Source organism: Lontra canadensis, unplaced genomic scaffold (genome assembly GCF_010015895.1).
Source record: "Lontra canadensis isolate GAN:19392208 unplaced genomic scaffold, GSC_riverotter_1.0 scaffold52, whole genome shotgun sequence".
In the NCBI taxonomy this organism is placed as follows: domain Eukaryota; kingdom Metazoa; phylum Chordata; class Mammalia; order Carnivora; family Mustelidae; genus Lontra; species Lontra canadensis.
In genome coordinates, this window is record NW_022631046.1 from 249,571 (window position 1) to 321,659 (window position 72,089).

Below are 72,089 nucleotides of genomic sequence, written 5' to 3' on the forward strand. Positions count from 1 at the left end.
GTATCACTGAAATCTCAAACTGTAGACTACTCTTTGTGATTAATAAGGTTGATAATTTAAATATGACACAAGACAAAAAGTAGTGACTCAAGAGTAAGACAAACATAAACAAAAAGAATAATGCCAGCTACCATTTATCTACTATATGCTAAGAGTATTTGTTCTCAACATGCATTAGTGTACTTTGACCTTCACCCAAAATGTCAATGTTAGTATTATTTTTCTCATTTTACAGTTAGAGAACTAAAGAGATTACTTTCCTTGTCCAGGGTCTGAGAGATTAAAGCATAAATGAGTTCAAACCAATGTTTTTCTGACTACAAATGTGTATTGAAAGAATGTACAGTGAATTAAGGTATGGGGCATCAGACATCTCTGAAATAAATTATAGGGGATAATTTAAACTATAATTTTGGAATAGATCCAGTTTAGGGTGATACAGGGAAGTTCAATAATAAAGAAGTAAAGATCAGACTATTTGCCCAAAAGTAAGTTTAGAATTAATTAGTTCCTAAACAAACTCGATTGGCATTCTTAACATTTGCATGGATTTCAGAACTCCATCAGGGACTTTTTTATTCTTTTTCTTAAAACTGAAAAGTATGAACCTTAAAATAATGTTTAAAATGGAAGAAGTACATTGTGAAAATAAGGGACAGTGTAAGAAAACTAAGTGACTATTACAAATTTTCCTGATTTATTAGACCATTGCTTCACAAAGTAAGGCATTACAACATTAAAAAAAGACATTGTAAACAATGTGTAAATTGAGAGAGCTGCTGTAGGAGAGTCTCCATTTGGAAAGAATCACTCACTTTACCTACCCTCATCCACTGTCCCCTCTTTCTCGCTCTTCTGTGTATTTCTCTCTCTCTCTCTCTCTCTCTCTCTCAGGGAGATGACATCACTGTGACCTGTTTTGTGAGTACCTCATAGAATTACTAGTTCATAGTCTCCAGAAAAATGAAAAAATAAATAAGGCAGTTATTTGTAATTGTTGTAGAACCTAAAGTAGAAATATAGTCAACATGATGGCTTTAGAATTTGAACCTAAATTATTTATAGCATCATGTTCAAAAACCTGAAATTAATATTTTTGCTGTTTTATAAGTCTACTAGAATATCTTTGTCTCTTTTGCCATACTCAACATCTCATGTCCATGAGATGTGTTCTGGGGGGAAATTTTCAAATAATTGTTGAGGCAAGGAAAAATGTTCAGCAATGCTTACGAAAATTACAAAAGGCTCTGTCATTTGTTGAAAACATATTTTTGGCTTTTGAAAAATTGATTAACATTGGCTTTCAGTACTGGTTTGGTCACTTTCTGTCAATGAAATTTGGCCAAATGAATTAAAATCTGTGAGCTGTGGCTTTCTCATGTGTAAAATGAAGCTTATAGTCAATTATAGTACTGTTAGGAGGACTAGATGTGATAAGGTAGATAAAGAACAGAATCAGGGAATTCCAATAAAGATGATCGTTAATAGCACCCAATAATTATCAAATGCTTACTGTGTACCAATTTTAAACTCAGCACAGTTTATGAATGAACATATTTGATCTCCAAAATAATACCATAAATTGACTAATAAAATTATCCCCATTTTACAGATAACAAAACAGACATAGAGAGTTTAATAACTAAACCTAACCACAGTGCCAGTATTTGAACTCAGTCTACCTGAGAGTGTGTGATCTTTACTAAAATCCTACTTTTCTCAAGCAAAAAAACAAAAACAAAAACAAAATCACACATACAACACAAAAAATATTTATGTAAAAATAAACAAAGAGCATAAAATAAAAAACTAAATACTCAGCAAGTAAAATATAGTTAAGAAGGAAATAACATTTCATATGTGTTCACATCCTCCACTCATATCAAAGAATAGTTGTCAGGTGTTTAAAATGAAGATAACAGAAAGAGAATTTTCATAATAAACCAAACTCCCTAGTTTAGAAATACAATGAGTCATAGTAGATTGGGAAATAAAATAAATTCTTAAGAGTTCTTCCATAATAATAAGATTGGCAGGACATATTTAAAGATTTACGTAGGCTATATGAAGATTCTGCAAAACCTCTTCTGGATCTAAATATTAATCCACTGCAACTGCTGGAGAAAATAACCTTGGAGAAGAAATTTCTCAGCTAGTTATGTTTGTTTTTTTTGTTTTTTACTCCTGAATCAATTTCCTAACTGGTAGGGGTGAGTTGTACACATTATTCTGGTGTTGAACTATAGAAAAGAGGTATCTGTGCAATGATAATCATATATTGAACACAAATAGTACAGCCTATGGTCTATAGGGCTGTAATCATGACCAGACATCTCACCAAATTTGCTGCTACCCAAAGGAAAAGATCAATTCAAACCAAAGTGGTTTCTCATCCCTCAGAGAACAGGTTAAGCTTTTCATGTGGAAGAGCAGACCATATGCTTGGGACCCAACAAAAATTTTACAAAAACAAGACACAAAAGCACAGAGCGCTCACAAAATTCTTTTCTCTCTCCTAACCATCTTTATGACACTGGCATTATTGAATTTTACAGGAAAAAAAAAAAAAATCCTGACTCTAGCTAGCTAGAAATACAAGCTCATTTCAAAAGATTAAAAAAAAAAAAAAAAAGTAAAGATGAATTTGGGATAACTTTATGGGAAAAAGAAAATAAGTATCTTTATTGTTTGCAGTACAAAAAGCTAAGAATTATAAATGTAATTAAATTGCTATCTGCATGACTAAATGTATTAAAAGAGGCAAAGGAATGATGTAAATACTTCCACTTATATTTTCTTGGCTAAAGTCGTATAGCCATAACCAACTTCCAAATGAGAAGCAAGAATCTTCCTATGTCCCTGGAAGAAGAGATGAACTGTATGTCCTCACTCTCTCTCTCTCTCTCCTTCTTTCTCTCTGCTCCCCCTTACCTGTCTCCCTTTCTTCCTCCCCTCACATCTCTCCTCTTCATCTTCCTTTCATTCCCTTTCTCTTCCTACCCCATCTCTCTTCCTCTCTCCACTCTTTCATTTAAAAGTTGTTTAGTGACTTTCCAATCTTTTATCAGATATACTATATGAAAATATTCCCTTGCATTATAAAATAAAAGGAAAAATGTATTGTATGGTTATCAGATTGGCTTGACAAGGTATTTTCAGTTATGGCACTATTAGGATTACATACAATCAAAATGTGTTAAATATCTATCATGTGCACTGCAATACATTATGTGGTATTATGGAACTAAAAATATTAATGTATGATGCTAAGCTTTCTTTTCTCTTTTTCATTTCCTTTTGAGTGTGGTCCAAATAGACCTCTGAAACACTGTTGCCATGAGATAATTTTAAAACAAGTTTTAGTAGAAGAAAAGCCCAGACACTTCCCAGAATTCATGATATATTTGTAATACTATATTCTTATTTTTAGCAAACAGTTGTTTGTGATTACAACTATGGCACATGAGTTCTAACATAAAACTAACTCTATAAAAATGAATAATAGCCAGAAAAAGTATTTCTTATATTAATTTTTCAGCATCAGTATATATAATTTCATTAACACCTAATTTCTGCATTTATAAATTAGGGATAGCAATAAACTTATATTTTTTTGTGGAAATTAAATGATATGGTATATAAAAAGCACTTACTGTACTGTTGCTTTGTAATCAAACAAAGGAAATTCTGTAATTAACCCTGAAACCTTATAGTTGTTAAGTAGACATCTCTTAAAATCAATGCTTAAAATGGAAGCAAATCACATATAAACAGAAAGCACATCCATAATATGTATAAGAATTATATGAAGAATTAGTTCAGAAAAGTGTGGACGTTTCAAAAAAAAGTTCATCACTTTCAGAGAAATGAAAAAAAAAATACAGACTCTGAAAGTGTTGAGGGAGAGAGATTGAGAATAAAACAGAAAAGAGAATGCATTAAAGAAAAATGAGAGGAAGAAATGGAAAGATAACAAAGAAGAAATAGACTGAAAAGGAGTATGAGAAGTAAACTGAAAGAAATTTGAAAATAAGTGCAACATAATAATAAAGATGTTTTAGACATGAAAACCATACTAGAAATAAAAATAAAACTATATATTTTTTAAGATTTTATTTATTCATTCATTCATTCATTCATTCATTTATTTTAGAGAGAGAGTGTGTGCATGAGTGGGAGGAGGAGCAAAGGGAGAGGGAGAGGAATCTCAAGCAGATTCCATCCAGGGGGAGGAGCCCAACATGGGGCTCAGTCTCAGGACCTGAGATCATGACCTGAGACAAAACCAGAGTCAGAGACTTAACTAACTGAGTCACCCAGGCACCCCCATAAATATAAGTTTTATACAATAAAATATAAAATAGGTAATTAAAATTGAAGTCAAATATATGTATTACTGTCTAAAAGAAATTATATAAAATAAAATGATAAAGAAATCATAATAAAGAACATGATTAAAGAAATTATGATAGGTAAGAATAAAAAAGGAAATTCATAAGATAATTGCCATTCCTTAAAACTAGAAAATAGCAAATAAACTAAAAAATATTCTGATATAAAAGGTGAAAACTCTCCTGAAATAAAAGAATACACCAGAAGCAGATTTTTAGATGAAGAATCTATGAAAAGGATGAGTTTTTCCAAGATAAGACCAGTAGGGAAGTAGAGAAATGGAAACAGAAATGGAAGGAAGCCAAACAGTCATATGATACCTAGTAAATTACCAGAAGGGAAAAACATGAACATAATCTCTCAGGGTAGCTTTGGAGACAGTATAGCTCATATCTGAGAACTGTTCCATTCAGAGGCAAGGGAACTATATCATTTATATCCTGCATGCATCAGTCACTGTTTAATAGCTACTCTCAGTCCAGGTGGGGATATGAAACCTCAGGGATTCTAGTTTTTCAAGAGCAGGCAAAATGAATCTGGTAACCTGAGGACAGCTGCTAACAGGGAGACTCAGGTGCTTATTGTTTTGAGTAAGCACACACTGGAAGTTGGCATTCATGAAAATGATAAACATAACTGAAATGATATAGGAGGAACAGAACATTATTACAATGTAAAACCTTAGATTGAAAGGACAAATCAAGTTCTAAAGAAACCTTAGTACAGGATGACCAACAACATGATATAATATTTTATTGTTGTTTTCATTTCAAAGCTAAAATTCTATGGTCTCCAAATACAAAAAAGCCAATCACTTATTAGTGAAAAAAACGAAAAAAATTAATTTGGCTTTACAGCTTATTGTATTCACTTATTTGTCAATACTAGAAGATACATTTGCCAGGTCTAAAAAATGTTCAGACCTAATATATGACTGAATTATTTTGTTCTCAGACAAGTTATTAGCAATTTAAGATGCAAATTAATAAAACCTGTGGTTGAAATTTAGCCTAGTAGAGAGGAATCAAAATAATAGTAATACTTTCCTCAGTTTTATAGAAACTGGTAAAAGGAATGACAGTGAGAATGAAAAGCATTTAAATTAAAAAAAACTATAATGAAATACTTATGATAATTTAATGTATAGAGCATACGTCAATGTCTTAAATCTTGACAATATAAAAATAATACATGAGGTATTTGGGAAAAATGGTGGAAGAGAAATGACAGAACTCTGTAAGTGTGCTAACCTCCTTACATTTCATAGAAAAATCAACAAAAATGTCTAAAATTGAAAAGTCATAAAAGGGAGATTTATGTCCATTTTTAGATAGAAGTATCTCCAAACTATAATAAAACTATAATATTATGTGAAAGTCCCAGTTACAGAAAATATGAAAAAAAAAAGTAGCAAAATTTGCTTGAAGTCTCTTGTGGAGAGTAGATTTTTTTTTTTTTTTTTTAAGCAATGGAGGGAGTTAAGGTCATGAAGAGAGATAGAGTCATTTCATTTTCATTTATATCCTTTGTACTATGTGGATTTTAACATACACATAAATTACTTTAAAAAGAAAAAACACTATAAATACATTTATTAAAAGTAATCTATATTTTCAGACAACAACAACAAAGACATCTAAATTGGTAAAGAATTAAAGCTTTCACTATTTGCAGATGCCATGATATTATATACAGAAAATATTAAAAATTCCACCATTAAACTACTAGAATTGATAAATGATTTCAGTAAAATCACATGATACACAATGTATAGAAATCTATTGTATTTTTAGACACTAATAATGAAGCAGCAGAAAGAGAAATTAAGAAAACACTCCCATTTACAATTACATCCAAAATAATAAAGTACCTAGGAATAAAACCAAAGAGGTGAAAGATCTGTATGCTAAAAACTCTAAAACACTGATGAAAGAAATTTAAGATGACACAAAGAAATGGAGAGACATTCTCTGCTCATGGTTTGGAAGAACAAATATTGCTAAGATGTCTATATTACCCAAAGCAATCTACATATTTAATGCAATCCCTATCAAAATACCAACAGAATTTTTCACAGCACTGGAACAAACAATTCCAAAATTTGTATGGCACTACAAAAGACCCTGTATAGCCAAAGCAATCTTGAAAAAAAAAAAAAAAAAAAAAAATGGAGATTCCAGGCTTCAAATTATACTACAAAGCTGTAGCAATCAAAACAGTATGGTAATGGCACAAAAATAGACACACAAATCAATAGACCAGAATAGAAAACCCAGAAATAAACCTGCAGTTATATGGTCAATTAATCTTCAACATAGGAGGAAAGAATGGGAATAAAGCAGTCTCCTCCACAAATGGTGTTGGGAAAACTGGGCAGCCACATGCAAAAGAGTGAATCTGGACCACTTTCTTACACCATAACAAAAATAGATGAATGACATTTAGTGAGACCTGAAATCATAAAAATCCTAAAAAAGAGCACAAGCAGTAATTTCTCTGACATGCACCATAACAACATTTTTCTAGACAGGTTCCTTGAAGCAAAGGAAACAAAAGCAAAGATAAATTACTGRGACAACATCAAAATAAAAAGCTTTTTCACAGCCAAGCAATCAACAAAATTAAAAGCAACATACTGAATGGGAGAAGATATTTKCAAATTACATATTCAATAGTTAGTACCCAAAATATATAAAGACTTGAAACAATTCAATATCCAAAGATATTTGCAAATTACATATTCAATAGTTAGTACCCAAAATATATAAAGACTTGAAATAATTCAATATCCAAAAAGCAAATAATCCAGTTCAAAAATGGGCAGATGACATCAACAGACATTTCTCTAAAGAAGATACACAGATGGCCAGCAGACATATGAAAAGATGCTCGACATAATTCATCATCAGGGAAATACAAATCAAAACCATAATGAGATATCACCTCATATTTATCAGAATGGCTAAAATCAAAACCAGAAGAAACAACAAGTGTTGTTGAGGATGTGGAGAAAAAAAGAACCCTAGTGCACTGCTGGTGGGAATGCAAACTGGTGCAGCCACTGTGGAAAATAGTATGAAGCTTCCTCAAAAAGTTAAAAATAGAACTACCATATGACCTAGTAATCACCCTGCCAGGTATTTACCCAAAGAATACAAAAACAGTAATTCAAAAGGATACATGCACCCCTATGTTAATTGTAGCATTATTTACAATAGCCAAACTTAGTAGCAGCCCAGGGGTCAGTGATAGATGAGTTGATTAAGAAGAGATGGTAAATATATACAATGGAGTATTACACAACCATAAAAAAGAATGAAATCTTCCCATCTGCAACAACATGGATAAAGCCAGAGAGTATAATGCTAAGCAAAATAAGTCAGAGAAAGACAAATCCCATACGATTTCACTCATATGTGAAATTTAAGAAACAAAACAAATAAATAAGGGGTGGGGTTGGGGAGGGGAACAGAAGGAGACAAACCAAGAAACAGACTCTAAACAGTAGAGACCAACCGATGGTGACCAGATGAGAGGTGGGCATGCATGGGTGAAATATGCCAGGGATTAAAGAGAACACTTACCCCATGAGCCAGGAGCTATGTATAGAATTGTTAAATCACTATATTGTACATCTGAAACAAACAGAAACTGTATATTGACTGTACTGGAATTAAAATTGAAAACTTAAAAAAAATCTACATTATAATGCCATGACACTGCTATACATATAAAAAGATACTCCAGTATTTTGGAGATTTTTTTTCAAAAACTCAGTGCTACTGATAATAATTGTGTAGAGTTTAAGAGGGTCTTTTTTTAGCATTCTGATTTCTTCTCAAGATTGATGAGTTTCTGAAAGAAATCAATGTTGAATACTCAGCGGATTTTACTCAAAGATTATTTCATTCTTTCCTGAAATAGTTATTTCTGGATTTCCAATTTGAAAGAATAGTGTACCTATCATGGCAGGTTCTTCAACAACCCTAAACTCTGTTAAGGATCAGATTTAACCGTACATACAGAACTAGATTTAAAGAAGAGTCTCTCTACAAAGACTTTAGAATAGCATACGGCTTATGTGAAAAATGTGCAGTTGTTGCACATGTCTACAATAATTTTATCAACAAAGCTTGTGTTCACACATATAAATTTGCCTTCAATAAAAATGAAGATGTTTCCATTTGAGAATGGACTTCTTAATCCAAAAACATCTGCTAAGGGAAAATAATTTTGCTATTAAAAATATTTATTATACAAAAAAAGCCAAGTCAACTCATTATATTAATTACAATAAGTTAGCCTATACTAGATATTCAGTCCTAATAGTAACAGTTTAATGTTATTATATTTTAATTATTATATTATCTATTTATTATTATTATTATTATTATTTACTAACATGCAGTTTAGGATTGCCTCAAGAAGGCAGAATAGGGGTGTGTGCAGGGTGGAGGGGGTAGTTGGGATGCTCTCTTTACACAGTTATTCATAGGCGCAGGCTGAGGAATGTTTGATCCTCATTGCCTGGTTCTTATGCCACCTTAGGTATTGCAGTCTCGGTGAATTAGAGGAGAAAATACTTGGAAAGGTATCTGTGGAAGTTTTAATCAGCTGAAACCAAAGGTGACCATTACTTAATCTCAATATTTCACAGGCTAGAACTTGGTCATGTGGCCACATTCAGCTGGAACAGCTAGATTAATTGTGTATCTATATTAAATTTAAAACTGTCTACATATTTCTACAGCCTCTCCCATCAAGAGGTGGGGTCTTTTTCCTCACACCTGGAATCTGATCTTGCCCAAATGACTACTGTTAACCAAAAGAATATGATGTAAATGACTTGTGCACATTTTGAGCCTAGGACTTAAGAGATTTGTAGCTTCTGCTCTCCTTTGCAATAGTGCAGAGATTGGAAGTCAGTCTAAAGTGGATGGAGTGACCAGATAGAGAACCTGGCCAAGGATCTGCCAAACATCAGACATGGGAGGCCATCCTAGACCATTCAGCTCTAGTAGATCTAGCAGGTGACTGCAGGTGCCTTACTAAGACCAACACAGACCATAAAAACACCTCCGCTAATCCCAGTCCAAACTGCTAACTCATAGAATTAGGAACTGAAATTAAAAAAAAAAAAAAAGACTGTTTATTTGAACCATTAGTTCTGGGATGGATTGTTATACAGTACAGGCTAACTGATTAAGTGGCCATGAAGAAAAAGGAGAAGTAAACAGATTGTGGCGAACAGCTAGCACTTTTGTGATACTCCTTGGAGGAAAAAGATCTACAATTTTCTAGAATTTCATGATTTTGCAAGTTTCTTAGTAAAATTAGCAGCTTCTTGTGACTTTCAGGTGCTATTAAATACCTAGAGGAAGTAATATTAAAGAAGGATTGTGGTGCTTAATTTAGAATATTCACAAATCTATACTGTGCAATATAAAGAATACTGAAAGCTAATGCATACATCACTTGCTATTTGCAAAATCTCTTCTTTTTCTGCCTTATTTTTTTTAATTTTAGTAAGAATAATGGCAATGCGTTCGATGCCTAGATTTAACTATAATGAATTATATAGACTAAATGATTTTAATTGAAGGGAGTATAGTCAGAATATGCAGACTTGGCAAATTCATATCTAATATGAAATTCAGAGCAAGGATAATCTACCCAAGAAGGAAAAAGGGTAAAAAGATTAATAGTGGGATGTAAAGGGAAAGCAAGTTGACACATTGTAATACACTAGTATTTCTTTCCTTTTTTTTTTTTATAAGACTTTATTTATTTATTTGACAGAGAGAGACAGCAAGAGAGGGAACACAAGCAGGGGGAGTGGGAGAGGGAGAAGCAGGCTCCCATGTGGGGTTTGATTCCAGGACTCTGGTATCATGACCTGAGCTGAAAGGCAGACGTCTAATGACTGAGCCACCTAAGTGCCCCGATACACTAGTATTTTTAAATATTTTCCACTACCCCAAGTATTTTAGCACTATACAGTGGCAATATTTTCTAAACCAAATATAGGATTTACAAATGTATGGATAAAGACTACTTGTCAGAATATTTAAATTAGGAAAGTCCAAGATAGAGATTGGTAGACTGAAAAAAGATAATCGATTCACAATAATAAATAATTTATATTCATATCTTTGTTTTGAGCTATACAATAAACAGAATTGATATCTAACAGTAAAATTTCCAACTAATCTATAATAAAAACCTCATTTTTTGGCAATAAAAATAGCTTCTTACCTAATACAAGCTAACATATGTTTATACACTAAAATTAAGACATATTTCCTCAGTGAAATTATATATGTTTTAAGTAAGTCCAAGATAGATATTTATAAATTCAAGTAAGAAAAAATTTCCTTGTTTCAGTAAATGATCAGGTTTTGCAAATGACTCACTCATGTTGCAACAAAATAAAATCTGTAGCATTCTGTGAGCTAATGGTTTCATTTATAGACTTGTCCAACTTCACTTAACCTTTCCATAATAAATGCAGCTTCAGCAAACATAAACTGAAATTTTATAAGCGAACATTTACGCATTAAACGTATGGCCCGAGTTTACATTAAAAGTTATATATATAATCTCCTGTTGGTTATGTGTCTATGAAGAACCTTGACTAATACAGATAAGCTTTATGTTTCATAATAATGTTTCATAATATTTTCAAAATAATTTATTAGATGAGCTGAGAGATAGTAAGCTCTTAAAGTGTTCTATTAAAATCTGCCTTACTTTTTCCAAGTGTAGTATGAACAAGTAATTCCCTCATAGCACTTCAGCTCTGGCACCACATTCCAATCAAAGAATTTGCTAAGTATCTCAGAGACTTTCAGATAGTTTTTTTCCTAGCAGAAACCTGCTTAAATCTATTAGGAGGTAGTAGATATTTAGATCTGCTCTGTCGGTTAGTGTTGTGGGTGGAAAAGCAATGAGATATTTGTCTTATTTTACATTTTTAAAAAGAAGAGATACATATATATTATTTTCTATGATTGTTATTATTAATAATATTCCAATTATCTCCATTTTAAAATGAAGAAGCTGGAGTTTATGGACACTAAATATCTTGCCTATTTACAGAAAAAAATTGCTCAAGTCAGAATTTTAATCCAGGTTTCTGTGGTTGAAGAGGTAGTATTCCTAGCCATAGTAAAATAACAAAAACAAATAAAAAATGGTGCCATATATCTGTATTTCACCAAGAAACAAAATTCCCCCGTTTTGATTCTGCTTCTTGTTTAACAAAAGGAATGAAATATTCATGTAAAATTATAAGAAAATACAACTCATTTAAAAAATTGTCCCGATTTGCTCTATAAGGAGGGAAATGAACTTTAATAATCCTGTAAATGTCTTTGGAATCCTGAAGATAAAGTGGAATGAAACCTTAAAATTTATACCTGGATTTTAATATTAACTGTTTATTATCTGAACTTTTTATTACTTAGAATATTATAAATTTTTTAAAAATTCCTATAAGGCCTATTACATGAATTCAATTATTCAGGAAAAATGCCATATTTCATTTTATTATGGAAATATTCATTACAATGGAATTAGAAGAATGATTATAGTAATAGAGTTATAATACCTTTTCATGTAGATATTAAATATTTAAAGCATTTTAAAAACATTATTTCATTAACTCTACTTCAAAAGGAAAAGGAAATACTTAAGCATATATGTATACATAAAAGGAAGTGATACAACTAACTTATTTATTGTACTCTAGATTTTTCTTCTATAATGTATCTTGCTACTCAAAGCTCAAAATATTAGAGTGTGTTGCATTTCTTCAGTTACCTCTCCAGATCTTTCACCTTTTCCAACTCTGATCTCTAAACAGGATATTGGTATTCATGAATTACATCACTGTAATCTAGACTCTGCCTTCAATTTGAGTTGTGCCAATAGGACACCAGTCAAGACATGGGAAGGAAGAAAGAGAAGTCAGGTATTTATTTCCTGGTTCCTTGAAATCACCAGGGCTCACTTTCCTGAAAGGGAAGATCACTGCTGTGTTCAATGAGGTTAACTATACTTGGATTTCCTTCCTCCGGTTTTCATAACATCTCTCCCCTTGTCCCTTGGGCCTGGCACAGATGTCAGCCCATTGCTCTAGCTGTGTTACTGTGCTATCCCTTTTACTTCCTCCATACATTACGCCAGTGTAATGAATACCTTATCCATAAACCATCTTCTAACTATTGTAATGTGAGAATATATCTGTTTCCAGTTGGTCAGCTAGGATTTATTTTAAAATCTGTATGTTTTTCCTTAAGATTTTGAATCTAGCAGATATTAATGAGATTGGTTACCTCAGAGTAGGGTAAAAATGGAGATATTAATTTTTATTCTACAAATCACTTCATCCAAAAATTTTTTAAACTATTAATTATGGTATAGTTTGTTAATAGCAAGCACAGGTGTAGTTATGAAGGCAATATACATTTGGTAAGAAATTGCCTATTATTCTCCCATATTTTGTAGACAGAAGAGTATGGAACAATAAATACTGAAGTTATTAAGAGTATTCTGACAATGTCAAGGATTTTCTCCTTTCATTTGGTTTGGTTAGAGACCAGAGTTCACATTTTATCTAAACCCTGTCTGAACTAACTTAAGCAAAACTTAAAGGTTTTGGTTCACAGAGATGCATTTGAACATTTTTTTTGTTTGTTTTTGTTTTTAGGTTTTATTTCGTGAATTCATTTTGCCATCTATTACTTTCACTTAGAAGTTTGGATTTGCTCTCAATATAGTTTATAGAAATTACTGCCAAAATCATAGAAATTTTAAGCATTTATCAATAGTACAAGAAAAACAACATATTAGTCTATGCAAGGTAATACAGATTTTTGCCTTTTAAAACATTTAAAAATTTTATTATGAACTTTTCCCATTTATTTCATAATTATCGACTTGATTATCTCTTTCACCCATGAGTTTTGTGAGCATAGCATGCTCATCCAGGGTTATTTCTTTAAAAAAAAAAATTATTTATTTGACAGAGAGAGAGAGACCGTGCACAAGCAGGTGAAGCAGCAGAGGGAGAGGAAGAAGCAGACTCCCTGATGAGTAGGGAGTCCAATGTGGTGGTCTGTCCCAAGGCCTTGGGATCATGACCTGAGATGAAGGCAGATGTTTAACCAACTGAGCCACCCAGGTACTCCTACTTCAATTCTACCTTGACTTTTTAAACAAACTAAGATATTATTTTTACTGTTTTATACAGTCAAAATTTATTCATTTTAGCCAAAAGTTAAGCATTTTATTTAATAACCATTCCTTTTTGTATTCAGCGCTTTTCTTGGAATTGCCCAGAGCCAAAGTTCAGGTAGGTATTACCCCCTCCTCTGTAGTAGACTTCTCTTCAAATACTCACTAAAATTATTACTCTCCACAGATACTGACTTTATGTGAATGATTATATCTGAAACCCCACCCAGTTCTGTGCCCCAGCCCTTGCTCCCCTCACCCGTCCTGTGCTGGGATTTGGTCCTACACTAGGTTCACTTGATTAATCAAAGGTATATTTTAGTGCTCCAGAGATGGGCAGATAAACCCTGACTGATCACATCTCCAAAGTATTACTCCTATGGACTTGTACTTTCTTGTCATTTTTGACCTCAGTAAATATTCTTCATTACCTCCACAAAACGAAAGATGAGAAGCAATCTTTAAAACTATACTTTAAAACTAAGCAGTATTACAAAACAACAAAAATCCCCACATTTTAAAAATATAGCTATATTTAAAAACCATATTTTATATAATGCTTAAGCTGTATTTAAGCTTTCCTCTGAACATCTGGCTCACAGTATTGTTAGAAGTACAAGTCGAAACATATATTCTCCTAGATCATGTTGAAAAAAATTCTGAATCTATATTTTGTACCTCTAATATTCTTAGAGATAAATTAACAATGTTCATGAATGCATTCTCAAATATATGCTTCAATACAAATAATTTATAATATAAACATATGTGTGTATTTATATGAAATATTTTTAAAGGAAATATTTTAAAAGAAACAAGTTAATGAGCCAATTAATCATTCCACAAATTGACTAGTTAGTATATTAGCCAGCTGGAGCAATTAATTGGTTTTCAATTAATCGAGTGTTGTGGAACTGCCATGCAGTGAATTGAAAAGGTGAATTGGCATTCTGGTAACATTCTTTTTTTTTGAAGATTTTTTATTTTTATTATTTATTTGACAAAGAGAGATCAGAAGTAGACGGAGAGGCAGGCAGAGAGAGTGAGAGAGGGAAGCAGGCTCCCTGCTGAGCAGAGAGCCCGACGTGGGACTCGATCCCAGAACCCTGAGATCATTACCTGAGCCGAAGGCAGCAGCTTAACCCACTGAGCCACCCAGGCACCCTCTGGTAACATTCTTTTGTAGAATGAACCTATATCCATCCGATAAGCCTCTCCAGAGATGAATCTTCCTTCTATCTGCCGAATGCAGGTAGACAAGAAGGACAGTTTTCCTTGTTGCAAGGACTAATGGAAGAGAGTTGAGATCCTTAACTGCTCTTACACAAACTTTAAATCTTTTTTTGGTTTTAGTTCCATTTCCCCTCCATCCTTCAAAGGTAATTGTTGAGTCAATTATTCATTTTTGTTGGAGTTTTGGGACATAAATCTACCAGCTTCTTGCTAAGTTTGCTCTGACATAGGCACTTAGGTTTCAACTTCTCATGCTAAGTCAACAGTCACTACTCCATATCCATTTATTTTTCCAAATTTTGTTGACATCCTTCCTCTGTTATTACCTTTTCTACCATTTGTCTGTTAATGTGGGTTATTTTTTGTAAGAATTCATTCAACCACTATTGAGTTATAAGAGGAATTAGAAGTAAGTGTTTATATAATCCATCAGGTTTAACTTGATGTCTTTCTCCACTAGATAACTAACTTTAAAATATATAATAATGCAATGATAAACCTCCTTGAACTGATATACTCTGTACATGATAGCTTTCAAAGATTTTGACATTGTAAATATTAAACATTTTTCTTGGTTTTTTTTTTAATTGTACTTAGATAATTACAATATTTAATTTCCATATATACATGTAATTTTATTGGAATAATAACTAGTTCCAAGTGGGTTCAAAACCTCTTGGAAATTTAAGTTACATGAGATACATTTTAAATATTTTTTAAATTTTTTTTTAAAGATTTTATTTATTTATTTGACAGACAGAGATGACAAGCAGGCAGAGAGGCAGGCAGGGAGAGAGGGGGGAAGCAGGCTCCCTGCTGAGCAGAGAGCCCGATGCAGGGCTCCATCCCAGGACCCTGGGATCATGACCTGAGCCGAAGGCAGAGGCTTTAACCCACTGAGCCACCCAGGCACCCCACGTTTTAAATATTTAAGTGCTTGTTCGTTTTTTAGGAATAGGGTCTTTCATTAGATTCTCAATCTCCAGGGATTCTGTAACAGCAACAAAATTGATATATTGGATAAATAGAATTGGAATTAAAATTCCCAAGTTCTTATCTACTAAGCCCTGGAACCATTCCTGAACAATTACCATGCATAAGAAAATTCCAAGGTTTATTACATCTTGAATTATATATGTTTAAATTTTCATGGGTTTCACTAGAAAAAATGACTGTCAAGATGTTCTGTTACCAACTGCTACCTACTATAATCCATCTATGGATAAATATTTGATAAAGTGTGGACTAGATTAGCAGTAATAAATTATTGCACATTATGAAAAAGTCCACTGGCTTATTATTTGTATCATGTATTTCTTTTGTATAGCTTGCCGTTAAAATACTTAAGTGTTCTCAACTGATGTGAAGTGCTTTAAAATGTATCTCCATCCAAATCTCATTACTGAAATGAGCTGAAAAAAATGTTGCAATTGGTATTTTCAAAAAGTTTTGATGATTTACTGGTTGCAATTATTCATTTATAATATTTATTTTTTCCATTTGTTAAGTATGTGGTTAAAATTTTTTAAAAACTTATTTATAGGTATGTCTAGCTGGCTCAGTTGCTTAAACATCTGCCCTCAGTTCAGGTCAGGATCTGGGATGTAGTCCTGCATGGGCTTCTTGCCTAGTGGGAAGTCTGCTTCTCCCTCTGTCTGCTGCTCCCCCTGCTTGTGCTCTCACTCTCTCTGATAAATAGATAAATAAAATATGTTTAAAGAAACCTATTTATACATGTAGTACATAGAATATCTTCTTCATTCATTCATACGATTTGTGATTTTACTTTACCACCATGATTAAATTTCATCAACAGGTTTAGTCATGGAGTAAATAGCATGAGAGAGAAATTCTCCTGAGAGAGAAATTAAGAATGATGTATTTCAAAGCTTTTTATAAAATAAGAAGCTTTTAATTTAAAAAAATGCCTATAGTAATATGATAACTTATAGATAATACTACTTAATTATATCAATCATTAGTAATTTAAGTAGAACAAAATGCTCAACACTGGTAAATCTAAATTCATTTATTGTAGTTTTTAAGTGTAACATTTTCAGAAGGTATTATATAAAATTTCTAACAAGATGATTTTCATAGCTTCTTATTTAATGAAATATTACTGCTAAAAAGATATAACAATTTTATATTACAATAAAGGCAAATTGGTATACTCCTTCATTTGTTTATTCTCCTATCCATTTCTAGTTGTATAGTGGTCACATCTTTAAGTCTATTTTTCTTTATTTCATAATTACTTTTGGTAAATGAAAGAAACCAATATTATTTTTCATTTAATACAATGAGATGAACAACTAGAGTAAAATAGCACAGAAAAGTAAAGAGAAAGAAAGCATGGCTTTGAGTATTCTCACTGGGGGGAGAATGCTCATTGTATAAGAAAGTGGTGAAATTTGTTATTTCGGCTAATGATGCTTACATTTTCTTTCTTGTGGTAATGGTGCTGTAGTTCCTTTTAGAGAACTAGATATATTGCAATTGTCTTCATCTTTTGAGAATTAAGCAAGGTGCCTTGTTTTGTTTTGTTTTGTTTTCCCCCAAGCAAGGCACATGAACCAATTTAGAACAACTAGATACTTGTGCTCCGGATTTTGAATTTTGCCTTTATTTTCTAAGTGTTTAAAAAAGGTAGCTTTTATTTATTTATTTTTTTTTCTGTAGTTTGGGCTTAATTTTCTCTTCTTTTTATAGTTTCTTATTGTGGAAGCTGAGATAATGATTAGAGATCTTTTGTAATACAAATATTCAATGCTATAAACGAAACACTGCTTTAGTTGCATTCCACAAATTTTGACATATTGTGTTTTTTATATTCCTTCAGATTAAAACATTTTCTAATACATTTTGTGATTTCCTCTCTGATCCGTGAGTCAACTTCCAAATATTTGGAAAGTTTTGCAGTTGGATTTCTATTATTATGTTCTAGTTTAATTCTCTTATGGTCAGAGAACATACCTTATATAATATTAGTTCTCTTAAATTTATTGAGAGTTGTTTTATGTCTCATAATAAAGTCTACTTTACTTAGTTCTCTGGGTGCCCTTGATAAAAACATGTATTTTTTGTTATTGGATGGAGTGTTCTATAAATGTCAATATGGTCAGTTGGTTGATGGTGTTGTTCTAGTCTTCTATAGCCTGACTTACTCTTTACTTTTGCTATTAATTACAGAAAACGAGGCGTCAACATTTCCAACTATAATTGTTACCATTAAGATGTCAGGTATTAATATAACCACTCCAACTTTACTTTCATTAGAGTTTGCAGGGTATGTCATTTGCCATCCTTTTATTTTTAATTATTAAAATCCATTTGTTAAGTGATATTTTTCAGGCAGCTTATAGTTAGCTATTGCCTTTTTAATCTAATCTAGCATTTAATTCAAGCATCTAGACTTTTACATTTAATGTCATTTTTAATATTGTTGGTTTAAATCTCCCATATTATTTGTTTTCTATTTATCTTCTTTTTTTATTCCTTTCTCCATTTTTAAAATTTGGTATTAGGTATTTCTATTATTCTGTTTTATTTTTACCATTAGCTTATTATCTATTACTCATTTTTAATTTTTATTGGTTTCTGTAGGGTTTATAGTATACATTTGTCCTATGTATGTTCAAATTTACTGATATTCTCATTTATAGTATGTAATCTTCTGTATATCTCTCTAGTATATTTTATATATAAGATGTTTGTATTCTCTAGAAGTTTCATTTGGGCATTTCTCATATCTTAGTTTTTTTCTCTTTATCATGCTCATTTTTACTTCTACCTTATTGAACATATGGAGAATGTTTATAATAGATGGATTGTGAATTTTGAATAAAAAATACAAACACCAAAAATTGTAGGAGCCACACAAATTGTCAGGAGCGCCACTGAAATGACTGTCATTATTTTCTAATACCTCGATTGCAAAATCCACCCAGACTTACCTTTCCTTAGACCTGATTCTTCACTTAAAAAAAGTTCTGTTAACACATATTTGTTAAGTAAATTAATTTTTTTGCTTAATTTAATTGTAGTAAATTTCCATAGTACATGTTGGAGTTGTAATTGAAATTTTCTAATTAGATTTCATTCGTTATTAAATAACAATCAAAATTCTTCTTTACCAGTGATTTGTGCTGTCAGTTTCATAATCCTTTGGTTTAGTGTATGCTTTTTTTTATTGATTTCTTTGTATATTCCTCTTCTAATGGGACACTAATATATTTAATGAGATTTTATAATTAATTTTAATGTAGACAGAAATTGTTTCCTCAGACAATTCTTTATTAGATGAATTTTAGCTCTTAAATTCAATTAGTATTTCTGTAGGCCCTTCTGCTCATTTTTAAAATTAATTTTACTTATTTATCTGAGAGAGAGAGAGAGAAAATGAGTGGGGGGGGCGCTCAGGGAGAGTGAGAAACAGACTCCCCACTGAGCAGGGAGCCCAGCGATGCAGGGATTGAATCCCAGGACCATGGGATCATGACCTGAGCAGAAGGCAGATGTTTTAACTCACTGAACCACCCAGGCATCCTATTAGATGAATTTTTAAAAATAATTTCTTTATTTCCTTTACATGAATATTTCTCCATGTAACACAATAATAAAATTATTCTTTAAATTTTGTAAAAACTCTATGTTTAGACTCTGCTTTTTAAAATTTCTTAGCTATTCTTATAAAGGTTCTGAAAGCTATTTTATAATTTTAATAAAATTGTATTTGAATTTATAGAGGGATTTTTGGTAAACTATCCTCTTTATAGTATTTGAGTACTGTTTTATTTGGAAGAGTTTTTCAGAAAGGTCCTACATATGCTCTCTTTTTTTTTTTTTCCTACATATGCTTTCTTATGTTTATTTGTATTGATTTTTTTTACGCGTAACTATTTTAATGAAGCATTTATCATATAAAAACTTGGATCACTTATGATATGAAAAAGCACAAATATCCAAAATACATATACATTTGCATATACATAATGATACAATTACAATGATATACATATAAGAATACATATATATGATCTAGGCTACATTTATTCCCAATAGCTACCTTGGTCAATATTATACCTTTCCTGGGTACAATTCATTTTTTTTAAAGATTTATTTATTTATTTTTAAGAGAGAGAATACAAGCAAGGGAAGGGGTAGAAGGAGAGATTATCATACCCCAAGCAGACTCCTGCTGAGCATGGAGCCCTATGCAGGGCTTGATCTCAAGACCCATGAGACCAGGACCTGAGCCAAAACCCAGAGTCAGGTGTGTAGCCAGCTGAGCCACCTTGGGTACAATTCTTTTCTAATGATTGGTTCTCTTGTCAACATTTTGCCACTCAGCTTCAGAGCTTCCCAAGGTATCAGGTAATGTTTTACTTTCCTAATTTCTTTACTTATAGCATTCCCATGAGCACTCCCCTATAAATCTGCCCAGAAAAATGTATCTCTGAGTCCCTTTCCTGGGGAACCTGAAGAACACTAGAATTTACATATCCAGCCAAATATGAACTTTTGGCTTTGATGGTATAACAGGGAAAGGAGTTAACCCCCAGGGCCTCTCTAAGGTGGGAAACCAATAGGAAAATTTCTTCACCTTAGGTTTGGACATAATAGTCTATATGTCCAGAGCAAGACTGAAAACAAATTCAAAATGCTCTTATCAGCCCTTCAAACATAGACACACACACAGACACACACACACACACAAACAAAATATTCTCATATGAAAGGTAGCTCAGGGGAAAAAATATCTATCCCTATATTATTGTGTACATAAACAACTACAGTGAGATTTTCCAAGGCAGGGACTATGTTTTTGACATACTTATATCTCTAATACACTGTCAGAAAGCATTGAATATTTGCCAAATGAACACTTAGAAAGCAAATGTTTTGTACCAAGGCCTGAAACCAAACAAATACATTTAAGGTAGTAAAGTACATTTCAAACTTCTATAAAAGCTTATAATGATTAAGTGATAGCATGAGATTTCTTGTTAGCATGGTAATAACAAATCTAACTTTTTCAAGATATTGCCCTGAGCTTCCATGTTAAATAACTAAAGTTAATGAGACAACATGAACACTGTAAATTTTCTTGTTGTTTGAGAAAAAAATTGTAGTAATTTGAGTGAACTAAAGATGGCCTAGTTAAATTACCATAACATCTGGTCATTATACTAACTTCATGCTACAATTTAGATGAGCAACAGAAGGTAAAATTCTTTTTCAAAGGAAAAATAAAGCAATAGCACTCCTTCCTAGAAGATCATTAAAAATTGTCTTAAAACATGCACTTCCAGCACATATGTCTCAATAAAGCAATGAAACATCTATAAAAGAAAAAGGCTTATTAAGGTCACTGAAAAGTCTGAGTGCATATTGTGTGTGTGTGTGTGTGTGCATGTGCACACGCACTTGCATATATGTGTGTAGTAAAAATTCATTTTCCCATTCCATGAATACTAACTAAATTCAATTCTCTAGAGAGAAACTGAAGAAACTGTATTATTGTTCAGGAAGCAAGAACTGGCGTTTGATAAAAGGCTTCCCTTTCTCTTCTACAATGCATCTGGGACCTTCACAGTTGATTACTGTAATATTTATATAATGTAGCTTTGACGTACAATTGAGGACTATAACACATTTAATACTGGAAAAAGTTGGCTAGCATCAGATATTTTTAATGAACTGGAAGACGGCCTATTTTGTTTCGTCTGAAATCAAGAAAGAGTGCCAGGTCGATCACTAAACACTACTCAATTTCTTTTAAAAAGAATACTTAGTTTTTTTTTTTTTTTTTTTCCTTTGGAGGGGGGATGTGGTTTCCAAAACTCCTTCATCATTTTACTATAAAACACAAATGAAAATGGTGCCTTCTAACAGACCCCATTAACTTGAATATCAGATTGATGGCCTTGCTCTCATGAACATAAAAATAATTGCACTGTGTTGTTTTTAAATCACTGCTTTTGTGTGTGTGTGTGTGTGTGTGTGTATGTATGGATACGGAAAGAAATTTTATTACACTGATTTGGAAAGCTTAAACATGATGAGAATCCTTTTGTTTTGCTATGCCTCAATTTATTTGTAATAAACACTATTCTATTCTGAAAAAATACTATTCAGCTGAGAATTTGAATAAGAAAATTAAAAAGGGAAAAAATTCACAAAACTGGAAACCTATAAAGGGCTATAAACTAGGTTAATAAACAACTTAATTAGTGCACCAGCTCCAAATTTCCATTTATTGTCTCTTGTTTTTACTGCTTATATAACTTATACGTGTTTATTACAGCAATATAGAAGAAACATATTAAGAAAATAAAAATATTTATTAAAATCCAGCTTCTCATAAGTTTCATTAGCATCATACACCCCAATAAGATATATTGAGAAGGGCATATGACCTTTCTGATATTCTGCCAAAAATGTACCACATCAATCCAGTTATGAGGAAACATCAGACAATCCAACTTGAGGGGTTTTCTGAAAACAAAAACAAAAACAAAAACAAAAAAAACAAAACTTGACCAGTACCTCTCAAAGATGAGAATGTCTTGAAAGATAAGAAAAGACTAAAAGATGCTACAAAGTGTAGGAGGTTGAGAAGACATGAGAACTATGCGAAATGTACAATTCTGATTGAGTCCATAAAGAGAAAGGACATTAATGAGAAAAAGGGAAAAAATTATTTGAATACAAATAAAGCTTGTTGTTTAGTTAATTATATTGTTTTGATTTCCTATGCTTACATTTACACACATGTCCTTGTAGGAGATTTTTTGTGTTATTTTTATAATGGATAACTTTTTAAAAAGCCATTACTATCTGATTTCTTAGCCTAATCCATCTCCAACCGAAGGAAAACTAAAGTTAACAACTAACTCACTAAGTGGATTTCCTCCAGCACTTTTTTTCACATAACCATAAACAAAAACTGTCTCATTCACACATATACACACACACAAGGATTTAGTATGATTCTTTTGCAATGGTAATATTATATATTGTTCAAACAACATTTTGCCTAACTTTAAAAAATGCCTTATGAAGGGGTGCCTGGATAACTCATCAGATGAGCGTCTGACTTTCGATTTTGGCTCAGGTCATGATCTCAGGGTCATGAGATCGAGCCCCACCTTGGGTATGTGCTGAGCATGGAGCCTGCTTAAGATTTTCTCTCTCTCTCTCACTCTGCTCCTCCACCCACTTACAGTAAATAAATAAATAAATAAATAAATAAATAAAATCTTGAAAAAAGCACCTCATGTAAATTTCTTCAAGTCAATGGCATAGATATTAGCATTTTTTTTAGGGAAACATTCCATGTTACTCAATAAAAATCAGTATTTTCAACCCTTTCCTATTGATCAATATTCATTTGTTTTCTAATTTTTGTTTTCAACATGTAATTAAAAAATAAACTACATTTTACATTTTTGTGCATATCGATCCTCTTGTTTTTATGAAATAGATACTCATGAATGGGAGCATTGGAATAAAGAACGTATTTTACCTATAATTGACTATAATTAATATCACTAAATTGTTTCACTTAAGGGAATGATGCAAATTTCTACAAGTCATATACAAGAGCAGCTTCTAATAGTAGGTACTGTAATAAGTGTTATTATCTATTGACATTTTGTATAGATAATAAGTGACTTTCCATTATTACTTTATGTCTTAAATCAGTTTTGTCCTCAGCTTATAGTGAGATTGAATGTCTTCTGGTATACTTACAGTTTATTTAAATGAACTCCTCTTTGAATTGTTAATTTGTACAATTTTCTCTTGGAATATTTATCTTACAGTTTTAAACATGCATATGATCTTGGAAAACATAGGTATTTAATACATTGTCTGCTATCCTTATTTATTTTCTTTTGATTTATATCTTTTACTATATAATTTTAGAAATTTGTTTATATGTTCAAATAAGGATGTCTTTTCTTTTGTAGCTTCTAGGATTTCAGTCTTAACATTATCTTCCCAGGTACAACATATATATGTGTGTGTGTGTGTGTGTATGTATAAATTTTATATATTTTATATATATATAATTTTTTTCTTTTTTTTTAACTTTAAGCATTTAATACAATGATGACTGGTTAGATAATGCATCCATTTTTGTTGTTTGTTGTCTTCCCTTCTGTAACTTAACCTCCAAATTCTCTAAAGATATTTATTCTACCTCTCAAATAAACTACATGTATTCAAATCTTTGTCCCAGAGATGACTGGATCTAGAAGAACCCCCAACTAAGGCATATTTTATATATATATATATATATATATACACACACACACACTATTTTTGACTAAGGCTTTTGAGATATATAATTCCTCAGATGTTAGGGTACATCATCAATCCCTAGAATTTAAAAGAAAATGTTTATATTTGCATTTAAAATCAGTCTAACAGCAGGAAACTCACAGTGGGTTTAATGAAATCAATCATTTCAGCTTCAGCAATAATCCTAGTATGATTGTCTAGCCTATCCTAGAAGAATCCTAAACATGAATAAGAACACATTTAACCAACCAAAGTTAGTACATTTAAAAAAAAAAAAGGCTTAGCCAATTGCATAAGGAATGTGACTAAGTTTGAAAATACAAATTTTATTAAAGATTTAATTTCATCTGAATTCCAATAATGTGTATCTAATTTCAGACTTATATGTCAAAAATTTTTTTCACTTTATATGCACATTCTTTCACTAAAATACTTATACCACTATAACTTTTATTTTTATAGTCTAGACCCTATAATCTTGCTTTGAATCTAGTAGATACTCAATATAATGATTAAGTTTTGTGAGGATGCATGTTGAAAGCTGAGACAAGGTGAAAACTAGTGTTTTTGTGCCAAACAGCTGAGTATTCAAGCAAAAAGTTCTTGAAGGGAATTAAAAGTGCTACTTTCATGAACATATGAATGATAAGAAAGCAAAACAGCATGACATGAAGAAAGGCTGAGTGGTCCCGATAGATCAAACCAGCCACAACATTCCCTTAGGCCAAAGTCTAATCCAGGGCAAGGTCCCAATTCCCTTCAGTTCTATGAAAGCCAAGAGGGGGTAGGAAGCTCCAGAAGAAAAATCTGACACTAGCAGAGATTGGTTCATGAGGTTTAAGGAAAGAAGGCATCTCCATTAACATAAAAGAGCAGGGTGAAGGAGCTAGTGCTGATGTAGAAGCTGCAGCATGTTATCCAAAAGATCTAGCTATGATCATTAATGAAAGGGTCTACAGTAAACAACAGATTTTCAGTGTAGATCAAACAGCCTTCTATAGGAAAAAGATACCATCTAGGACTTTCATAGCTAGAGAGAAGTCAATGCCTGGCTTTAAAGCTTCAAAGGATAGGGTGACATTCTTGTTAAGCGCTAAGGCAGTTGTTGACTTTCAGTTGAAGTCGATGCTAATTTACCATTCTGTAAATCCTAGTGTCCTTACGAGTTATGTAAAATCTATTCTGTTTGTGCACTATAAATGGAATAACAAAGCCTGGATGACAGCACATCTGTTTAGAACATGGTTTAATGAATATTTTAAGCCCACTGTGGAGAGCATCTACTCAGAAAAAAAGAAATTCTTTCAAAATATTAGTGCTTATGGACAATACACCTGGTCATCCAAAAGCTCTGATTGAGACGTACGAGATCAATATTATTTTCACACAACATCCGTTTTGTAGCCCATGAATCAAGGGGTAATTTTGATTTTAAATCTTCCTATTTAAGAATTTATGAAATATATTTTGTAAGGCTATAGTTGCCATAGACAATGATTCCTCTGATGGATCTGGGTAAAGTAAACTGAAAACCTAGAGACAATTCACCATTCTAGACGCTATTAAAACATTCATTATTCATGGGAAGAGGTCAAAATATGTTGACATTAACAGGAGTGTGGAAGGTGATTCCAATCCTCTTGGGTGACTTTGAGGGGTTTAAGACTTAAGGAGGAAGTAACTGCAAATGTGGTGGGCACAGCAAGAGAGCTAGAATTGGGAGTGGAACCTGAGGATGTATTGAATTGCTGTAATCTCACAATAAAATTTTAATGGATGAGGAGTTGCTTCTTATGGGTGAGCAAAGAAAGTGGTTTCTTGAGGTGGAATCTATTCCTGATGAAGATGCTGTGAAGACTGTTAAAATGACAACAAATGAAATGACAATTTAGAATACTATATAAACCACTTATTATTATTATTTTTTTAAGTAAGCCCTATACCGAATGTGGGGCCTGAACTCATGATTTCAAGATCAAGAGTTGCATGCTCTACTGACTAAGCCAGCCCGACTCTTTTACATAAATTATTTAATAAAGCAACAGCTGGGGTTGAGACGATTAACTCCAATTTTGAAAGAAGTTCTACTGTGGGTAAAATGTTATTAGCAGCATCTTATGCTACAGATAAATCATCCCTGAGAGGAAGAATCAATATATTGCCAAACTTCATTGTTGTCTTATTTTAAGAAATTGTTGCAGCCATCTCAACCTTCAGCAACCACCATGCTGATCAGTCAGCAGTCATGAACAGGGAGGCAAGACCCTCCACCAACAAAAAAAAATATGATTTGTTGGAAGTTCAAATGATGGTTAGCATTTTTTAGTGATCAGGTAAATTTAATTAATGCATATGCATTGTTTTTTAGATATAATTTTATTGCACATTTAATAGACTGCTGTAGAGTGGCACCATAAATTTTATATGCACAAGAAAGTCAAAGAATTAATTTGATTCACTTAATTGCATTACTTCCTTTATTCATGGTCTATAAATGAACCCACAATATTTTTGAGGTATGTCTGTACTGCCCTGCTCACCCTATGTGTTGTATTTAAAACTGGAGTCCCTCTTCATATCTCAGCATAGATGTCACTTTCTCAGTGTCACATTCCTTCAAAGATAGGCCACTGGCAGTGTGCTTCTTTACATCTTAAAGTTCCCCAATATGCAAACTTTCACATACAACTTTAAAAGTTGTGAGGGAGAAATCAAACAATCAGGACTATATATGGGTTTTGATTAAATATAAGATCAAGGGAAGTGGTAAGTCTTTATGTTGCCCAATATTTCCAAGTTAATCAAAAGTAATATTCGTCATTACATTCCCAACACTGGTGTTAATGTGTATTATATGGTATATGCTCAAATAATTATTATGGTATGAAGTCACTGTGTTGACCTTGTACTCATAGTTAATTAATTCATTAAGAATTTATAGGGGTTCCTGTATGGCTCAGTCGGTTAAGCATCTGCCTTCTGCTCAAATCATGATCCCAGGGTCCTGGGATTGAGCCCTGCATCAGGCTCCCTACTCAGTGGAGAGCCTGCTTCTCCCTCTCCCTCTGCCTGCCACTCTGCCTGCTTGTGCTCTCTCTGTCAAATAAAGAAATAAAATCTGAAAAAAAAAAAAAAAAAAGAGTATCAAAACTTACTATGAGTGGGGCTCTGTGCTAAGTTTATTATAAATAAACTAAGTATGAAACAGAGTCTTGGGCTTCCAAAAACCAGAGTCAAGTGGGAATAATATGACTGCTTTCTTGGGTAGTATAATAACTGCTTTTCCATATTGAGAAGTTGGTAAGGTTTGGATTTAGTTATATGGGATCTTGGTAATTATATAACATTACCAAATTCTAAGTAGGTAACTCTAAGCTGAATAAGAAAGAGTTAAATCTCTGAGGCAGCCACTATGACATTTTTCCATTTTATTGCCAAGATATTTATTTAAATAAATTCAATGGAACAAATGAATCCAAGAGCTATTGAATCAGAATTGAGACTTGGCACTATTCATTTCTTAATTAAATTTTTACAGATCATTGCCTTTAGAGTAGCAAGTATAATTTATGATTAATTATGAAAACAATTTCCTCAGATTCATGTCTCTTTTGAGCAATATATTGGGAGATCATTGAATATGAAACCCCAGGAAGCAAAGTCCATGAATGTTAACAATTTAGAAACTGAGGAATTACTATTGTTTTAAACTAAATTGACATTCCTCACTTGTCTAAATTAACATTTACTGACTTCTTTCTTTTGTTTTCTTTCATAAGTGGCTCTTGTTTAAGGAAATGGGTTCTTTTTAAAAAAATTGCAGCAACTTTTGTAAAATTTGTACCAGATAATAAAATTAAAACAATATTAAACCAAAATTATTTCTGAGGTGACTAACTTCCATGTAGCTAAACTCATATTAACATGAAACATGCCTTAATTGAAATTATATTATTTCTAATTTCAATAAAGGAAAAAGAAACAAAATGGATATAACTTAAGTCCTTCCTAATTTACACTGGTTTTCTTATAAAAATATCAAAATTGTTGATAATTGCTAATGCTAATTTTTACTTTAATTCCAAATTAAAGAAAAGATGCAAAAATAATAAACTCTCATATATCCCCTATCCAGATTAACCAGATATTAATATTTGGCTCTTAATCTTCTCTCTCCCTTTCACGCTAGATAATTATATCCAACATCTATATGGTTAGATATATAAAGTGAAAATAGTGAAGATATAGGTATCTGTATCTATCATTTATATATAGAAATAGATGAATTTTTTTTTTAAACTTGAAAGTAAATTGAAATTATCATATACTTTTACCCCTACATACTTCAAAACGTATTTAAATCAAGGTCTTTCTTTTGCATAAATATTTTAATGTGTTTAACCGTCTTATCTGGAAATTTAATTATGCACAATATTTATAATCTTCAAATTTTGTCAAATGTCCCAATAATATTGTTTTTATCAGGTTTTATTTTTTATTTTTCAAAGATTTTATTTATTCATTTGACAGACAGAAATCACAAGTAGGCAGAGAGGCAGGCAGAGAAAGAGGGGAAAGCAGCCTCCCTGCTGAGCAGAGAGCCCGACTCGGGGCTCCATCCCAGGACCCTGAGATCATGATCTGAGCCGAAGGCAGAGGCTTAACCCACTGAGCCACCCAGGTGCCCCATGTTTTTATCAGGTTTTAGATCAAATCCAGGATCATACATTTTATTTACTTTTATGATCCTTTAGTCTTCTTTAATTTGGAACATTTCATCTTTTTTTGTCTTTTTCACCTTTAATATTTTTATAGAGTACAGGTTCACTATTTTGTAGAATGTCCTTAATTTTTTTTTTTTTTTTTTTTTTTTGGTCAAGGGTAGCCCCAAAGTAATGAATCTGTCTTAGGTTATAGCATTAGGAGGTACATGATCAGTGTTTGTCCCCTTATAAAGAATGGTTGGGTTTGATCATCTGTTAAAGGTAAGGTCGACCTAATCTCTTCACTGAGGAGTTACTATGGATTCTTTATGAATTAATAACTAATTTATGGAGATATATTTTAGGACTATTTAAATATCTTGCTTCTCATCAAACTTTCATCAATTACTTTTAGCATCTAACAATGATTAACCACTTTAGTCCTTCTGTATTTAATAGCAAGCATTCTGTTCTAAGAAAGTGTTTTCCAATTTCTTCTGTGCATTTATTTACGCATATTTGGCCAGTGAGAGGTTGCTCAGGTCAACTCCATTAAAATTCCGTGTGTGTGTATGTATTAGAAATTACTTATATATAACAAAATATATACAATTACACATAATATATAATTATTATATGTATACATATTATATGTATACAGAATACATGCAATTCTATAAATACAGTATATATCACATGTAATATATAAGTATAATATATAACTATACTTTATATATGACATATATATGACATAATATAATATAATATAATAATACAATATTATCCAGAATATTAAAAAGAAATTCACAGGTTGGAATAATTGAGAGAACTCTCGAAACTTGACAGAGCATAATTATATAAAGCTTTAGTCAATGTAATGTACGTATAATTCAAAAAGAAAGTATACATAAGTATTTAGATTCAAGGCACTTTACTACCTCTATGGTGTCATTGGTCATAAACGGAGCACTTTGTGTCTAGATTATCAACTATCAAGATATGTGTGAGGAGTCTTTGTTTCAGGATAACTTAGGAAATATTTCAAGTAGAGTCTTTTTTTATTTTTAAGATTTTTATTTATTTGACAGAGATCACAAGTAGGCTGAGAAGCAAGTGGAGAGAGATGGGGGGAAGAAGGCTCCCTGCTGAGCAGAGCGCCTGAGGTGGGGCTGGATCCCAAGACCCTGAGATCACACCCTGAGCTGAAAGCAGAGGCCTAACCCACTGAGCCACCCAGGTGCCCTCAAGTAGAGCCTTTGATGCCCTATTGATAAGGTTGCCTGAATTAGCCTAGAAAATATAAGATCCCTGTTAAATTTCAATTTCAGAAAAACAATGTTTTTAGTTTTTTTTTTTTTTTTAATACATGTTAGTGCCAGATAATGTATGGTTATCCTGTATTTTATCTGGTAAATCTACTTACTGTTCAAGTAGCCAAACCAATCAGCAAACCAATTAAAGTAAGTTGTAAGACATCAATTGACACATCCTTAAATGATGTAAACAGACTTGCCATAGGTGTCACCAGGGTATTTCAAAATTTAAACCACATATTATACATTACTTGGAACACATCTCAGCCTTATCTTAATCTAAACATCAGTACCAGAATTCTAAAAGTCCTTATAGATAAACATAAGGCTATCCCAGCCAAAACTAAAAGACAAATTTATCTCCTGCAGAAGTATTACAACTTAATAACACACTTTTAAATAGACCATGGGTCAAAAATAAATCAAAGGAATATCAGAAAGTATTTTGAACTGAATGGATTTTGGAACACAAGTATTTGCCCATCTTTGTTCATTGGTTTGTCTTTACATTATTGAGTTATATATACTTCAGGTTAAAATTACTCTTTTTATTAGCTTCTAAGGTAACAGTTTAGATTACTGACTTTGATCCTTTTTCTCAATAATATAAGCATTTAAAGCTATAAATTTTCCTCTACATACTGCTTTAGTAGTAGTACACAAATATAGGTATTTCCATTTTTACATCTTGCAATACTTCCTGATTTCCCTTGTGACATTTTCAACTCATGGGCTATTTAGAAATGTATTTTTACAACATCTAAATATTTATTTATTTTCTAAATATATCATTGTCATTGATTTTTAATATCATTGTCTTTATAGCACATGTAATAAGATTTAAGTTCCTATTTTTCATTATTTGAAATTTAAAAAGTTATAATGGGTCACAATCAAACCAAAGCAATAACAAATTTCCTAACATAACTATGGTCTAACAAAGTATCTGTATAAAGATTAAAATATCAAAATAGCATATATAAGATGTGTAGCATATTGCTTCCTGATGATCAAACAAGTAATATGCTTTCAAGAAATTGAGTCATAAAACATGAAAAAAAATGAAGTGAGAAAATATAACTAAAGAATTAGAAATCAGGATGATTATATACAGAGAAAATAATTGTAAACATATACTAGGAGCTGAAAATACCATAATCTCATGGAGATTGCCCAAAAAACATGTGTAAAATAAGAATAAGGATAGAGAATATGAACTGATGAATATATATTTTAATACATTTTAAAAGTTACAGTAATTAAAGGAATGTATTTCTGAAACCAAAATTGACCAATAAAATTGTGGAACGAACTAGATAATAATTGAGCAGACACAACACTTAGCAATTTATTCTGAGGTAATAATTAAAGAGGAATGCAAGTCTATCAGTGTTAAAATTATTTAAAATAATGATAAACTAAATGTAATTCAAATTCTACATAAAAGCATGTCAGGGTTTAATGAAGTATCTTTAACTACTTCATAAGTTATTCTGCAGGTTTTATTAATGTTTTCAAAGCATATTTAATGTCAGAAATATTAAGATGTAATATTTGAGAAAAATTACTGTAGTAAATGCTATCACATTTTCAGAGTATTGTAATAACAATTTTACATATACATAATATAAGATCTGATATTAATCACATTTCCAGGGTATGGCTATCACAAATATTTTTTTCTCTTTTGTTTGATTTTTTTCTTTTTAATTTTCCAAAAAGAAAAAAAAAGATAAAGATGAAATAAAAAATGCAAAATGTTTCCACTAACAAATGACTAATCAAAAAAGATTTGCTAAAGGATAAGTCTGAGGATTAGAGACAGTAACTGATTTTACAATATGAATACATACAGATGTACTTAAAAATATGTTATATTAAAAAATGTATCCAAGGATCTGTGCAACTCTCAGGAAAAACAGAGTGAACTGAGTAATAAGTAGATGAACTTGCTTTCTGAAGTAGGCACATTTGCTAAGTAAGGGCTTTTATATAAGATAAACCTCACTGTAGACAATCTAGGGTTATCAATATGTAAATCGATGTTCTGGTAAAGTATATAGCTAATTCTTATGTTCCCTGGTTGTGGCACTTTGGACACGATAGAGTTCACACCAGTACATAAGGATACCAAGTCCCATGAACTTTGGATGTTTTCAAGACAGCAGGTTAACTCTGGAGTTCCCATCTCTATACCCCTCTGTTAATCTCCTTTCTTCTTTGCCAAATGCCTCCTCAAGTAGGACGTAATGTAATACAGATTGGTTTCAAGGCTTCAGTATAACATCAGTATATGTCAGTGTTTTCTTTTTGATTTTCACTTTTATTATTTCCTGGTGGTGTTTTTGTTATGTTATTTTGTACTGTAAAGGGAAGTGGGTAAATCCGAATGAAAACATCTCATGTTTCATAAAATCTGAGTAAACTGTAGCACATTTTAAATAAAAGGGACCTATAAAGAAGGGAGATGCATAAAACAATTACCAGTTTCATAATAAATTTGAATATGCTTTCATCAGTGAATTATCTCAGTCTTTCCCAAATGTTTCATTCTAGGAAACACCTGAATTTAAAATGTGGTGTCTATAATATCTAGTGGGGCACAGTAAACTTATATTTTCCTTGGTTTCATTCATGGGACACTCCAGTCTCCAGAGCCATCCAACTGAGGCTACATCAGAGAACACTGTAATTTTCTTTTAAGAGGAGAAAAACATGATTTTATTACATATATAATATATGTAAATTACATAGACTTAGGTAAGATCTGGAAGCACTGGGCGCCCATTAACAAAAGACACATTTCTACACGTGTTTTGAAATAATTTACATGACTCTGGAGACCTCTGCATATGGTAACAAATAAGGGAAATCACAGATTAATGAGTTCCTACTAGATATGAATCTCAAAACACCAACTCATATTGAAAGAAAAATACGGGAGTAGAAAAAAACTGGTGTAACTTTAAAGCACACAGTACTCTTCAAAATTCATTCACACGCCCCAGGGGGTTTTCTTATGCTGCCAATGAATAAATAAATTATAGACAAGAGAAGCAAAATTCTGTTTTTTAAACAATGGTAAACAATTATTTATATAAACAACATATTCATATTATCAATAAGGCACTGTACTTTTCCCAAATAATATAATTTTAATCACAAAGAGTTAATACATATTTTTTTACAATCATTAAATACAGGTATGGCAGAAGAAAAAAGAATCCTTAAGCTCTAGTCTATTTTATATTTGCTTTTTACTGTAAGCTTAAAAGCCAATTTTTTTTTTAAGTTCTGATTCTTAATATATTTTTAATTAAAAACCTGCCATGTGTATGGGTCTTGAAAGGCGTAACTTTACTCTATATGTTCATTTATATTGCTAATAGTTTTTCCTGCTGTGACTTCTAAAATTGTAAGTGTCTTTTCATCATGCCAAGATACTTTTTATATAATCTTATCATTGCTGGAGACTCATTTTTTTTTTTTTGTGGAAGGTTTACACATTTTATGCTTTAATCTCTTCAATTTCAATTATTTCTCTCATATATAAAACACTCTTTCCCTCTCTCTTCTCAATCTTCTATTTCACCAACAGATAATATCAGATTTGAGTTTTTCTTTACTCTAATGATTTCACACACTATTTCATGCTTAGAATTGTTTTCAATATTCCAATTTTTCATTAATTGGTAATAATTGAAAACATTTTTGCTCACTTATTCATTAGATTTTATATGCTTTAAAATCTCTAAATTAGTCATTTAAGGGAAGTAAATATTATGAATCTTTACTACTATGTTTTACTGAATATATTCCATATACTGGTTATGTCTGTTCACTTGTCCTGCCTGCCTGCCTTCCTTCCTAATTTTTCAATGAGTATATACTGTATAGCAGATTCTCTTGTGAGGAGTTTAAAGATTAACAAATCAAATACCATAAGAAGCTTATGATAATGCAAAAGGAATCACTGTTTACAAGGCAGAAAAAAATCACTTTATATATGTGTGTGATGAGAGGAGTGAAGGAAATGTGATTCTAGGCAAAAGGCCCAGCATGAACTGGAGCCATATTCTAGAAACCTATGTAGTTTCGTGTGGCTGGGTGCAGGGTACAACTTGTTTTGACAAAAACCGAATAGCATCTTATACTCTGTCTTCCAGGAAAGGATGAATATAAAAATACATGTCTTACACAAAGATTTAATAAATACATGTCTAGTGCAGAGAACCCAAACAACAATCTGCATCTATGAAAAATGCATTTCCAAATAATGTGACTAATGAAGTGTTCAACTTGATAAATTAATGCTATTCCTTCCCTTAAATTTCAGATATTTTCTTCAGCTACTTTATCAGTGACATACCTAAGGTTCAACATTAAAACATTTGGTAGAATTTAAGAAATTTATCTGAAATTGTATAAAATTCTTATTTAACGCCAATCACAATCAACTTCAATCCATCTTTCTGACAGTGGATCAGCCTGGTAAAAAGTATTTCAGAAAAAAAGAAGACCAGTTTCCAATGAGATCTGAATGATTTGTCTCCTGTAGAAAAAGCAGAGGCGCCCAAGCTTGGGGCATGGGTAAGACATTAATTACAACTGATGTTGGCCTTTACACAGGGCATATGCCAAGTTCTCTTGGGGGATCACAATGTCTACTATATTTTATTTTCAGTTTAGAATTATAGGCTGAACTGGATGGGGGCTGGACTTGCCACATCATCACCTGTCTTGAAGCATAGGCTTTTACTGAGAAAAACCAACATATAACATGCTATATTGCATAGTGGAAAGAACAGTGATTTAAAATTCCAGGCACATTAAAAAATGAAATTCCAGGAATATTTATATTAAAGCATGCAATCCCAACCATCATACACATTTAATTTTTCTTACTATATTTGAAAACTGAAAAAGACATAAGAGTCATGGATAGAAAAAGGAAGTGTCGAAGCGCCTGTGTGGCTCAGTTGGTTAAGCATCTGTCTTCGGCTCAAGTCATGATCCCAGGATCCTCGGATCAAGCCCCATGTCAGGCTCCCTGCTCAGTGGAGAGCTTGCTTCTCCCTTTCCCTCTGCCTCTCCACCCCACACTGGTGCTTTCTCCTTCACTCTCTATCTCAAATAAGTAAATAAAATCCTTTAAAAAGGGGGGGTGTCTTTTTAACTAAATACTATTCTCAGGTTTTCTTCTGAATGTTACCGCATTAGAAAAACATCCAATGTGTTCTCTGAAGTCAGTAAGTTATGTCTTAGCAACCTTCGTACATTCATAACTTGGAGGTAAACCTGGCACATGAGCAATTCAGAAATTTTTCACTGGTTAAGCAAATTCAAGTATTTTTTTTTCCAACTATCTACTATAGTCTAAATTTCCAAAGAAGTATTAAAAATTCTAGAACCTGTAATTAAGCAATAACAACAAAAAAAAGAGGCATCCAAATTGGTAAGGAAGAAGTAAAATTTTCACTATTTGCAGATGACATGATACTATATACAGAAAACCCAAAAGACTCCACCAAAAAACTGCCAGAAATCATAAACAAATTCAGTAAAGTCACAAGATACAAAATAAATGTACAGAAATCTGTTGCATTTCTATATACTAACAATGAAGCAGCAGAAAAAGACAGTAAGGAAATGGACCATTTTTGGTTGCACCAAAAATTAATAAGATATCTAGGAATAAATCTAAGCAAAAAAGGTAAAAGAACTGTACTCTGAAAACTATTAAACACTGATGGAAGAAATTAAAGATGACACAAAGAAATAGACATTCCATGTTCATGTTGAAGAAAATATATTGTTAAATGTTTATATTATCAAAAGCAGTCTACATATTTAATGTAATCCCTATCAAAATATCAGGAACATTTTTCACAGAGCTAAAGCAAACAATCCTAAAATTTGTATGGAACCACAAAAGACCTTGAATAGCCAAAGCAATCTTAAAAAGAAAAGCAAAGCTAGAGGTATCATAAATCCAGACTTCAAGTTATATTAAAAAGCTGTAGTAACCAAAAGAGTATGGTATTGGAACAAAAATAGACACATAGATCAAAGGAACAGAATAGAAAACACAGAAATAAACCCATAATTATATGGTCATTTACTCTTCAATGAAAGAGGAAACAATATGTAATGAGAAAATAGATAGTCTCTTCAACAAATGATGTTGGAAAACTAGACAGCAACATGCAGCAAGAATGAAACTGGACCACTTTCTTATGCTATGCACAAAAACAAACTCAAAATGGATGAATGACCCAAATGTGAGACCTGAAACCATAAATACCTTAGAAGAGTTCACAGGCAGTAATTTTTCTGACTTTGGTCATAGCATAGAACCTAGAGAGGTTCTCTGAAGCAAGAGAAATAAAAGCAAAAATAAACTACTAGGACTATATCAAAATAAAAAGATTCTGGAGGTATTTATGCCTGCTTCAGTTTGTTAAGTGTCTGACTTCACCTCAGGTCATGATCTCAGTGTCCTGGGATAAGCCCGTGTTAGGCTTTGTGCTCAGTGGAGAATCTGCTTGCCCATCTCCTTATGCTCCCCTCATGCTCTGTGTTCTCTCTCTCACCTAAATAAAAAGCATTAAAAATATAAAAAATAAAAAGCTTCTGCGCACGCGCGTGTGCTCACACACACACACACACACACCCCAACTATAGGCAACCTATGGAATGGGAGAAGATCTTCAATAAAGGTTATTATCCAAAATATAAAAAGAACTGATACAACTCAACACCCAAAAAACAAATAATCTAATTAAAAATGGGCAGAAGACATGAACAGACATTTCTTCAAAGAAGAAATACAGATGGCCAACAGATATGTGAACAAAAGCTCACCAACACTCATCATCAGGGAAATACAAATCAAAACTAAAATGAGATACTACCTCACACCTGTCAGAATGGCTAAAATCAAAAACATAGAAAACAATGGGTGTTCGTGAGGATATGGAGAAAAAGAAACCCTTGTGCACTGTTGGTGGGAATGTAAACTGGTGTAGCCACTGTGAAAAACAGTATGAAGCTTCCTTAAAAAGTTAAAAATAAAGCTACCCTACAATTCTGGCAATCTCACTACTAGGTATTTACCCAAAGAATATAAAAACACTAATCCAAAGGGATATATGCACTCCTATGTTTATTGTAGCATTAATTACAATAGCCAAGATATGGAAGCAGCCCAATTATCAATCAACTGATGAATGGATAAAGAAGATGTGAGATAAATAGATAGATAGATAGATATAGATATAGGTATATAATGGAATATTATTTAGCCTTAAAAAAGAATGAAATCTTGCTATTTGCAAGGATATGGATAATGCTAGAGAGTATAATGCTAAGTGAAATAAGTTAGAGAAGGACAAATACCATTTGATTTCACTCACGTAGAATTTAAGAAATTTAAAAAAAAAAAACCAAAAAACAATGGGGTAAAAAAAAGAAAGAAACAAACAAAAAACCCCAGACTTTTAGCTATAGATAACAAACTCATGGTTACCAGAGGGGAGGGAGTTGGGGGGATGGGTGAAATAGGTGATGGGGATTAAGAACTGCACTTGTCATGATGGGCACTGGGAAATTAGAATTTTAAAAAAAATCTAGAACCTAATCCTCATTTCCTGTATCTTTAATATGGCCCATTAAAACATTAATGTTTGAACAGCAGTGGGTGGAAATGCAATTTAGGTCAGGGCTAGCAGTCTCATCCTGGGTAAAGTCAAATGAGTAATAAACTTCCTCCTTCAGTGCAATGCAGCTAAGTATAGCAAACTGCAGGTTTGCTGTTAAGTATCAGTGGGTTCAGAGCTTCACATGTAAGTCCTGTATGTGTGTTTGGTATGAAATTAACAATAGCAGAAATTAAATACCAGAATAAATAAATACTTATTATTTATAATAAATTGTTATATTATTATTATATTATTAAATTATTATAATAAATTTGTAATAAGTAAATACCAGAAACTAAGCCAGAGACAATGTAGGGTGTTTACCTAGAGCTAGTAAAACCCTTAACGCTGGTAGTAGGATATATGTCACACATTTTTGTGTGAGAAACTAAAATAAAGTAATTTCTTTGAAATTAATTTGTAAATTGTATGAATAAAAATGCTGTACTTCCTTTTTTTATAACATATTCTTAGAAAACCTAATTTTCTCCCTATCTTCTTCTTTTTTTTTTTTTTTTTAACATTTTATTTATTTATTTGACAGAGAAAGATCACAAGTAGGCAGACAGGCAGGCAGAGAGAGAGAAGGAAGCAGGCTCTCCATGGAGCAGAGAGCCCGATGCGGGGCTCTATCCCAGGACCCTGGGATCATGACCTGAGCCGAAGGCAGAGGCCTTAACCCACTGAGCCACCCAGGTGCCCCTTCTTTTTTTTTTTTTTTAAATGAGAGATCCATTCTTTGACTTTAATATGATGACATTCCTGCTTCTTTCATGGATACAACAATCTTTGTGCATGTTCATAATTTAAACCAAAATATGGTTTGGGCTATACTTTGATAGTGTAAAAGTTTCTATGAATTTTGTTATTAGTTCTCATAGGGATGATACACTAGTTAAATGGTGGCAGACTTGGGTAAATTAAAAACAGTAACATTTTTGAAAGAATTTATTATGAGAAATTCTATACTTCCATTCATCCAGTTTTAGCAATAGAAATTAGAAAATGAAAATACTCTAACCACAAAGGACTAAATGCTGAAATAGGAGACAACTCTCTGAAATCATTTATAAATCTGTTATCCACAGACATTCATTCATTTTTTGGATTGTTTTAAATTCTGTTGAAGAAGAGCATAAGACAAAATCGAGTATAAATTACAAATGTACAGATAAATCTTCATAAAGTGAACTTCGCTGTTTAATTAGTACCCACATTAAGAAATAAAATATTTACAAAACCCCAAAAGTTCCTTCATTATTCCTTTGTCTCTATTCCACTTCTCTCCCACAGTGAAAACAAACAAGTTTGAGTTTTAAAAAGCATAGAAGGATGAAAAAAAAAGGCTTTGAGTTTACAATTTGATTAGGGTAGGGTAGTTTACAATTTCAGTAGGGTAGGGTAGGGAGTTGAAACAGGAGAGCCCAGCTAAAGAAGGGCTATTGCTCAATAAATGACAAACTTTACCACCACCACAACAGCACACAATCCAATCCACAAAGGGGAATTATATGTATTGGTCTTAAATTGAAAATAAGACTCCCCTGAAAATTTGAAATCATAATTACCCCTCATGAGGGTTCAGAGCTCAGATGCATGTTATCTGAATCTCCAAAATAAATTATAGCTAAGAAACTTTCTGAAAACTTATCAAGTGGTTTGCACCTTATAGCAGATTATAATTTCCAAATGGCCTCACCAATGCATTTCCTATTCCACAGCCCCTTCTAACAAAACCCTCTCGTCTTCAGCTGGATATATCTCTTAAACTTCATGTCATAGAGCACGGCAGAAATGACACCATGCGACTTCTGAGGAGAGGTCATAAGAGGTAATAAAAACCTAGCTGTATCACTTAGGACAAGTACCTTTGGAATTCTAAGGGGCAATATAAGAAATATGGGTAGCCTGAAGATTTTAGGCTGGAGAGAACACAGAGAGCTAACTGAGGAAGTCCAACTGTTCTAGTCCCCAGCTGTTTTAGTTTTCTAATGCAGGTAGTATGCATGTGAGTGAGCCTTCAGATGAATCCAGCCTTTGAGCTACCCAGGAAGCTAGCCAAAGTAACACAACCTTCTGAATGAATATGGCATCAAACAAAATGTCCTGGTGTTTCTGTGAATTCTCAGATTCACAAAACCGAACACATCCTAAACAAAACCAATTATATAGAAACTATATTGCATCCAAGTCAAGGAGAACATCTTAACCTCACACAGAATAGCATTGCTTAGGAGAGAATATCAGTGAGACTGATAGCTGACTTCTCAGCAACGACATAGATGGCAAAAAAAAGAAGAATATCTTTTAAGTGCTAAAGAAAAATATCACACCTTCAATATGTATACACTGAGATTATACATATTAAATAATATCAAATATATAGGTTACATCATCTTCATAGAACTCTTATATCACTTACTACAAACATTTAAAAGAAAAAAGACTAAAAATAATAACCTTGTGTCCATATTTAAGTGTTATAGACAAAATAGAGTGATGCAAAAAGTTAAGAAATTTAATGGTGAAGACGAGCAGTAATCAATGGATTAAAATCAACAAATAGAGAAAATAAACAAACTAGAAGTTTCATCTTTCAGAAGTTGGACAATATCTAGCAAACTCTCATAACAGTCATCAGGAAAAATAAAAACCCAGCAGAGAAACACTTTAAAGTATTAAAAATGGAAAGAAGAAATGACTACAAAAACAGTAGCAAACATGAGAAACAGATGTGCACTACAAAGTATGCATTATAGGATTCAAATAGGTTGACATCAACAAGAGGGAAAATTTATAATGCATTATTTATTTGAAATGATCTAAATAAGAAGAAATGATAATACATTTTAGTGAGTAAGAAAGAAAGGAAGTTTCAAATACTATGTAATGTTCTGTTATTAGCTATTTGATTCACAAGTATTCACAATCTTTTATATTATATATTATGTTTATTCTGTTTTATGTATGAAATAGTTCATGAAATGTTTGAGATAATTTTCTTAGAGTGTAAGAGAACATTCATTTTCTAATCAAATCATATGTTTTTTATTTTCATTTCAGAATATATCACAATTATGCATCTTTGCAATTAGATACCTATGTCAGAGGTAGAAGGAAATGTGACTGTTAATATTAGTTATGATTATTCACATTGCAGAAAACAACTTGTACCTTAAATATTTAACCTAAAATTATTCTATTTTATAATTCTCTTCATGACAAAAGAGAAGATTTAATTATTTAAAACAAACTAAAACCTTCTTCCTGGCTAAAAAAAATTAATCACGTTTTTATTGGGATAGGTCATATAGCAAATATTCCATAACTAGAATTTTAATATAAAATAAGTTTATTTTAATATTTAATACTAATATTATTTAATATTTCTCCACTCTATTTGTTCAGGCAATTTCCTGTGAGGTTTCAGTGGGCATTTTTCATTGTTCTCACCTTGTCTTAATGATCCAGAAATTTAAAAGGGGTTATGACATATTCAATACATTTGTTCAGACCTTGAAATATTCAAATAATAGAAAATATGCCTTTGTAAAGCACAGGCATGCTAGTCTTTGATACTTGTATGGTTTAGACTACTTTATGACTTTCTCTCAATAAAAGCCATAAAATTAAAATGACCATGCAAGGGTTTATGAAGCGCCTCTGACCCAACATGGTGAAGCTAATGTTAGCAGAATTGTTTCCTGAATCTGCTAAAATACCTGGAGGGAACTATTTTACAATAAATGGGCAGACAGGAGGTCTGGAAAATTCATTTTTAGGGAAACCCCTCATCTGGCAGCTGCACATAGAAAGAAGTGTCAGTGTCCACAAATTATATTTTAAATATTGCAAAATATAGGTCAAACAACACCTTAGCTATCATACTATGGAGAGAAACAAATGATAAAGACCTTGACAAAAATGAAAGTATAATTATAATGGAAACCATGAACAATAATAGGTACTAGGTCATTACTCAAGTTCCATCTCTCATTGCATTTTTTTCTAATAGTAGAGATAAAAATGAATGATAAAAACATTGGCTCATTGGATTAAGTTCCTCTTGCCATTGCTTCTTTCCTAAAAATAAAAAAAAAATTGCGTCATCTAAAAAATCTGAATTTAGGGGCATGCGATCTATGTTCAAATCATATTAAAATTTTTCTCTGAACATCCTAATAGATTGACTCTCCGCAGTACATATTTTTATATAAGGGGATTGAAACTGACATATCTTGCTCATATATATGGTCTATGTGACCATAGAAGTCTTATAATCATTGGCTCTGTTTTGTTCTTTGAGGGAAGCAGAGATCAGAGGTTTGAGACAGGAAGGCAATATGATATAACAATGAATGGGTTCAGTCACTGTTTTGAGTATTATCTACCACCTGGCTTTCAAATATTTTATTCTATAATTATCATTATGGTCATTATATTACTTATTATTTAGTCATTATCAAGGAAACTCTGGATATCAGTGGCTTAAACAAATTAGTTTTTTTTTTTCTTATTTTTATCAAGTGACAAGAAAAGATGGTTATGGTAATAGCTATTGCCACTCAATATTCTTGCATTCTTCTGTATCTGTGATTCTTACAGTCTCTCCCAAAGATCCTAAGATGACCACCACGGCTCCAGTAAAAAAACCTTAAGTCACAGGAAGAGGGGATTGTCCCTTTTATATGGAAACAAGTTTTCTCATGAGTATCCCTTGTGGATTTTCATATACATCTTATTGTTCAGAATTATGTCATGTGATCCCCTCCACAAGGGTAATGTTAGACCCAGACAGTGAGACCTGACTATTCTAGCCTCCACTGCTGGCAGATGGGAGAGGCAGAACATCCTTGGGAATGGAAATTGATTAGCCAACCACCAGGATCTGCTGAAGTCATCAAAAGTTATTTATTCATTCAATATATATTTGTTGAGTGTTAAGTATTATTTTAGGTTCTATTTAAGTAACCTATATACATATGTTAATTGACTACTTGATATTTACAAAACATCTTTTTATAAATTCAAAGTAATTTTTTAAACTTTAGAAAACATATACCAGTTCAAAAAATTATAATAGAAGTTTGCAATGTACATTTTTTAAAAAATATGCTTTCAAAAACTATACCTAAGCATTCTGGAAAATGTTATGAAAACAGATATTGTAGTTTAAATAGTACTACACTAGAACACATAAGTATTTATAGAAAACTTACAGATATATAGATGTTTCTGTGAGAACATAAAGGGACTAATGCACCCATGATGCATTGGACAGATGGCTTAACAATGTGCTATCAGGCATTATAACTTTTATATATTTGTTGATTCTTTGCTATTGCCATTAAATCTGTTTTTCTCACTGAGACAACAGAATAGACAAGGTAGATGTTAATAACTCTTTTTTTCCTGTGAGAAAATACGGGGCAGTAAAAAAGAGAAAATTAATGGGGATAATTTACATATTACATATATGTTCCTGAAAGGATATAAAGGAATAATAGGAATAGTATCATCTCATAACAGCATTTTTATTTGTTTATTTGGCAAAAGTGTTTATTTGGCAATTTTAAAACAAATGTTTATTATTATGTTTAAGTTATGTAATTTTTCAGTTCTGATCTCATCTAATAATATTAAAGAGTTGAAGCAAATTCATTTCTTCTTTTGAATCTGAAAAAAGTCACTTTTGGAAGATTCTAAAATGAAAAAAATGCTATAAATGTGTTTTACTAAATTGTTTTTTAAATATGTATTTTGAAAGGCTACAACAATGTATAATGTAAAAATTTATTATTAATTTTATCTCTCAGGCATATCCATGGGGCCAGAATAAAAATGAATGATTTTCTTAGCTAAATATGAATTTATTTTATAAAGAGCTTCTAATGGCTAAAGTACTTGGGTCAAAACTTCATCTCTATCCAGTATCAGGTAGAGGGATAAATATGATTAGGATCAAACTTGTTTAGCTTGTAATCCCCTCCTCTGGCTCCACTTGAAATAAAGTTCTGAACTTCCGCTATCAAAAGAACGTTCTACTCACTATTTGGCCTTTTGGTGGTCCCTTACTCTTCTGAGAATGACGACATTCTCAATTGAATACTATTATATAATGCTGAGTAGTAAGTATTAAAAACAAAAGTAAAAATAAAATGGTGAAATTCTATTTTATTTAACTCTATATTCCAAAGATTTGTAATTTCAATATGTACTTAGTATATACCTATTAATAAGATATTTCAACTTCTTTTCTTATACTAAATTTTCAAAATCCAGATTTTACAGAATATCTCAATTCAGGCTAGCTACATTTTAAGCGCTGTTGAGAGCCAAATGTGGCTAATGGCTACTGTATGAATAGTCCAGCTCCACAGTATCTGGGAAGTTGCTAGTCCTTTCCTAGTTGACTAAAGTAGCACATCTACATAACAATCAAGCTAGGTACTGGGTTAAAACAGTTTTATATAAACTGAGGTATATAACAAAGATGAATGCCTAAATAAATACAAAGCTAACTGTACTTGGAGGTAAATCAAGCTTTTATCTTAAGCCAAAGTATAGAGCACATGTAACAGAATATTCAGATAATCATCACAAGTCTGCTTTTAATTTTAAAATATTTGAAATATAACCATACAACATTAAAGTACTAACAAAAAATTTTGATATAGTCTAATAGTAAAAAATTTATAGACACAATAAAAATGATGAGTAGTAAATACTTACTTAACAACATGAATACTGTCTCTAAGATATATTTTAAATAAAATGAGTGCGAAGACATTATGTTTGGTATGACTTCATTTGGGCAAAATAAAAACATTTATCATTATTCAAACATATATATGTAACAAAAAAAAATTTGAAAGGCTATAGAAGAAACTCTTTAGATACATACAAAAATGTATCCTTTTTCCATATGCATATCTATATTTTCTGAAAGATACTATTTTAGTTCATAACAAAAAAATAAAATATGGTATAGCAATATGCATGAATAAATCTGAAAATCCTTCTACGATAACACCTGGATATGCAAGACAAACTATATCAAGCATTTTTGTACCTATGCAATTGAGGGAAAGCACAATTTATATGGGAAAGCACAATTTCTTATATTCCACAAAAAAAGAAAGAGTTCAAAACACGTTCAGTAAGCATCCAAGTTGGTGTTGTAGCTTCCCTAAATCAGTGACTATATGAAGATGGATAGGGAGCTTTTCTATAACCTGGAAGCTTGGGTTTTACTATCTATACAGGAATAAGAACTATGTGTTGGGATTCTGAAGGGTCATTGTTTGAAAATGAAACCCTTACCATAAAAATAATCCGCAGTGTAAACACTGGTTAAAATATGACCAGCAAACACAGGGAAATGACTAGCATATTTATGTCCTCCCCCCACAGCTTGGACTGCAGCTGGAATGTCTTCTAAACATTTGTAGCTACATGTGTACCATCCAGTAAGTGTGGCTTCAGTGTCTACTAAAACTTGACCCACGCAAGTCTAGCTGATAAATATAAAATTACATCCTGAACTAATTACATTTTTATGCCAAGACAAACTTAAATCCAGGCTACACTAGAGTTTCAGGATAAAGTATTACAAATTTCTGGCTTATAATAGATAAACAAATTTACACAGCCTATTAGGGTTTCTATCTCTGTAAAACAAATTCTCACAAAGCTACTGGCTTAAAACAACTATTTTATATATTCATGAGTTCTTTGGGCTTAGAATTCAGAAAGAGCATAACAGTTATATTTTATTTGTTGCATGATGCCTGGGGCATAGCCTTGTGAAGACTTGAGAGGTAGGGGTAACTCCATGGTTGGTGGCTGGAATCAACAAAAGTCTTTACATTGCCTGTGAGTTGATTTTGACTGTTGTCTAGGAACTCATCTGGAGTCCACAGGAACACCAAGATATGGCCTTTCAATGTGCCTTGGCCTTCTCCTCCATGGTAGCCCCAAGATTCCAAAAGGAAGTATCCAAGTGAACAAGTCAGAATCAACACTGCCTTTAATGAGGTGGCTTCAGAGGCCCTGAGTCTATTTATTCACTCTAGTCTATTTATTCAAAGTGAGTTATTTATATCAGCTGTGATTCAAAGGAAAGGAGACACAGAAACTATCTTCAAGAACAGTGTTAAAGTATTTGTGGATGTGTTTTAAAACTACCACAATCTGCATTTTTACTATAAATGATTCATATTCCTCCCACTTACAAAATATACCTATCTTCTCCCAAGACTCCTCAAAAATTACATTATAATGTTAGGTTCAGATCAAGGCCTAGGATCTCGATCTAAATCAGATCCAGGTCAGATTAAGTTCTTTATGTACAGATACTCCTGATATGAAGATCTGTAAAGCAAAGGGATACCTTTTCTGTCCTCTCTGCCCACACTCCTCTCCCAAACATATGCAACATCTATGGTGATACAGGTATTGGATAATTGCTACTGATAAACCCACTTAAAAAGGTCCCCCCCACCACCCCGAGAATACTATGTAATAGTGTTTGGTCCAACAGCAATTCTGAAATACAGTCAGGTACATGTTGGCAGGTCCTTGATGAAGATTCAGTCTAAAGCTTTGGGTTTTTGTTTTCTCTTGTTTCTTTGTTTTTCCTGTGGCCCTTGGGTTTCACTTCTGGGTTCTCGGTTTTCCTCTCTGACAAGTTTTACATTTTCATAGATATTCATGACAAATTATGAGCTAAAAATGTAAAATTACAAAGCCCATTAGGAAATAATCTAACAATATTAAATATAATGAATATTAATTAAGAGTAGGTTTAGAATGTCAAGTGTTTATAGAAGCATTATGATAGCAAAATGAATATGTTAGGGGTGCCTGGATGGCTCAGTCGTTAAGCGTCTGCCTTTGGCTCAGGTCATGATCCCAGGGTCCTGGGATCGAGCCCCACATCAGGCTCCCTGCTCTACGGGAAGCCTGCTTCTCCCTCTCCCACTCCCCCTGCTTGTGTTCTCTCTCTCACTATGTCTCTCTCTGTCAAATAAATAAATAAAATCTTTAAAAAAAATGAATATGTTAAATGATTAAGACATAATCTTAAAATCATAAAATAAGATACCATGGACAGTGATTATAGGTTTAAAAATATAATTTTAGGAATAAAAGTATAAAATATTAAAACACATTACATGGGTAAAAGTAGCAGCTTAGAAACAATTTAAGATAGAATTAGTTAACTAGAAGAAAAGACTAAGGAGAATGCAGACCAGAGTGAAAAGGATAATAAAAATATGTGAGGTTTAAGAAACTTATGGGTAAAAATTACACAGTCGGGCATTATGTAATGGAGTTTCTTTGAAAAAAGTAAAAAGGTAATATAAGACATAAAGTAAAACTGCTCCAGAATTATCTTGAATCATTAGACCCTAGAAGTATAGTCAGTCCCAAATAAGATAAATAACAATAAATTTCTTAAACAGCCTGAGGAAAAAGACTGGATAACTAAAAACAACAACAACAACAACAACAATAAACTTGGTATTAAATTTGATATCATTAAAATGTAAAAGTGTTACATTCACGGTACTCAGAAAAAAAAAAAAAAAGATTATTAGTACGGAATTCCATTCCCAGGTTAACTGTCATTAAGAGTAGCATAAAATAAATATCTACCTAAGAAAAATAAAGTGAATTAAAGCTTGTTAAAAAAAAAGTAGGTATAAAACAAATATTTTCTTATTAAAAAAAGGAGATGCCATCATTCCACAGACATTCATAAAAAAAAATAAAACAAAACAAAACAAAACAAAAAAAACTTACTAAGGATTTCATTTAGGAGGAAGGAATTTCTACATAGCAGGAAGGAATATGATACAAGGAATATGATTCAAGGAATACGAACTAGATAAATAGTGACCAAAAACCGTTAGAAGTATGGGAAATCTAATTAAGGCTTACCTAAATTTTTAAAAATATAAAACAAATTATGGACAGGAAAATTGTGTAAGACAGGAGAGAGTGGAGTAATTGGAGGTAATAGATAATAAACTTGCCTACCTTGAGGGGAAAACAATCATAACAACTAACTTTAAATATTATTAAATTATGGTTATTAGAATTCTTAAAATATCATGAAAGTAAGGGAAAGAAGATAAAGGGGGAAAATTGTTTCAGAAAAATAGAAGACAAGGTACTTTGAAAATTCTCTTGAGACAAAACACAATATTGGATAGAATATAGCAAATATCACTACAAGTATATATTGAAATTTTTAGGACTGAAGTACAGCACCTTGGGTCCAAAAATAAAGAGTAGGAAGTGAAAACTGATGTAGCAGCTATGCTAGGAGGTGTTTATAATGGTACCAAAGCCTTGCTCAAAATTGTCCAAAAGACACAGTATAAGTTGAAAACTAGGGAAGAAAGTGAGTACTGATATTTTAGTTGTACCTGGTGGTATTTGTTGATCATGGTCATCGAAGGGCTTAGATGCTAATGGTCATCTAGGTACAGGTCAAAATGGAATGTGAGAATTTGAGAAAGAGAATCTTGCATGACAGACTTTCAAAGGGTCTCTAACCTCTGTAAATGTAAGCCAAACCAAACCATACCAAAATCACAACAACAGCAAATGCCTACCTTCAACAGGAAATAAAAATAATATTGTCTGTTTGAGGTTTGGCTATTGATAGGGAAGAAAAAATATTTCCTCTGATATTTTGTGACCGCATGTGCCTAGTCACATGGATTTTGTATTAATATTTACACTGCTTTACTTGTGAGGTTTGGGAACTCAGGCAACTCAGGGTTTCTGAGATAAAGTCCCACCAAATATAAGCTTTTAATCTAAAATAACAAAATACAAGAGGAAGCATGCTTCTATGATGTCAACAGCAGACAGAAACACATAGTATGATTAATTTGTCAAGAAAAGCAGAAAATAATTATTAAATGAGACTAGAGGGCATAGCTAGCTACCCGTTCTTCTTCTTGGATTGAGAGGGGCCAAAATACTTTTACTAGGAGTCCCTCCCGGAGGAGGAGAGGCACATTTTCATAACAAAAAATAACAATGTTTTGGATTTGATGAAAGAGCCATATTAAGGAGGCACATTATGTCCCACATAGGTAATAAGAAATTGATACTTAGGCATCTATGAAACTGAAGATCACAAAAGTTAAAAGATGACCTTAAAACAATCTAAGAAAAGACATTTTACCTAGAAGTAACACTGACAGTAGATTCTCATCTGTAACCACAACATTTATGAAAGTGTGGGAAAAATAACATCAGATTATGGAGTGTGTCAAAACATCTAACCTATTATTCAAAGTAGAAGTGATTATTTTATTTTTATTTTTACAAACTAAGGATGTTTACCATCAATTTGTCTTCACTAGTGGAAATTCCAGGATGAAGAAAACAGCATACTGAAGGAAGAACTGAGTGAAAAAATCATTGTTTAGAGAGAAAAAATAATTTATTTCATAAATATATATACTGAACCTCAGTTATGTACAAGCTCTGAAATAAAACCTGAGAACACAGAAATAAATAATGAAATAAACACCTAGCCTCAGAGAACTGAGACTTTAGAGGGAAGTAATTAAAACATTTTAATTCAGTGCTAAAAGTTGTGGTAAAATTTAAAGCAGGGAATGGAGACAGAATGTTCAGAAGGAGTTTCAATTTTTAAAAACGTGGTCACGAAAGTTAAGCATAGTTTCCCTTCATGTTTGCTGGCTAAAGGCAAAGGCCTAAATATTTATCTTAGCATAAGTAAATGTAATGCCAGGTGATCAAGACTGGAATGTATATGTACAGAAATGTTTGCTTCGGGGCACCTGGGTGGCTCAGTTGGTTAAGTACCTTCAGCTCACGTCATGATCCTGTTGTCCCAGGATCCAGTCCTGCATTCAGGCTCCCTGCTCAGCAGGGAGTCTGCTCTCCCTCTGACCCTGCCCCGCTCCCCTTGTGGTTTCTCTCTCTCTCTCTCTCCCTCAAATAAATAAATAAATACAATCTTTAAAAAAAAAAAAAAGAAATATTTGTATTATTCTATATAGTCTTAAAGTACATGAAGTTAAAAATGAAGAGACATAGAAATACAGAAAAATAGTCTGCAACTAAGAAATACCTAGAATAAGTAAAACTAAAACATAAGAATAAAATTAAGAAGGCAAATAAAGTGATCTTGGTGAACCGAAATAAAATTTTAAATAAGATAGAACTAGAAAGTCAATTAAGTCATTGAACAAGTATTAATAGAAATAACCAAAATGAAGTGAATCCTATTAGGTAAGTAATAACCTAGAGTGACTATCAGGGGAAAAAAAAAAAAAAAAAAGACAAAATGAATGAATCAAAAGAAAAGCATAGGGTGCCTGGGTGGCTCAGTTGGTTAAACAACTGCCTTTGGTTCAGGTCATGATCCTGCAGTCCTGGGAAGGAGTCCTGCATCAGGCTCCCTGCTCAGCGGGGAGTCTGCTTCTCCCTCTGATCCTCCCCGCTCTCATGCTCTCTCACTTTCTCTCTCAAATAAAGAAATAAATAAAATCTTTTGAAAAAGAAAAGAAAAGAAAAGCATAAAAGTAGGTAAGAAAATCCTTGGAATGGCTCAGCATCCATAGAAAGTAGCTCCTGTTGGTCTTGTGGTTAATTTCTCTTTCAGTCCCCATCACTGTATACCACCCTCATCCTCTTTCATTGTCTTCTGTGTAGATCCTTTCTGTCTCTACTCTAATGTCGATACTCATCTTCCTATCACTATAGACATCTATCAATTCATAAATTTGAGGACACAAACAATAGCTAGAAATATTTTGAGTGAAAACCTTCTCTTCAAGGAATGTATAAGAAGTTCATTTAATTTTTTCCCACTCATCTCTCTTCAACTATAAGGTGTTTTTCCCCCAAGTTAGTTATTAATCCTTCCAGATTAACCTTTCCCATCAAGGAGTATTTTCATTATGATATACAAATATTAGTAAGTTAGGGAGAGGAGCTACTCAAAGACTTTGATTTTCAAATTTAGCTAGAATGACCTGGAAGTCTTGTTAAAACATAGACTGCTTGGGTTGCAATTAGAGTTTCTGATTCAGTACAGGGCCTAGAGATCTGTATTTCCAACAACTACTCAGGTGATGCTGACCTTGCCGGTCCAGGGACCACAACTGAGAATGACTACACTATGCTGAGAGTTTATTCTTTCTTCCACTATGAGCCATATGAAGCCGCAGAATTTGTGAAAACTGAGTATCTTATAGGAAATGTTATTAACTCCAGTAAGGCAATACTGCTCACAAATGAACTTCATTTATTAATTGCCATCTAATTGAATGGCTGCAAGTTACTTAATTTCCCTAAATTTTTATTTCCTTCTCAATAAGAAAGATAACACATGTGGATGGTTAATGCTTGTACATGTGATGGGGTTCACATAACGCTTCTGTATAAAATGCTTGATATAATGCCACAGAGTACATCCTCATCACTGGTAAGAGGATGAAAAGGAAAAGAAAAGAAAGAGGAAGAGAAGCTGAACATTAGGAGGAAAAACATTTAATGTGTCACACATATAATTGCAAGGTAAAACAATATTATATTTTTTCAAAGACACCCTCAAAGTAAATAAAAGTATTAATAAAATCTAGAAGTTTTTCTATAGAAGTAAATGGCATGATTAAATATTTTAATTAAACTTACAAATACATTGCATATATATTTAAAGCTAAACAAATACTATGTTCACATATCCTTCTACACTGAAATATAAATATATTATAAATTGTGGGCATGTGGATGATTATGAGAATCTTTTCTTTGGATTATGTATTAAATATATATATTAATATGTGGTAACAATTTATTTTTTTGTTTTTTCCCAATGTTGAGATTTTTCTTTTTAAGATTTTATTTATTTATCTGACAGAAAGAGAGCGAGTACAAGCACAGGAAGCGGCAGGCAGAGGGAGAAGGAGAAGAAGGCTCCCCACACAGCAGGGGGAACCCAATGTGGGACTCGAACCCAGGACCCTGGGATCATGACCTCAGCTGAAGGCAGTTGCCCAACCAAATGAGCCACCCAGGCACCGTAAAAAGGTGAGTGATATGAATTTTATTTGAAACCCAGTTTCCTAAGTGAATTGACACATGCTACATCATATTTACTTAGCATCACTTCTAATTGAGATTGCTTTTCTCAATCTTTCTTGAATGAAGGTAATGAGTTGTATTCTCCACTAATGCAGTTGAAACAATTTATTTGCAGTGAGATGGGAAGAAAGAAAAAGGGAACAAATGCACAGCCATAATTCAGAGAATCCTTAAAAAACACATACATAATGGTGATTTATGAGAATATACTGATGGGGGACACACCCAAACTCTGTTGATATGTAAAATAAATAGCCCTTTCTACTGTACTATGAGTTCCTGCCAATGCTCAGTGTGGGTCAGAGCTCTGTTTTGACTATTAAACAGCAAATAGTAACATCTGGAAATGTGAAGGTCAAAGGTCATTTTACTCATAAAACTGCACCAGAATGATTCATAATAACCTGTAGCTGAACTTTACATGAATTGAGGGCTGCTGCTGATATTGCTGTATAAATAAATAAATAAAAACCCATTCTTTTCATTCTGTTGTGATTTTATTTTGGTGACTTGTGTTACTTAAACAACTAGTATGGGATTCAAAAGTTCCAAATGGTGCATCCTTATGTTTAAATTGAAAAGTATCTATTTTTGCTGAAATTCATTCCATCCTACATATGTTATAATAACACTTGGCAGGCAAGGTTTATTAAAATAAAAATGTTTCCATATTCAAAGCTTGCATGTTATTCTCCACTTCTTATGTTGATAATTGAATGTATCATATTTACATTTGAAAGTATGTACAACTTAAATAATACCTAAAACAGAGCTCCTGAATTTTCTTTTTTCTAGAATTATTTCTCTTATATCTCACAACAATCTTTTTATTGACTACATGTTTGCATGCCTCCTCAACTCTGTTGAAGTCCTGTTCTCCCACGCAGCTATATTTGGTGATGGGACCTCTTAGGAAGTAATTAAGTTTAATGAGGTCATAAGGAAGGGGCAGTTTGATCCTATAGGGACTAGTGTCCTTATAAGAAGAGAAGCCATGTTTTTGTTTTGTTTGTGTGCAAGAAGAGGTCTCATGAGCACACAGGGGTATGGCAACCACCTACAAGCTAAGAGTCTTCATCAGAAACCAACCATATTGGTACGCTGATCTTGCACTTCCAGCTTTTAGGATTTTGAGAAAATATATTTCTGTTGTTTAAACCACTCAGTCAGTGGTATTTTGTTATGGCAACCTGAGCTGAATAATGAAATACTTTATTTTTTTTTTAAATTTTTTTTAAAAGATGGTATGTGCAGGACCTTCTCCTAAAGCAGTATTTCACTGAGATTAGGGCATGGAGTTGGGGGTCCATGCTATTCACTGATACTAAATAATAATGAGGGAGAATGGACTATTTTCAAGGAATGTTATTTATGATATTTTGAATGGTCATCTCTATTCTTGTTGATCGTATAACTGACCACTAACTATAAAGAAGTCTAATTTTTAGCCAATTTCTAAAGATTATCTATAACTGAATAAAATGCCACCTTATTTAGGTAGCAAGTAAAAATACCTTAAGAGTGCCATATTTAGGGGCTCCTGGGTGGCTCAGTGGGTTAAGCCTCTGCCTTCGGCTCAGGTCATGGTCTCAGGGTCCTGGGATGGAGCCCCCACATCTGGATCTCTGCTCCACTGGGAGCCTGATTCCTCCTCTCTCCACGGGGAGGCTCCATGAGGAGCCTGCCTCTCTGCCTGCTTGTGATCTCTCTGTCAAATAAATAAATAAAATCTTAAAAAAAAAAGTGCCATATTTAGGAATATTTTTGCACATACTTAGGGCAGAGAAAATTAGTTCTCCTTCCCCTCCCCATACTTTTTGGATAAAATTTGCCCATATCTGTCTCAATTCAGATGGTTGCATAAGTTTAAATATCTTCTTACTGCACTTTTGTTGCACCACTGATCCACAGAAAACAATCTGAAAAATTTTTGCAGAAGTTGTGGGGTTCTTTGGAAAAGGAGAATTTTCAGAGAGCAGATGTTCCTTAAGAGTGTAAATTAGATGCTATTGGCAAAATCAATGTTCTACTTCTGCTTTTAGCCCTTTTCCCAGGACTGAATATTCTTTAATTGTTAGATCAAGCTGGAGTTTAACTGTTTGAAACTTCAGACTGATTTAATAAGAAAAAAAAGAAATCATGGTTTTATCTTAGTTGTTTCCTATTAGAGAGAAGAATGTTTAATTATTCAATGATAAGTCATCTCTATATCTGCATATGATTGGTTTGTTACTAGATTGAGTCAGGTGGATAGTGATTGGTTGCGATGGGATTGCTGAAGTGATTGTCACCCTCACTGGTGAACTAAAGGCAACATATTGTTATTAGTGAAATTACTGGTGAAGATGTTGTTCCTAGGGTAGGAGGAGGAGGAAATCATCAAATTTTATTTTTAGAAAAATCAGTGGTCTGAATGATTGTATTTCATTATAATAAATATTTTTCATATATTTGAAAAGTGCTTTAATGAGTTTCTTTGTATTGAGCTTTATTGTTTAAAAAAAGGTATATGATCTATGATTTCTTGTAGATCTTGCTAAATCAGTACCAGGTGCTTGTCAGTTAACATTTGTCAATTTCCTATCAGTATCTGTGAACAAATGTTCCTAGTTAAACAAAATAGGAGAACTGGGGACTATGAAAGGGTCAGCGTATACCTGGGTCATAGTTGGCTTCATCTGATATGTTAAAGATGATGTCTGGTTTCTTTAAATAACATATTAAAGCCAGAGGATTGAGAAAAAATAACAGGTTTTGACCTCAGAGTCATTAGCAGATGAATTTAAAAGAATGCTTCTGTAAAATGAGAAAAAAAAAATGCGAAAAGACTGGTTTGACAAAAGAAAATTTTAAAAAAATTAATACAATTACATTTAGGTCAGCATATTTTTGGTAACAAATCTGTTTTTTACATCACTTTGAATGTTTATGTGTTATATGGAATACTAGAAATTACTTAACTGGAGTGTTAAAAATGGTGATCAAATAGCTAAGGCAGAAAAAGAATACATGTATAAATGGAACTATAATGAATAGCTCCTAGAAATTTAGATTTCTTTAAATTGAAGTTGTCAGGATTTTAGAATTTGATAGATTACAGAAGGTGGCTGTGTTTGTGTGTGTGAGTGGGGTGTCTGTGTTATAGCAGACTTCCAGTATCCAACTGGTAAACACTAAGAAAACTGGTGAGAATTTATTAGCATAGAGAAGTGCTAAAGTCTAGAATCATTGTATGAAGTTTTAGACTTTCCTCTAATACCTTAACTCAGTTTGAAAAAAAGACCAACCATCCGGTTCTTATTTTTTTTTTCTTTTTACAACTTTCTGCTGTTGCTTTTTTTTCCTTCACCTTTAGAATTTCTGTGCCCCATTTCATAAATTAATCATTGAATCTTACTTTCACTTTAATACAGTTTATTTAAGAACTTAGTGTATTGGTAAGTTGGTCATTAGGTCAGACTTCTTAGAAGAAATAATTCTGTTGATACCTCCCCATCTTTATTTATTATTTTCTATTCCTGACCAATGCTCTAGAAATACAATACAAATACTTTTTTAATATCTTGATCCAATTTACTTCCAGAGTGAGTAAAACCACACTTCTCTTCCTTTATAACTCTTATTCATTTTAAACAGTCAATTGCTAACTCTTGTCCTTCATAAATTTCATATTACTCTAAGTGTAATGGAAGTCCTTCTCATTTAAGTTAACACAAAAAGTTTTGAGTCCCATGTGGAGAATAGATTGGATTGGGAAGCAAGAATGTAGAATGTTTCCACAACTGAGGAATGAGGTAAATTGCTACAAACAAAGATGGAAAGAAAGGGGACATTTAAGATAACTTTGGAATTTAAGAAAAAACAGTACTCAAGACTAGAATTGGAGAGGAGATTAAAGGTTAATAATACCATCTAGATAATTGGTGTGGGCAACTGGCAGAAAGGGATAGCATTTACTGAGATGGAGAAGAATAAAGGACGGACAGTTTGGAGCACATTATTTTTCCTCCAGCATTAGTGGATAAGCATGCACTTTGGCAGTTGGGAAAATTTTGCAGTCCTTCAGGGTGTTTTTCTGTGAATCATCTACCTCATTGCTGTAAACTGCTATACTTATCCCCTGAAATTTCCTGTGATTCCTGTGACTGCCTGACACCTTGAGAGGGACTGGCATCCGGAAGGCTAACAGTGACTTTTTGTATCCTTATTTATTCATAACTCAGTGATTTTATAAGTATCTGATAACCTATATTAAACATATTCCAGTTTAATTTTTTATTTTTTTCATATTCCCGTTTTAAATAGCTATAATAATTTCTGTTTTACTCACCATCTCAATTCTTTAAAATAGAAATGCACTAAAATATGCCGAAAGGAAATTTGTCAAAAATTTCAATTATATCTCTTGGAATGGGGGGGGATAGTAACTCTTGACAATATAATTTTTGCCAAATACTTTATTTTCTGAAATTTATAACTTTATAAGCAGTTATAATTCAATGATCAGAAAAAAGAAATGTATATTTTCTGGAACTTACTCAGATAATTATTATAATAACAATTAAGCTTATTAACAAGTATTAGTACCTGCTGCCTACCAGGCACTGTGGGATATAACAGATATTCTGTAAAACAGAATATTTAGGCTCATTAAGTTCACAAATATGTATCAAACAGAGATAGAAATAGAATGATAAGAGGACAGTAGGGAATAAGAGGTAGATGAATTAAGCAGAGTTCTAAATAACTGAAATACTTAGTCATGTATTATATTCAGGCAATAACTGACCAAACCAAAAGTGGCAAGTGCAAAGGTCTTGAGGTGAAAATTTGTTTGACTTATTCAAAGAGCATCAAGGAGATGAAGGTAGATGGTTTGTCATGAAGAAGTGGGAGAAGACCCAGATTTCATTCAAGACTTTGAATGTTATTTTAAATGCAATGAGGAAGCACTGGAGTTTGTGAGTAGTTGTGAGAAGAAACGTGGAGTAACATGATGACTTACATGGCAGCTTTGCAGGAAGCCCAGCTTAAAGATGTTGGAAGCTTGTGAGGTGTCCAGTAAAAACAATGGAAAATTGCGGAGTTCAGAATGTATTTTTGAAACTAGATTCCAAAAGATAACTCCTGGGAAAAAGAAGAATAAATGATGCAACTTGATTTGGGCCCTGAATGACAAGTTCAACAACCCAGTGTTGCTATATTATAGCTCTGCTAAGTGTCTACATGTGTCATTTCATTATATTTCTACAACCAACACTATGAGGAACATTCTATGTTATCTAAATTTCTTCCCTTTGGATAAGAAACTGAGATACAGATTAAATTAAAAGAAAGAAAAAAAAAAAAAAGAAAAACCAGTACAAGGTGACAAAACTACTAAGTTGTGAAGAAGGAAGAAAATTCTCCAGGAGAACAAGTTGTTTTAAAATATTTAAAATAGTAACAAGGAATGTTATATTCTATTTATCATGTAAAATATTTTTGCTGTCTTATTTCTTACCACATTGTTTAAAAAATCAAATGATTTATATTATTTTATCCATTAAGGATATTGAAGATATATTGGTAAAATACAATTGATTGAAGAGAAATATCAACTTATTGATTTGTTTCAAACTTCTCCATAATCAGCTAGAGACACCTCTGCAGAGATGCATTAACTGCATCTCTGTCCAGAGATGTCTAATTTAAAATGCAATAGGGAAATTTTATTCAGGGAGATTATTGGTTCATCATCAAAAACAATTACTTGCAGAAATGTACAGGCTTTAAGACCCATAAAGACATACATTTCTATATGTTAACAATAGATACTACTTATTGTGTGCTGTTTGCTAGCCACTGTTCTAAGTGCTACCTGTTTATTGATTCACTTAATACTCATGGTAGCCTTAAGAATTGCATCACTATTATAGGTCATTATAATTATTTTCATTTTGCAAATGAGAAAACTAAGTTTCAGAGAGATTAGACCATTTAGTGAAGGTCAGATAACAAGAAAGTGGAAGAGTTAAATCTGAAGATAGTGCTGGGACTTTAGGGTCCATAAATCCTAAGCACTGTACAAAAGTTATCTCTTGCTTTCCTGCTGCCTATCAAAGTGAAAAGTAGATTTTGTTATTACAGAATTATAATTTGTCACAGTGACTACAGTAATATTTTAGCAATTATAATAAAATATGAATGAGTTTATCTGATTTTGACTTGGAATTCCTAAAAGCATCCACAGGAACATGTCCTCCAACAGAATAACTTTTTTTAATTTTTTTTATTCCTCCGGAATTACTGGATACTGAGAAGGAAAGGATCAGCGTGTAAGTACAGGGTACACTAGGCGGGTGCCTTATTTTGTTTAAAAACAAATAATAGTAACAGTGCCATAATTTTATAAATATGTTATTTAGTGTACTCTCAAAATTTGTATTTGAAATTGTTTTTCTATTAGTACTTTAGTTTCAGAAGGATCTAGTTAGTTATATGTAGTTGTGAATAAAGCTGAAGTTACCCTTGACATCTCGTTTCATTTTTTTATTCAAGTGTAGAAATTGTGAAAAGCTTATATTGCTTGACTAAGATTACCAACTCCTAGATTACATTTTCTTGAGGTCATTTATAAGATGTTGTGTGTTTGTGTTGTTTCATAGAACTTGTATATACTGAAGCCAAAAGATAATGCATAAAATGTCAAGAATATGAAAATAAATGGTCTGTGATCTCCCAAGTTGAAAAGCAGATATTCACATACCTTTTAACACACACATAAAATAAACTCAAATATCACAGCACAATAATATACAATGTGATGATTATTTATTATTTTTTAGGTAGATTAATAAAACTGAGAAAAAGAAATTGGCTATATTTGGAGGTTATGATAGCCCATACCAAGCTTATTTTCACTGGATATTTTTCTATTTAGAATTTATGTTTCAGGGAGCCTGGGTGGTTCAGTGGGTTAAAGCCTCTGCCTTTGACTCAGGTCATAATCCCGGGGTCGTGGGATGGAGCCCTGCCTCAGGCTCTGCTGAGCGGGGAGCCTGCTTCCTCCTCTCTCTGCCTCCCTCTCTGCCTACTTGAGATCTCTGCCTGTCAAATAAGTAAATAAATAATCTAAAAAAAAAGAAAAAAAAGAAACAAAAAGAACTTATGTTTCAAGAACAGCCTGCATTTTTCAATATTTAGTAAAAAAAATCCTAAGAAATCCATAAAATGATCATTTTACAATAACAATAACAAGGTTATTATGAACATTAACAAAAAAATGAGTTCTAAATAAACACAATAAAAAATATATTTGCAAACACTATTCTAGGTTTTACCCTGTTCATTATATTCTCACAACAAATCTGTTGAGTAAGTGCTATTGTTATCTACACAGAGAGACTGAGTAACCTGCTCAGGGTGCAGAAATTGTGAACTAATAGACTGACAACAGTTTCTTAAAATATGACAATCAACCATTCAAAAATAGCAATTTATTTTGCTTTTCTCTATTTGTTCCAATTATCAAAATTAATAAGTATATCTGACAGTTATCAAGTGCTAGTCATGGGCTAAGTACATGAATGATCACATTTAAAGCTCTACATGCAAAAGAAAACTATTATTAATCTTAACTTACAAATGAGAAAACTGAAGTTTAGACAATTTGGGGAAAAAAACTGTCATAAAATATTGTCAAACTTCTATTAATATTCAGTCTCCTCACTGAGCCCATATTTAAACATTTTTTCTCCTGCTTCTTAATAGTTATTTATATGCTGATATTTTTATATGCTATTCTATATTTTACATTACTTTATATAATTAATTTTTTTTATATTTTATATTGTAATGGTGTTATTATATACTACATAGTGTCTAGTATTTTATGATTTTATTTTTACTTTTAGTCTACTATTATAAACATTTTCTTTATGATTTAATTATGATCAATGCAGTTGATATGCCATGATTTAAATTTTTTTTTTTTTGTGGACATTGGAATAGCTAATTAGATAGATATATTAAAAGAAAGTCCTTCTGTATTTTTGTTTTATAAAATATGTTTCTTTATCCCATTTCACTTTTCCAAAGCATCTGAGAAGACTGAGTCATAGGTTTCTATCCTTAGGCATTTTTGTAATTCATTCTCTCCTTCACCAAATGATTTCATCCTTTTTACCAAATCCTGCTTCCATCAGTAATATGTGATTGCCAATTTTCTTTTCCTAGCTCTGGTCTTTCTCCTAAGTACTAGAACCAGATATTTCTAAATGCTACCTAGACGTCTTCATTTCATTGTTTCACAGGCACCACACGTCAAGATTTTCAAGCAGATTTTTACTTTCCACATACATGCTTTATTTTTTATAGGCATTATCTCAGGCATGACATTTTTTCCTCCCAGAAACTGCATAATATTTCAGTCATCACTGAGTTCTCCCTTATCTCCTATGTAATTATTTACAATAAACCGTGGCATTTCTTTCTCTTACACATTTCTAGGTTTTATCCCTTTTGCTCCAAACTGATTGCTTTTGCTTTATTCATTCTCTTTCTCTACTTATCGACATTGCCTCCTGACAAGTCCCTGTGTCCAGTCTGTCTCTCTCCCAAGGCTGCCAATTATATTTCTAAAGGACATACCGTGTGATATTATATCTTTTCTTAAAAATGTCAAGATGATCTCCATTTCTCATAGATAAAATCCTATATTTTATGATATGAGAAAGGATAATTACACTTTTCACTAGGAGGAAAAAAAAACATTTTTATATAGTGCCTTTGGTTATAAAAGGCAAATCAGATATGAAGGACTTAGACAAACACAGAAAGTATTGCACTGATATAATGATTTTGTCATATGAATTTTGATTATCTCCTTAGAAGCTAGGTTAACAAGGCCTGGGGACCCTGGAACTGGAAAAAAATACAATAATCAAGAAAGGTACAGTTGAGTTGGCTGAGACAAGGGTCAGAATAAAGAAGTAGAATTTTTAGAAAGAAAAGAATAGGAAAAAATATCCAATGATGGGAATGGCCACTTAACCTTGCCCGTGACATTTTTTTTTTAACAACTTCTCTACTGTATATTTTTAGCACCTGTTAATTTATAAAACCTTTATTGAACATCAGGAATTTTTTTTAGGCACCTATAAGAGTCAACCAAATTGGCAAAACAAAAACAGAAACAAAACAAAACAAAAACAAACAGTACTCTCTGGAAGCTTACATTCAAATAGACTATAAAAAAGGGTATACAACTTCTTTTTTTTTTTTTTTTTTAAAGATTTTGTTTATTTATTTGACAGACAGAGAGATCACAAGCAGGCAGGGAGAGGAGGAAGCAGGCTCTCCACAGAGCAGAGAGCCCGATGTAGGGCTCGATCCCAGGACGCTGGGATCATGACCTGAGCCGAAGGCAGAAGCTTTAACCCACTGAGCCACCCAGGCGCCCCAGGGTATACAAATTCTAAGATACATCTTCAAACATCTCACTTTCTATACTTAGTTATCAATAAATAACACCAATAGGAAAGTTAAATTTTTATAATTATTGACAGCTCAAAGAAATGCATATATTTTTTTGATTTCCCAGAACAAGCTGCTAGTCTAGCTGAGCATAGCCATTAGTGTTTATCAACACACATCTATGATTTCTCACACACAGACTACATACACACACAACATACACACAAAGACGCCTGAAAAGAATATTGTTACCCACATATATACATATATTATATTTTTCTGTTTGTTGAATGTCTGAATCCAAAAATATCTGGGTGATAATAGGTGTTATGGGAGAATAGCTTGGTGAAGGAAGAATATGGGTTTTGAAGTGACAAACTTCAGTTCCTGTGTGTCATTGAACAAATTACTTAGCTGTTCTAATTCAACAGTTCTCAAACTGTTTAGGTTCTTAAGACTCTTTTATACTTTCAAAAATTATCAAGAACTCCAAAGACTTTTTCTTCATGTACAGTATATATGTTGATACTTACATGTCACATTTTTCACACTTCCATGTTTATTCTTACTCATATATCTGTAATAGTAAGGATTGTTGGGTCTTTTCCTATTGTCTTTTCTAGGACAATCTTGAAAATCTAGAGGATAATTTGGGACTTTGGAAACCAACAATTCAAAGGTTAAGAGATTAGAAAAGGATAAAGAAACTAGTGTTAAGTCACGGGGGTTAAATCTAACAAGCTTGCACTTAAATAATTATTTGTTGAATTCCTGCTGCTGAAAAATGCTTATAACTGGAAAGACAAAATGTGGAATGCATGGTAAGTCAGGACTGCTTTCCATCCACGTTTCAGGTAGAGCCAAGGAGAACAGGGTGAGTGCAGGGTAGATGAGATGTTGAGAATATTGACAGGGAGCAGATGTTCAAATCTGTTGAGAAAGTCATTGCTTTCAACTGTCAGTTCTTTATGATCTGGAGTCTGAGGAAGTGCCTCCAGATTTTCCCGAATGTACTAAAGGAAAATTCAAATACAGATGTTTGTTTTTGTAAAACACTTCACCTTATATATTCCATATTTCTCGGCTGGTCCATAGTTCAGAGGGAAAGTTTTATTCAAATGAAAATGGCCCAGATAAAATCTGGATTTGGGGATTTTTACTTATGGTTACATTTCCATCTATGTACCTGTTCAATTTAACCCAATAACAGGGAAAAGGAGGACAACTGTTTTTTGTCTGCATTGACTTATGAGATCTGATCTCTTCTGAGATATGGTACTGATTAAGAAAGGTTTTGAACCATTTGGAATGCATTACTAAGCGATGTTATGAAGTATCTTTTCTTAAGAGCTCTAGGAACATGGCAGAAAACTATTTTTCTTTGTATATCAGACAGGGGAATGAACAGAATCAAAGATCCTAAACCCTTTGTAAAAGGAAGTTTGTGGGTAAGGGCTTTAGTGCATTATTCTGAGGAGAGGGTACACAGCTGTCGTCAGATTTTTCAAAAGGGTAAGAAAACCTCACAAAAAACAACAGACACTCAGTGAACACAAAGTCTCTTTAGTCCTATAAGTGTATAACTATGCTTATATAGTCAGGTTAACAAAAAATAAGTAAACTAGTAAATAGGAAGGAATGGTTTGCATACATGGGACTTTTCAAAAAAGTAAATATTTATAAATAACACATGTTTCCTTAGAGCACCTGACATTGTGGCAGATTTTTATAATTTAAAGAGGAATGTTATTTACTTTATTTACAGCAAAAAAAAAAAATATAGAAGCATATACTTGCCACTAACAATTTCTTTATTATGGTTTTCAACTCTTACAAAAAGCTGATAATTTTCATTGATGACTGATGGTGGTCTAACACTGCAATACTCTGACAGAGGGGACACCAACAAAACTGAAGATAGGTCTTGTTTTCCTGTTGTATTCTTTTGAGAAACTATGTGCCATTGTACAGAAATCATTTTTTCTACTGAACACAAGGAGGGAAAGTGTCAGTTAAATAACTTAATAATCTTTTTTTTATTTTTTAAAGATTTTTATTTATTTATTTGACATAGAGAGAGATCACAAGCAGGCAGAGAGACAGGCAGAGAGAGGGGGAAGCAGGCTCCCTGCCAAGCTGAGAGTCCAATGTGGGGCCTGATCCCAGGACCCTGAGATCATGACCTGAGCTGAAGGCGGAGGCTTAACCCACTGAGCCACCCAGGTGCCTCTTAATAATCTATTCTTAAAGGTGATTTATTTCACACTATTCACATTGACTCAAAGAGCAAAGTTTTATGAATCTTCAGGAAAAAAGATACTACACAGTGAAGTCTGAATAGTTAAAATCCACAGAGACTTTTGTATATGTCAATCATACTTATAAGACTAGAAGAAAACACTATTACTCTCCTCTTAAATTTGCCATGTTTATTAAATGTATTTAACATATTTTCTCATATATAACTCTGATAGCTTGACTTAACCTTGCAGTAGAACCTTTCAAATAGTAATTTAATATTCTTTCAAGAATACAGTAGTATTTTACATCATTATATCTTAGGGTCTGAGATGAGGACATTGAACAGTGGAGGCAACAAGTTTTTTTAAAGTTTCCCACATCTTGATTTACCTCATCCCTGAAACACAAGCACGTCTTTGGAATTCAATAACCCAGTCTCCTTGTACTTCTTCAGATTTGATGTATTGCTTTGGTGGTATTGACTACCCTGAGTTTCTGTTAATTAACTTTACAGAATTTGCGATTTGCAGTAGGTTTCCATTTGGATTTGTTAACTCCATTAGAATTGTTTTCGTGTCTAAAGTAAGTAGGATAATGAAGTTTGATAAGATAAAGTCCCATACTCTAGTAAATCTAATGTATCCTTGCAAATACAAGTGTGATTTATAAAGTTTCAACTATACTGTAAACAAAAAATCACAAAAAAATTAAAGAAAATTCTTCACTGAACAATTACTTGCTAAAAAGTTACAAATCATGCCAATTAATCCAACAATATTCATTTCAGGTTAATTTTATCAGGACATTTAACATGTTTAAAAATAATGCCTAATACCTGATAAAGATACCAAACTATGCATTTCAAGGGCACAAAAATTAGTGATATGGTCCTCAGCCTCAAGAACATTATCTGCTACAAAATTTAGAACACTTTTTGAATAACATGTTGTAGAGACTAATAAAATCCATGACTGAATTGCAAAGTGGTAGAAGGGCTCAAGATATTAGGCGATACTCTATCAACAAATAATTATAAAATTTCATTTTTATGGTGCTGGAGAATGATTTAAGTCATGTGACATCTGCCCATACTTTTTGGCTATACTGAACACATTTTATCAGATGTGGTACTTGCCTGTCTCTTTGAATACATTCTCTATTACTTTTCCCCCATATTATGTTCTAGCAGCATAATCTTCTTGGAACTCAAATAGGCTTCATTCTCATGTCAGAGTCTTTGCTAACTACTGTAACCTCTCCCTGGAATACATTCCACCCTTACCTCCACCACGAGAGTTACCATGGCTGGCTCCTTTTCATAATTAATGTCTTAATTCAAATATGATCTCTTTGACAGGAATGTGTTGACCGCCCTATTTAAATTACTCTCTTGAACTGTCTTATATTTTAGCTTCTTTCAGTCATATTGCCCTCTTATTATTACCTATTACCCCCTTTTAATTTTTCATATCACTTTTTATTAGTCATTTTATATTTTATTATATTTATTTATTCATTTATTGACTGTATCTTCCCCCATTAGAGTATAAGCCCCATGGTGACACACTCATGTCATCAATGTTCTAGCTGCAATGCTTAAACCAGTGCTCAGTATGTAGTAGACATTCAACAGTATTGACGAATTTTACATAAATATGGTTGAGGAATTCACTGCATAGAAGAGAGTTTTGTTTGACATAGTTTATATTTTAAAACTGAACACAGATCTAGTGTTTCTCTTATTTAAATCTCCATAATTTTTTAAACGAAGAACCTTAAACCCATTTTCCTATATATACCCTAATGAGATTTTTACAAACAGCACTTAACAATACATACAGGTCTTGAAGATATATTTTTTTAAAGATTTACTTATTAATTTTTAGAGAGACAGAGACAGAGAGGGCATCTGTGTGAGCAGGATGTAGGTATTGAGGGAGAAAGAGAGAGTCTCCAGTAGACTCCCTGCTAAGCTTGGAGCCCTACTAGGGCATCAGACTCAGAACCCTGAGATCATGACCTGAGTCAAAACCTAGTGTTGGATGCTCAAACAACTGAGCCACCCAGGCGCCACACATCTTGAAAATATTTAAAGGATTTGAAAGGCTGGAGAATTTAAGACAAGCAGAGGAAGAAAACTCTATCTAGTGGGCATAAATTATGGAAAAGGAAGAGAACAAAGTGAGAAACAGCAAGTAGCTGAATTAGGCAGGATCACAGGGTGTATACAGTAAAATAATGACAGATAAGACTGAAGAGGAGACAGAAGATAGGTGGATTAAATTATTTTAGGCTCGTGGGGTGCCTGGGTGGCTCAGTGGGTTAGACCTCTGCCTTAGGCTCAGGTCATGATCTCAGGGTCCTGGGATCGAGCTCCGCATCGGGCTCTCTGCCAGCAGGGAGCCTACTTCCCCTCTCTCTCTCTCCCTAGCTCCCTGCCTACTTGTGATCTCTCTCTCTCTCTGTCTAATAAATAAATAAAATCTTTTTAAAAAATTATTTTAGGCTAGCATGCTAACATTTTACAGAGGTGCTATTTGAATTTAGGAATAAAAAATGGATAGAACTTAAGAAAAGGTTATTTTCTGTATAGGAAGTTTGTGAGCCTAGAACAGAAGTAGAAAACGTATCCTGCCATTAACTCAGTCTGAGCTCAAATATTGGAGGAATGTACCTTTCATGCCCAGCATGACAGCTGTATTCATTCTAACCAAACTCTACTGTGAACCCTGTTCTAATTCCCTTTACTATATTAATTTCTCTCTACATCTCCCTTGATACTTATTTTTGTTTTTTATAGGATTCCTATTTTATAGCACAATTTATTGATTTGTTTAATTTTTGAAAAGTTTTTCCTGTTTAGAATCAAAATATCTATATAGATACAAAATATTTTTCCTATTTAGAATCAAAATATCTATGTAGATACAGACTTCTCCTTTTTAGTATCATATCTCTGACAGTGACTAAAATTAATCATCATATCTTATAGTTAGACAAAGTGCTCATCCTCACCATCTCTTTCCCTCCTCCCCGCCCCCCTTCACACACATACTTTCTACTATGCTCTGTTCTGATCTTGACATGTCCTTTGTCTATGATTATAAGAATATTGTCCTTTACATTATTTCTCTGGGAAAAGCATTTTTGCTTGGTGATTTTTTAAAGTTTATGACACAATTCCTAGTATAAATTTTCTCTCCTTCCACATGCTAATTACATTAAACCTAATGTTTTCATGAACATATTTCTGTTCAAGAAATTTCATCTCCTTGGGAATTTTTTTTTTTTTAATGAAAACACTGGGAAACCATCCCAAGATTCCCACTAGAGCAATGTGACCCTCATGGATGCCTCATCTTCACTGGGATATTTTCCTAGAATTAGTTTACTGACCTTGATTCAAATACCTATTCGTGGCGTTCCATATTAGTATTTCCTAGTTTATAGCCAGTTGTGTTAGAATGACATTGGCATATTAATATTCTTAATTTTTTATCTTGACCACATCAGAAATTATACATTTTTTAAATAAAACCAGTAGAGTAGGTTCATTTTAATGGCATAAAACATTGAGGAAGACTTAACATACACACAGGCACATACACAAACACACACACACTAAACTAGTAGACAACTTAAAAGCTGATTAAAATTAATGGATTTGGCTTAGCACCCGTATGGAATATACAATGCAACCAATTTTTAAATGGTGATGTAACAGCTTATACAATATGTATCATTTTCATAATTTTAAATTTAAAATATTTATTTGAACAACATAAATATGTAACTTGCCCTCATTTATGGACCATCATATACATGTGCTTTAAAAACAAGACAAAATTTGAGTTCCCTTTACTGTCTTGAGCATCAAAAAATACTAGAAAAAAAGAAAGAATGAAAAATTAGGAGAAAATTAAGAAATAGATTTTGGAGATTCACTTCTGGCATGATAGAGTAAGGAAAGCAAAAATTTTCCCCCCAAAAGCAACTATAAAGTTGGACAAACAGATCAACCCTGTTGATGCTCTGGAAATTGACCAATGACACTGAACAAGCTGAGAAGTGTTTATTCATGAAAACTACTGAACTTCATTCAGGTAAGAATAACCTGAACCGTACGGAGTTTCCTGTTTAGAGCTGCTGCTGTCCCCACATCTCTGTTGGTATACCAGTTCAAAGTAGGCAAGGAAGGCTATGAAGATCAGCAGCCCAGCCACTGCTGAAATGGTCTCACTTGACTTACTAGCAATTCCACTTTTAGGAATCTACCCAATGTAAATGAAAAACATAGGTGCACAAAGAGACTTGTATGTGAATGCTCATAACAGCATTATTAATAATTGTTTAAAAAACTTAGTAAATTCAAATATTAAGTATTTGTTTATGAAAACATAAACAAATGTGGCATATCCATATAATAAAGTACTAGTCACCAACGAAAATGAACGAAGGATTGACATATGCTACAACATGGACGTGGCTCAAAACATCATGCTGAGAGAAATAAACCGGATACAAAAGTCTATCCATAGTATTATTCAATTTATATGAAATCCCAGGAAAAAAACAAATTCATTGAGACAGAGAGCAGTACAGTGTTTAACTGGTAGTTAGGCATGGATAGGAGTTACCTGCAAGTGGGATTGAGGGAAATTTTATTGGTGATGAAAAGTTCTAAAACTGGATTATGGTGATGGTGACACAATTTTATAAATGAATAAAAATCACCTAATTATATACTTGCAATTAATGAAATTTTATGGTATGTAAATTGTATCTTAATAAAGCTCTGCAAAAATAACCATTGTATTAAAAACAACCACTATGCCAATTTAAAAAGTAGGACCACATTTTAAAGCAATAGAGGTGATTTAAAAAAATCTTCAAATTTTTCTTTAGTAATAAAACACATGGTAATATTGGGAATATGTTCAGTAAAGAAAAATAAATGGATTACTTTTCATACTCTGTTAGATGCTCATAAGGAATATATTCTGTTTTAATAGGAAGCTTAGACCAAAGGAAGCCTTTAGTACTGTAACAGATATACTAGAAAACAAAAACAGAAATGAATTATAATGGAGCTTAACACTACATGTACATTCGTACCAAACATTAGTGTATTATTAAATGGTTTGTTAATTTTGGTTTTGTTTTTGATTCATAAAAAAACTACTTAGAATTAGTCACTCCTAAAATGAACTCAAAATACATGAATATCACAACATATTGATGCATATTTTTCAAATCTGACAATAATCCTAAAACTATGCATGATATTACCAATATGTTTTGAAGAAATTTTTTAAAACCACCAATGGCAAAAATTAAATTTTGGTAATAATCCTGAAGAAAGACTAACTTTTCTTTCTCTTCTATTCATAGAAAAACAAATGATAATATAGTTTTCATATGAGGTGAACACTATAGAATATATAGAAAAAAATGAAGACCAAAATATATTAGAAATATGGCAGGATAGTTTAAAAAATGTTATTTTATTATTTTGAATAATTATCATCATATTTGTCAGTTATTTAAAAATTTATAACATTGGGATTTGTTTTTTATTTAAATAAACATGTAGTTTAGTACCATATTCATAGTTTTCTATTTTTTCTTTAAGCATTTCCCCCTTGTAATTTGTATAAGCTTCATGACCTACAAAATCTCCATCTGTCTCTTTACCCTTAATGACATTCCAAAGTCTGTGATGCTGTTTGTACCAGTATCAGAAATCAGTTAATGATTTCCTGAGTCTTGGTCTCTACCACTAGAGTCAAACCCTGAGGTTACTATTTCCCTTCCTAAGATCTGAGCTCCTCTCTATTTCTCATGGTATAGAACCCTCAGCTAGTATGAGGCAGTCCTATTTGGCACAACCCAACTGTTTGCCTCCCTGATCATAGTTTTAGAAGAATAAAACTCTCTTAACTCTCTACTTGGTGCAAAGTAACGCTATGTTTTTCTCATGTAAAGCTAAACATTTCCTTCTTGCAAGAAAAAAAAGGAAATTGACCTATTCTTCCTTCTATTGTGTTACATGCTGCTAAGGAAAATTAGACTATGTTAAAACTTACTGAGAAATTCTACAACACACGATATTGAATTAACCAAATATAATAATGGCCTAGTTTGAACATTAGAAGGTTTCCCCTAATCACATTCCCATCTCTATATCCCACTCCCTATCATCTTAGTAACCCTTGATTGGACTCCTTGGGTACAGGAAATATTCATTTTGGTGGTAATAATAATAATAATACTCTTTTATTTTAAACCTATATCGTTTCGAATTAGTAAGATTTCAAATCTCAAATTTATTTTTTTCCTGCTTCTGTAAGAAGCTTAAAAAAAAAAAAAAGAATCTTGCCCTGACAGCAGTTAAATTAACTAACGTCCTTGGTGTTCATCTACATATATTCGCCTCTAGGCTTTCGCCAGCTGTTACAAGTTCTGCCTCATGGCTCACGCTTGACATTGCTGTTGGCATGTAGCTCTTCTTTCATTGTCACAGAGGTATTGCTCCTCCTGTCACTGCCAATCTTCCACTGCAGTCCTCATGTCATTGCTGGGACCGCTCTCACAGAAGTGACTGAGGCACTCTTCCACATAAGAGCCTCTACTGCTCTCTTACTGTGTTCCGTCTTCCTAAGTCAAGAAATTCATCTTATCCCCTGGTCAGGAGATATTTGAGTGTCATCAGACATCATGTGCTAGAAGATATTCTTCTTTGTGTTTTTTTAATCCTTAGTGAGCATGCATCTCTATTCTCATTTCAGGTAAGTTTCCTCATTCATCTACAAGCATTATCTAATAAGGTGGAGTGGTCCTGCCCCAGTCCGGACACTTATTAAAGAGATTTTACCTCAAATCTTAACCTTACATCTTTCCATGTATTTTTTTTTCCCCCCTTATGGAAAGTCTATCTGGTGTACATGGACTACCTAGAAATCATGATGGCCCATGCATGCTTGTCAGTGGAAATGTAGAACAGCTTCTTTCCTGGGGCCAGAAAAATAAAATGTGCACTTTATTTCAAAGGTGGCATCTGTGCTTTAAAATTTTTTATATCTCCACAGAAAACATTATTTTGTCTCACTTACAATACTTATGTATATCCCAAACATATATATAATATGAATCAATTTTATTTATAAATCAATTATATTTGTATATGTATATATGAGATATATAACTAAGTAGAAAATCTCACAAGACTCTCTCAATAATACTTCTCACCTTATTTAAGCCTTCACTATTCCACAATTAAAATTTTATCACCTCCTATATAAGAAAACATTAACGATGTTTTGCCACATTCCACAGTTGGTTTCTCTAAGTCACTATGAAATGCATTGCACGATACCTACTAAAATTACATGATACATATTAAAATATCAGAAATAAATCATTATTATAAAAATAGAATCCTAGAGATCAGTTTTAAAAACTGAGATCAGTTTTATAAACTTATTAATCTATTTTAGAGAGTGCAAGAGCATGTGCGAGTTGAGGGAAGGGAGAGACAGGGGCAGAGAATCTCAAGCAGACTCCTTGCAAAGCAAAGGGCCCAACACGGGGCTCTGTCCCATGACCCATAAGATCACAACCTGAGCTGAAACCAAGAGTCGGTGCTCAACCAACTGAGCCACCCAAGCACTGCTAATTAGTTTTAAAATTATTAATAATAGTATTATTTTTTAGATTTTTACAGACTAAAGACATTAATTAAAGACACTTAGGGACATATGAAAAAGTACAAAGAACACATCAATATCTAAAATTCTGTTTCATAGATATAACCAATGCTAATTTCCTCTTCCAGGTAGATTTATACCTGTACCCACAAATATTCCCAACAACTAGAATCATACTGAAACTACTTATTTACATACTTAGTGCAACCATTTTTTTCCTATTTAAATATTGTGAGCTTTTTCTTCATTTATTTAAATTCTTCCAAGTCACAGCTTTTAAAGAACAAATGCTATGGATTTTTTAATTCATAAAGTAATAAGTTATCATTTAGAAATATGTGAGGAATAAGAAAGGGCCAAAGCTAGAGCTAATTTAAACTAACAGATAAAATTAAAAAGCAAACACTTTAACTCTATAGACGAATCTCCTATTCCCAAATTGTAACTATATCTCTAAGTGCAGGCAATCTTCACAATCCAAATAACGTTGGGTGGTGCACTGAAAGACATTCAGAACTCCATCAGAATTTTGAAAATGGAACAATTTGCACAGCCATATGCCTTCAGATTAGTTTTTCTAAAAAACAACATAATGGAAACTTAGCTAAAATGTCTAAGTCTTCCACCTTGAGGGAGAATTATATTAGGGTTCTCCAG